This window comes from Struthio camelus, chromosome 3 (genome assembly GCF_040807025.1).
Source record: "Struthio camelus isolate bStrCam1 chromosome 3, bStrCam1.hap1, whole genome shotgun sequence".
Lineage (NCBI taxonomy): Eukaryota > Metazoa > Chordata > Aves > Struthioniformes > Struthionidae > Struthio > Struthio camelus.
The window spans coordinates 15105316-15177404 of NC_090944.1; positions in this window are offsets into that span (position 1 = coordinate 15105316).

The following is a 72089-nucleotide window of genomic DNA, read 5'->3' on the forward strand; positions in this document are numbered from 1 at the left end:
ACAGTGCTTAAGACAATCCTGGAATATGCTCCACTGATGGCAATGAGCACACTCTAGAGGTGTATACGCACAGGACAGACAGAAACTGGGGGCCCAGCTGTTCACACTATTTAATCAGTCAAGCTGAGCAGGATGGCAGTATATGCTTTCCTGTGTTGCAAAAGCCCTCTGATGTGGTATTCACAGGTAGTATTTCCCAGACTCAGTCTCTAATCCCATTTGCAGTATTCACATTCAAAGATTATGATAAGATAGCCAAAGGCGATAGTATTTTTCTGAAGGAGACTCTTGCCGTCTGAAAACAGACAAAAGTGTCCAAATTCATTTCACCCTGGTTTTCTTATTGTCTTATATGATTTTTAGAGTGTTATTATTTTAGCAATTGTGCTAATATCACAAGGCACAGCTACTGAAAGAGCTTCCAAGAGCAGTAATTGCCTTTACGAAGGTGTCAGGATATGTACTTTATACATCCATTTTTATCATTGTTGAAGTAATTACTCCTGAAAGATTGTCCATCTGCTTAAAAGTTTATGCAACAAGCTGGTTATCAGCTGCAATGACAATTTATGTGAATATTCCCATATGAAATTGTGCTAGAAGAATTAGAACAGCATCAAAATATTATAAAAATAAGATGCTGATTTATTGAGATGATATAATGAAGAATTACTTTTTGCCTGTTTGAAGAGTGATCCAAAAATAAGATTTGCTCATAAGCAATGAACCTTTTGGTAATATCTGACTTACACTTAGTCTTTTCTACTAAATTAGGTAGAATAAAATATTTTCCATTTAAAAATCAAAAGTAGTCACTTTAGTAGCTATCCATGTCTAACGAATGCTCTATTTTCCTGTGCTCGTAACTGGTTTCTTTTTCCCCTGTTCTCACCATGATAGAAGTAGAAACCAAAGATTGTTGAATTGACTGGCAGATCTTAAGAGCTGTTCCTCGTCTTCTTTTGCCTTTACAGATACATTTTGCCTACCTTTCCTAACAACATACTGCTGAAAGTCAATATTTTAAGAAGCCCAGTGTTAACTCCTGTACCCAACAAGCAGAAACTCTGGATTAGAGCAAGCTGTGGAATAAGGGCTGGTGAATTTATCTGTCCAAAATGAAGAGTTACAGACTCAATAATGAAGTAGAGGGAGAAAAATTTGTAAGGTTCAGTCGAGACAGAAAGTATACCTGAGAAAAAGTCACAGTACTTCAGGAGTCTCTCTAAACAAATTTCAAACAACTTTCACCAGCTTTAGGAAAAAAAAAAAAAAGCAGCAATATCATTTCAGCAATAACACAAATGTTTTAGTTTCATTTAAAGAGCAGACATTAGCATATATTTCAAAAAACAGCAGTATATGAACATTTTCTGTGATGAACAGGATTTATAGAACTCCAGCATTGTGTATGTTTAGAGGTCAGACCATGCAGCAGATGGACAGCCCTATAAATGGTAGGAGACCATCTCACCCTTCCGGGTAGAGGCCCTACAATCTAACAGAGATGAGGATACCTATAGCTAAAGGAAATAGACGTTAGTGAAACTCGTAGCTTTTCTTTTTGGCCTGATGTATTTAAAGGATATTAATTATTTATTTAACGGGAAGATGTAAGACTGGCTTTCTTTGTTATCTCTGCATGTTCCTTCTGTCTGAAAGATTTCCCGGTGCCCTGTTGTGGTTATCTCTTCACTTGCACCATTGACAAGTGCTCTCTAATAGACCAAAATGGCAGTAATTTACATTCACTTTTAGTGACTTCCATGCAACGGAGAATTACATTGCCTTACCCTGTGGAAGGCAACATCCATGTTCTATCCTCTCAGCAGTGCATGGGATACTTTGGTAAGACATTTCCATTAATGCTTATTCAAACTACACATTTAATCATTCTGCACAGCACATGGGAGATCAGATACACCCATAGAAGGTTCAGTTACACTTCCAAAAATGAAGACGTTCAAAAAATAAAGAAAAGCTGTGCTTTAATTTATGAGATTTATACTTTATTAACCAAGCAGGTCACACTATTACTAACCTTAAACTTTCCAGGGCTAGGTCAGAATTTGACTCTCAAGAGCACGTAGGCACGCTCTCTGTCCCTGCATGGCACTTCAGATGCAGATACCACTTGGCTTCCAGCTGCAGAAAGGGTAGATTTATTAAGAAGGTGGAAGCCACACATAATGAAAATGTCAGACCACTGCTGCATAGTCTTCCCACTGCTTTTCCACAGATACAGGTCCCTGTTAGGGCTGCAGGAAACAAATGGATCATTTACTAGGCTCTGGCCAGAGGTTAGGTTATCTGAGTAAGACATAGGAAACTGCTGGATGTAATACACAGCAAAGTGCAGAGCTGACAAAAGTTACAGACAATGGATGGGAAATGGCTGGATTGCATGGACTGTTAAGAGGAAGTTATGTGAGAAATGATCAGACTTCACAGATAACTGAAGAGGAGGTGCAGTAACCTTTTGGGGAGTAGAGTCTTGCAAGGCCACAGTGTCTAGGAGACCTATTAGTAACACCAAATAAGGCTGAGATTACTTAGATAACAATATCAGAAATACCAACATTGAATACGGATGTAGCAAAACTGGGACATCGTGGAAAAGTAATTAGGGATAAGCTATTTATTTGGGAGAAGACTTTGTCAAAGGAAAGGAGGTACAAGGGCACTGAAAAGAAATGTCCAGAAACAGGTAAGTTGAACTAATCTCGCTGAATTTAAACCACCTAAAAACCTTCTTATCATTCTCCTATTTAGAAGACTTATAAAATTTCCTTATTTACGTATCCTATGTTCAACCCACATTTATAACGCTGTATGTCAGAAAAAGCTAGCATCTTAAGTCCTTCCATCCCAGAAAAAGCACATCTTCCTTAAATGTACTTACATTACTCTACAGTTTTTCTTGACTGACAAAGTATTTTCCTAAAAGCACTTTTTAAATTTAAAACCACTAGGTGAATAGATTTAACACAGCAGGACAAAATATACCAGTAATAAAATACCTTTGAGCAAATTGCAAAAAAGTAAGTAATATGGAGAGATGTTCTTACTTAAAACCAGGAGTGCAGTATGTTAAAAGCAGACCATGTGCAATTGCTTTGAGCAAAAGTCTGTAAGTCGTCTAAAGAGACTTTACTGCCATTAAAAGAGCTCTCTGAGCCATGTTTTCCTGCTTGCTGATATGCACATGGTCCATAGAGCAGGCATAGCCTGGTACTTCTTTTGGGACCAAGGTCTCACTTCGCAGTCGTATACATTCAAGCTTTCAAGGCTGAAGCATCATTAAAAAAAAAAAAAAAAAAGGAAATAAACCCAAAAAAAAGCCCTCAAATAGACTGACAGAATTTAAAAAGAGAAGGAGACTAAGCTGCTAAGGCCTAATTGCTCCTTGCAGAACATTTTATAGGTTTACTTCCTCACTAACAACTGAGATCCACTCCACCATGCCCTTCAGATCAGCACCTGACATGCATTTTCTGCTGTTAAGGGCAAGCTCCCTCAACAATTTTCCTCCTCAAAAACCCAAATCCCTCCTGCTGCCAGACTTCCCTTTTCACTTTTCCAGTCTCCGCACACATCCGTATTACTTCCATCCACAAGCACATTCTGGTCGTTCCCACCCTGAAGATGACCAGCATCAGTGTTCCTGTTTCCCTCCCCCTCTTCTTGACTTACCTCATTGAAAAACATGATCTTTAGCTGGAGCAGTAACCATGGAGTTCAATATTCGTATCATGCCTTTGCTAAGCTCTTTTACAAAGTCTTCTCTGGTTGTAGAGTACGTACTTCACATCACAGGGACCAGGACTTCCCACACAATTGCGTAGAACCCCCCGGCAGGCCTTGCTCTTTAGAGCAGCAAGGTGGTATATGTATTAAATAATACCACGATGCAGAATTTTGCCTGCCATCCAGGACAACTCATTTCCTGCTTGTCAACGTCCCATTACTTCACCCCAGACAATCATTGAAGTACTTTGATAATAAGTCAATGAGGAAGTTCACAGACAACTCTATAATTTTCTTTTTTTTTAATATACAATCATTTTTGTTGCCTCAAGGTTACCACATGTTCCTACCTTGCCTTGCTAGTTAATATTTATCTGTTGCCTCCCACTAGCCTCACGCTGTATGTTCTCGGGACTTTTTTGCTTTCATGTGCAACAGAAATGGGCGCCTGATCTTTCACTGAGGTTTCTCAGTGCTACCGCAGAACAACTTTACTAACCTGATGCTGTTTAGAGGTCAGAGGGTGGAATTTTCAAAGGAGTTTGGTACACAACTCCCTCTGATTTATTCTTTTTACAAATCTTCGGCCATGGTCTCTCAGAAAAATCCATCTTCAATGTGAGTGAAAACAATTAAAATCAAACAATGGATTTTCTCTTCAGAGTTGACATCAGTTATGATGATCTGCTGATGTTCTTGTCTTGTCACAAAAAAGAGCACATTTTTGTAACTCACAGAGACTGCATGTTCATACTTCTGCTCTTCTCACATGGCTCAGAGGAGGCTCAGGATGTTCTTAGCTCCCTTAATTCCTCTTTTCCAATCAGATCTGATAGTATTCTGCCCGTTCAGTGCTGATGAGTGAGAAGTATTGGCACAGCTGCACCTCTCATCCATTTTCCACAGTTGTAAATAACTCAGATGGTGCACATTAATGGAGTCTTGGTCTTTGAGTCCCAAAGCAGGAAGGGGTCTTGGCAAAAAAGAGCTCTCCAGCACAGACCAAAAGGAAAGGCCTGCAGATTGTCTGCAGGGCCAGAGCTACAGAGCTTGTTTACAGCTTGGTCAAGGCCTAGCACAGAGAAACTACGGTCTCCACACAGTACTTAAGGAATTCAAGGAGAAAATAATGGTCCCTAGGGAAGTCCTAGGGAACTTTGTACACAGTTTTAGTGAGGTGTACTATGTATATATATTTACAAGAATAGAAGCAAAAAAAAGTCTATACCTTTAAAGAAAATAGGAAGGGAAAAGATCTCTTTCTTAGTCCTGCAGTAGCATTTAATCAGCCTCTTGTCAGCCTCTAATGGCAAAGGACTTGCCCTACAGAATTACTCCAGAATGTCATCTTTTATTAAGAAATAGTATTTACAGGATAACAGCAAACATTTTCATTTGTCTCCTCCTCCACTAGGTTTTTACCTAAAGTTTTCCCTCTGTGCAGCAAGATTTATTTAATGCAAGTGCCACAGCTGTCTCCTATTCAATGCACTGCATATGATTAGAGCATTTCTGCTCAAAAACAGTCAGACTGACAACAACGGCCAAAGTGTCTGAGACATCAAGCATGAAATCCTGTGAGGCACCATAGATACCTCCAACCTAGGTAACAGATGATCTATCGCAAGCGATCAAGGATAATGAGTTACCACCCATCAACTGAGCACCTGTAAAGGACAAAGTGTGGTCTCCTAGCTTTAAGAGATTGCAGAGTGAAATGCATTTCTTCAGGCTGTTTCACATGCATCTCATTTCTAAGCTCCTTTCACATTATTCTCTTTAGGTATGTGGCAGGTGTCTCATAATGGCATATTTATTTATTGTGTATTCAGTGCTCACTGGCATGAGATGTGTGCTCAGCTGTGTGGCACAGTGTAAGGTCTGTTGGTAAATTTCTATTATAACTTCTGAAAAATCTGTGCTTTTAATGCTGCCTGAAATAATCACATATTAACTCTTCCACCTGTATCCCAAGCATCCTTGCCCACTTGCACCAGCTGTTTTTCTTTATAACACCCACACTTTTGTATTAATAATATTCTAGACTATATGTGCAGAATACTGCTGAAAATACAGGAAAATGGCACTTTTCCAGTTCAAAATATCTGTTCCCCAAAGATGTAATGACTCTTACATGAAAAGAGCATTAGGCCTAATCCACCACTGAAGTCCTGTTTATACTTTGAAGAGTGAATCTGTACATAGAGTTTGTGCTGGCCTTTACAGGGCAGCTGGTCCCGCACTGCATGCCCTTCAATCCTCTCCTCTCAGTGGCTTTAGCACTGCAGAGGAATGCAGTACAGCAGGAAGACTTTACCTATCAATAAACTCATCAAAACTCATGTTTTTCAATATTATTGAGTGCTCCCAAGCAGTGTTAATTTGCCTGAGGGTCCCAAAATTACTCTGAAAAGCCACAGATTGTCTGTTAAACTGGTTGTCTCTTTTAATCTCTGGATTGTCTCTGACTGCACTTAATAACATATATTAATTCCTGGGAAAATAATTGTGTCTTATTTCCCAGGTTCCTCAGTAACTTCTTCAGTGCCATATACACCTCAAGGAAAAGAATATAACCAGCTGAATTCTGTTTAAAAGGAGTTATTGTGTCAGACCATACCGATAAAAAAGCAATTTTAAAAAAACATGAAGATAGATCAATGGATTTTTAGACCCTCATTCTGCAAGACATGTTACTCACTCTTTGGTAAGCGTTCTGCATACCTGCTCAAAGGGGCCTGTCCCTTGGTGGTACTCACCCATCTGCTAGCAACAATGGCATCGGAGCCCTCCGATGTCTTTAAGTGCTGTTACATTCAGATTACTAACGGAAATGGAGACTCAGAAGTTACATGTTTACCAGTAAATTAAACCATGGCAGAGCCTGTTCTCTGGCTCCAAAGCCAAAGCGACATAGTCTGGTGATATCCATGTTATTAAGCTTCCTTAGCCTCCATAATAGGGTAACATATCCAATTGCTTTTTGAAACCACTACAATTTGGGAAAAGAGGGAACACTGGAAATGCCAGTACTGTAAGAAAAACCGTTCTACCCTGAGGACGATTAAATGTTCAAAGAGGGGCCCAGAGGCTGTGGAAACCCCATCCTTGGCAGTTTCAAGCATAGTTTTAGACCAGATGACCTCTAGAGGTCCCTTCTCACCCAAGTTATTCTAGGGATGGTCCCAGGCCTTTGCTGACTTCCAAATAGTGTCTGGGAATTGTTTGGGAGAGTGTAGCTGGTCCAGGCAAATCCATGCCGAAGGTTTTCCAAAAACTTGACAGTAGAGAAAATCAAGTTTCAGCGCACTGAAATATTCCCTGCTGCCCCTTAATTCACGAGAAAAGATGTAGACAGAGATGCTGGCATTCCCAAAGTAGCAAGGAAAGTCTGTAGCAGAGTAGGAACTTCAGCTTCCTCTCTCCTAGTACAGGATTACTCCATATCTGCTGGTATGTTTTTCCTTTCTCAGGAAGTTAGCCTGACAGAGTATCCAGCTGAGGTGCAATCTTGACATAGCTTTTAGTTATTATTTTATGGTTCTGCCTAGAATAGTTTTCTCGCATTCAACTGTACCTTTCTGATATTAACCTCTAGCCATTCCTTTCATAAGTGAAATTAAGAGACCTTAAAGTTCAGATGCCGCAGGGGATGCTGTTGACGAGCACTTTTCAGAATCTGGAGGTAAGTCAGGCTTTGTCCCTTAATATCACGGACAGATGGCCATATTAGTGATCTCTCTGTGAGTGGAAATGCTACTGTTCTCTCAGCCCACTGGAGCAAAGAATATTTATTACCCATCTTGCATTTGTTTCCTTTGCAGATCATGCACTTTGCACCTTTCTGGAAGAGTCCCTGGATGCTGCTGATAAAAGAACAGCTACCTCTGGATGTTGGCTTAAAGGTATGCAGTAGATCAGCAGTACATGAAACAGCAGGGACAACAAAACAAGCTGGATAATTTTCCTGTATTAAAAATAAACACTGAATAACAGTTTACATTGAAATAAGCATATTCAGCATGTTCACATATTATATTCTAATTACTTAATAGCTTTAACTTTGTTAAATGGTGCATTTTATAGCACACATTCAGTCTTTCTTACATTGCACTGACGATGCTGACAGCAGCAAGTAATTGATCTGGGCTGTGCTTCAGATACGCAAGTAAATCTTGATCTCTCTCTCTCTCTTCCTCACTCACTCATTCAATTAATTCCTCCCTACTTTTAATTGACATTCCTCTTCTTTCAAGGGTTCCCAAACTTTTTTCCCCAAAGATGCTTTATCATCCAACTCAATTCCTAGATCTCCTCAATTTTGCACAATTGTATCTTCCTTTTCTAGCTGTAGACATAACTTCCTTAAATATTCCTTTCCCCCAAGTCCCAAACATCCTTTCTCTTTTAGGCATCTCAGCAATCTTGTATTTTTAAGGGACATGAGTGGTATATGGGTCTGGCTGGTATTGCTACTGTCCTTCCCCAGGTCCTGCTGCAGCTCATGTCCTGTACCACCAGCTGTCCTCTGAAGTTGGCCCCAGGTTGGAGCTATGCACAACCCACAGCAGATCCCTGGCATTCTGGGGACCACAATTTGGGAAATGCTTCTATTAAGTAGGATAAAAACTGTTAATAAACTCCTCTCTGTACACGAAAGGCAGAGAATGTATTTCTGACCGAGGGAGAAAGAAGACCTTGGGAAAACACACATTAACAAGCACTACTGCATTAACTGAAATTAAACTGATGCCTTACCCTGCGCAGTTGTCCTGCCTTGCCTCAGGCTCTGTGAAAATAAATCAAGGCTCCATCCAGACCTTTTGTGATAAGTTTCTTCCTTCTTCCATAGTAGATATAGCATAACAGGGACGGATGAAATAAGAATTGCAGAATTATACCTTGGTTGTGGAAATTTCCCCTTTTTTAAGACACCTAACAGCGAGGAGTGAAATTCAGTGTAGTGAACCTATCCCTCAGGGAAGAAGCAAAGTTACAGTAAGGAATACTTTGTTCCATTTTTTTTTTTCTTAGAGCTGAGTATCAGAGACAGTTGCACAAAATAATATATTATCCTTGAATTTTTGCATGCATGAAAACTAATGCTCAGGGCATAATTTCTCCTGATTAGATCACTTACTCTGACATTCCTTATGACTGCAATAAGCATTTTAAGTATTACATCTACTCTGTTTTATCTTTAAAAAGGCAGTGATTCATTATTTTAAGCTACGCTTCCAAAGGCTATGTGTTGCCGGATCTTATGAAAAGCATTTTTATCAATGGGTAGAAAACCACTTGCAGAATTATGTTTCTTTCTCTTGGAAAAGATTCCAAATGACTCTCCTACCCTAGAAAGGAAGTTAAAGCAGAATATTTTTAAATAGGTTCTGATTCATAAAGTTTCTCTGATATTAAATCCTGTTCTTAATTGGGCTGCTGGCATGGCTGTGCGATGATAAAGCTCTCCACATCAGTATGAATTGGGCTAAGTATGCGGTCGTGCACTATAAAGTCACCACTGGTAAAGATGAATTGCAGCTTTAGCATTGCTGGAGTGTGCCTGCCAAGGCAGGTGTTTATGTAAGTGACTGTTGTCATTCTACAACATTTGATCTCACTAACTCTATACAATGATCAGGAACCTCTCAAAGTAGGGAGTCAGCCAGTGAACTGTAATATCAGTACAACATGACCAGTTATGAACAGTATGTGCACTTTTGAGCTGGAGGTTGATTCATTTTAAAGTATTTTCCTCATTTACAACATTCCTTTCAGGGATTTTTTAGATAAGGCTGAAATAACTTAAAGACTCTCCACATATTGAGCCTGTAATAGTGCCATGATTACATATAGATAACAAAGGGCAATCTAAGTATTTTATCACCAGCCATCATTAAGATCACTTCTGTAACAATTCAGGATGATAATGTGAATACACACCACAGAATACTATTAATATGTTCATTTCAATAGCACCTCAAGCCTCAAACACAGATGGAGTTAAATCTGCTGGGCTACATGTTATAGAAATCAAAAAGCAAATAGGCCTTTTAAATAGTAAAGCTCTTCTATGAGAAGCTGTTTATTTTCAAAGTATTTCTTTAATTTAAAAGCCAGATTTTTTTTAATTTATTTAAAATTACTCATAACAGGCTCAAGGGAAGCAAAGAAAACAAGATGTGTAGGTTTTGCACAACTTTTAACAGGTCATCTTTCAGTTAAGCTTGTATCTGCACCCTTATCTCAATCAAATAATACATATAGGAGCCAGATTGACCCCCCCACACACACTTACCCCCCCAGGCAGACTTCACTAAATTTCTCTTTTTTTGGCACATACAGCACAATGTACAAGATCTTCCAATTCATTTTCACCTTCTTAAGCCAACGTCTGCTAATTAGCACAGTAACAGTACTCTTACATTTTATTGTGCCTCTCGGTAGCCCAATGACCTTTTTTTTCTTTCTGGTGATGATGTTTCAATATCACATAAATTTGTTCAAATTTGCCACAAACAGATTTTGACATATCTTATCACAAATACAGGAAACTTGCCCATAGATTGCACAATTGTTGCATTTTTACACACCCAAGAGTGAGATCTAGAGCTCTCCTTTATCTCACACTAGCAAGGGTTTCCCCTAACACAATATAAATCACGGTCCATCTTCTCCAGCCTGTCAATTGTTTTGGTAATGAATTATTCTGTTGCTATAGGGACAGAGCGGCTTCAGCCTAGTAGGCAACTTTCCCCTCTCATTTTATACACCCGTCACCACTGAGGCCCAGCAGCTTCGTATTTTCTTTCAGCTCTCACCCTGCTGACTTTTCATGAACCCCTGACGGCACCACAGCCCTTCCCTGCATTGAGACCACGCATGCTGCAATTCAGCAAAAGGGCATCTATATGCCAGGTCCCTGAAAGACTTTTAAGTGAGATGACCTTAAACTCTCAGATGATATTTACCTCCTCAGACAGCCACAATGCTTGCCAAAGAAGTGGGAAAACTGCATTGTCAGCTCAGGTCAGCCTTAAGAGGGCTTTAACTCACAGCTCGTGCATCCTAGAGTGGCATCTCAGCCCTGAGACCTCCTGGACCATCGTAATCATGTTTTCATCAAACTGCTCAGAGGTTGAGGGTCTGAGCAGTCCCTTTGAAGACTTTCTTCTCAAGGCATTTGGCCTGGGGAGTCAAAGGTGATGAGCTGTGACACTTGCCCCAGTAGTAACAATATTAATAGTACCACAGAGCTCAAGCCAAAACAATATAGAGCTATCATTTATTTTATGTAATTGGTTGCAGAAACTGTCATGCCTTTAGCATACTTGGTAGGTGGGACACACAGGTTTGGGTCAATTTTTGACTATCTTGTTAAAATAGCCCTACTGTCTCCACTCAGTTCTGGTTATGTCTCCTCAAAATAAAATTTCAGGAGGTATCTCTCTGTGTTGGAATGGCTTTGCTCAATATCACCTGTGCTGTCTGAACAGACATGTCCTGAATTTCAGTGTGTTGCAAAGTATTGGAAGGTTTGGGAATAATAAATGCTTTCGTCTTTCTATTATTTTCAGTTAATTATTCTAACATGTAATGTTATATTCATTAAAAAGAATAATTAGAAATGAAGAGTTTTAAAAAACCTTTTCCAGGAGTAAAAGTTCAAGTACAGAGTTAAACTGAATTTTTATTAAGCTGCGCTTTTGTCTGCGTCTTTCGTTCACTCAGGCACCTCAGAACTCAAACAGCTGGCTATAAGCACCATATTCGGAATAAGCTTTTTAAGAGCTAGTTGTTTCTTTTTTTCACCCTGAAGTTGCTTTGCTAATAATATTCAAGATTCAAAGATTCATTTCAAGTGTTCTTTTCAAATGTTATACTTTAACTATCTATCCATTGCAGGAGAATAAAAATAATCTAGGAATAATAGGTCACACAGCATTTTTTTAGCTCTGACAATCATTCAGATAGCTAATCTTAAACTCATAAAACTTTTAGAGAGATAATTTCTATTTTTAGTAGATATTTCTAAATTTCTCAAGTTCTAAACTTCATCTCCTGTGAATTCTGTGCAGCAGCTGTCACAGAACTAAAAATGTAGAAATGTAGAAAAAAGCAGCAAAGTAAAGAGTATTTTGATCTCAAATGATCAAAATGATGGAGGATTTTTGAGATCATTTCTTTTGAGGAGAATAAAGGGAGAAAAAGTTGGGAAAATGCAAAATATGCAGAATCCACAATGGTGCAGTAAATCCAGCATTCATGGCCCACTTACAGCTTCCTACTCTGAAGAAACCACATACCCCCTAAGGCACCTTCCCCATTTATAGCTGGCTGTAGTTCTCACTTTTCCCTCTCAAGGCTGCACTGTTTATTCTGAAGGCAGTGGAGGCCTACATGCATTGATACCTCGCACGGCTCAACATCCATGTGTGCACACCGATAAGCCAGCTATTTCCTGGAAATGGCACACCTGCTGCACCCACACAGATCAGTGTCACAGTCAGGGTCCAGCCAGCAAGTGAGCACAGGCGGAGTTTTGTATGCTTTTACTTTGGCCCCTGGGAAACAGCGCACCCAAAACCAGGTTGCTGCCACTAGAGATTTTTGTGCAATGTCCTTGATCAGTTTGGTTGTCTGGAGTGGCTTGATTCAGCCCACAAGCTTTTCTAGAGGTTCCCACTACGTGAAAGTCAGAGGACTGGCAAGCAGCAGGTGGATGCAGGCTGGGAGACAAGTGCCCTAGGGAGGCCTCATCTGGAGTACTGTGTCCAATTCTGGACTCCCCAGTACAAGAGAGACATGGCAATGCTGGAACGAGTACAAATTTCACTACAATAATGGGTTGCTATCTTCAGTGGGCAGCAGAGTGTTGCTGTGTTTGCAGTGACATAAACAAGGGTAATATGACCAGCTTTAGAAATGTGCCAGTCATTTAGCTAGAGATGAACGTTAAAGGTGTAAGTTCCCACCTGAGGACCTTTCTGCTCGGAGCAGAGCAAGAACAGAAGCTGCAGAGCAAATATTCTTCAAAATCTACAAGTTAAGACGTTACTATAGATGACCCTATGCTTTACAAACACCACTTGTTTTGTCCAGGTGAGCGTGATCTTAGTAGAACGCGGTAACAAAAAAACTTGTTCTATAATTTTCAAAAAGACCCAATGTGCTATAAGCACATAAGATTGGGAAGATTTTCATTTCATCTGTTATTGGAGTTATAAGCAATCCAGAAATCCCTTCCCTAATGGCCACAATTGGATCTATCACCAGACTTGGACAACAAGAAGCCACATATTAAAAGTCTGTTGTGGCAGACTTCAAAATTTCAGTGAATCTGGGCAGTGATGCCAGCTCCTGTCTTCAGATTTGCTTCCTCGCCCCTTTCAATCTGTCTAGTAAGTGAAGGAACCTTATTAACAATTAATCAGCTTCTCTCGGACTCTGATGCCTGTGAGTAGTTTGGAAGGCTTCTAATTATGGTTGGCTTCATCTAAGAATTTATTAAATGCTCGACAGATTTGAAAGGAATTCATAACTGTATAATTAGTTTGGTAGCTCTTTGGTCATGAAGCAGCCTACCACTTTCCTTATGATGGTGGCTTAGATAACAATATTACAAATATAATAGCTGTTTAATGATTGATCTGAGACTTTCAGACATTGCTTAGAATACATTTCTTGCAGGGCACAATCTTTTACTTGTCACTAACAATTTCTGGACTCACCTTCATCACATACAGTTTTCAAATAAGATTTTAGACTCATAAGCAGCGTGCAATGAAAGGAAGAAGCCTTTCAGAGTTGTCCTTTCCTCTACAAGAGCTAAACAAATGGTTTACAATTTATGCTAGCTGTGATATGTGATGGGAGAGCATCTGGATTAGGGAGACCTGTTCAGGAAATAGACATCGAGTCAATAGCTGATCGTTACTGGTTACAATGTGTAGTTTAATGCCCTTCTATTGCAGACCTACCATCAGGCTGTGAGTTAGGTCATGGTCCATTCCAAGGCACAGTGCTAATAATATTAATAGTACCACAGAGCTCAAGCCAAAAAATTATAGAGCTGTCATTTATTTTACTGCATTTCCAGCACAGGACATCCTCACATAATCTATTTGGAAAGCTGAATGAATAACATTTCGTTTCAGTGGTTAATCTGCAATAGAAAGTGAAGGGAAAAGAAAGGGATATCTGGTCCATATCAAATCAAATTATTCTTTTCAATGAAAAAAGAAACAAGAAAACCCCTCAGAATGTTTTAGTCTGCATCAAGTTAAAACAAATGTTTCATTTCAATTCAATTTATTAATGTCCTTTAATTTTTTTATTTAATCAATTTTTACCCAAGCTGTTGTTTCTAAAAAAAATTCATGTTTTCATTTCATTTAAATGAAAATTGAAATTTTGATTTTAAAAATATGTTTAACATTTATTTAAACCTTTTCTACCATTTCTTGATAAAACTACTTATTACCGTTTCACAAAAAGTTTCATTCCCTCTGCAACTCATTTCCAAATTCACTATTAAAAACAACATACATATACACAGAATTTGTCGACTTTCTTTCAAAACATTTTCAAGTTAGGATTCTCTGGCCCACTGCTAGAAGTAGTCTGTTTCCATATCTATCACTTCCTCTGCAGTGAGGGAGTCTGAAACATCTCTAATGCGTAGACATATCTATTTAGTTTTTCCTTCCTGGCTGGCAAGCTGCTTACAGATCCTAACATGGGCAGGAGTTAGGAGCAGCCTCATCTGCTGCAGTTCTGACTTACTTTCTTGGTCCAGCTTCAAACAGCTGGGGAATTCCCTGGAGGAAGCATGCAAGTCAGCATTACAGCTCCTTTGCACTGCTTAAAATAGGGTAAAGGAGACCAAACATACCACTGGAACAAATCTTCCCACAACCTGGGATGTCCTTCATGGACATCATAAAAACACTTTAGAGATGCCAGCACCAAGAGCACATCCTTCTGCCGCCAGACTTGCTTAATTCTGTTCAGCCTGTTTCTACCCATTTGTGTCTGTGTTTTTCCCGCAAAGAGCAAAAAACTTTTTGACTTCCAAACTAGGTATTGACAAGTATTCTGCCTAGAAAGGATCCTGCTGGGCTGCTAGAACTGCTCTGAGGATAACACAAGATGATAGACAGCAATGAAGCGCTCACGGCGCCATGGCCAAAAAGGAGCTGTGTCCCAACAGCACTGTTTGTATCTCCTCCACATGACAAGGGTACCAGGCTGGATTGAGAGAGCTCCCAACCTTGGCAACTGTTTCCTCCTCACCACCTGTCAACATCCAAGATCGTAAAACATTTTGGAAGGAAAAAGCCCTTTGTATTATTGATAATGAGGCTTTGTCCAGAGCAAAGTTGGGCAACAAGTCTTAGTTGAGCCACTTTTCATCCAGATATAGAAGCCAGTGTTGGCACATTCATCTTCATTTTACTAGGTTGCTTTCCTGATAGAAAAGCAGATTAACTATTTCATATCCCCATTTTCTCAATGAAATAATTCAGTACTAAAAATCAAAATAATATAGCCATAGTTTAGAATTTTAACTGTTAATATCTAAAATACCTAAAAGCACAACACCCTTGAGTTGAACATAAAGCTTTGTTTAGTTCAAAACACATTTTTTTCCTGCAATTTGATGGAGTTCTTTGGTTTTGGGAAGAAGCTTTTTGTTTTGGGGTTTATGTAGCTTTGGTGATGGGAAGGTCACCACGCTAGCTGCCGAGTATGCTCCACATGGCAATTTTAATAATGCTCTATTATCGTGGCTTGTATTTTTTTGCAAATTGTTATTATTTGAGTCACAGTTTCCTCCAGGAAACCCACTTGCTGTTAAAACTCTCACTGGGCTAAATGCTGGGGAAGCACAATTGTCACTGAGGCTGCAGACTAAACAAAGAAAGGAGAAACGTCAGAACAAAATACAGTAAGTGACAGGGTGAATAAGACTTGCTCGGCTAGAGATCACACTCCCTTATGCCTAAGCAAAGAATTATAATTTCAGAACACTGTATGTTTCAGGTTAAGTGACTGAGTTTTATGCTCCATAAGAAATGGTATGGAAGATACAACCACTCTATAGGAAGTTCACAGTTTAATTCATACTCACGGGTCAGCTGGGGATGAGTGAAACCAGTTGACCGAAAGTAAGAACCAGCCTAAACAACTGGTCACAACCAACGTACGCAAAGTTCAGACTTACTTGTGCAGTTGAAAGCTATTTGGATAAGCAATGCTCCATCTACCTTTTGCTCCAGCATCATTTGTCTTCAACAATTAAAAGCATGAAGACAAAATCTGGGGCACGTACATGGAGCATTTGTTAGTTCCATGAGAGCAAAACAGACTCTTGGTGATTAGGGACATCAGTAATTCGTTATGTGAGCAACTGAAAGGCAAAATGTCACTGTTCTCCTGATACCTGTAACTTAAATGTGGAGAGAACTGCCCTTTTCTGATTTTAGTGGTTTAATAGGTTTTGCTATTCAATTACTGATTGCAAGAAAGAGAAGGGAAAAAATGCAAAGACAGTCATGCAGGCTCTGAGGTACCCTTCAAATCAGAGTCCTGAAAATACCTGTAACTCAAGCAAATACAAATGTTGGTAGCATTTACTGGGTGGATGGAGAGGAGGGAAATATCACAGAATCACTATATAGATGCTGGTAAGTCTGTATCTCACAGAAGGAAGGAGGGGAGAAAGATGTTTTGGTATAATAGAGGAACAGTAAGCTTATAGAGCTGCCACAAGGGAAAAGATGCAAAAGAAGAGTTGGGGAAGTTGTAGAAGCCATCGGGAAGGGCCGGGATAAGGATTCTAAATTGCTTCTGAATTCATCTCTATCCATCTGCCATCATCCTCTGATTTAATTAAAATATTGCCAAAATAAGACACTTAACTAATCTCTATTTTTAATCCTCCTAATTTCTGTTGTTGTTTCGTTTGATGCTTGTGTCAGTACATTGTTCTTTCTTTAACATCATATGCATTCAAGCATTTAGGGTTTTTTTTTCAGGGTTTCTTTCTTTGTCTAGTTTGGCAACATTCCACTGGGCTGTCAAACTGTTTTTGTTTTTTTTTCCCTAGAGGAACATTTAAATGAATTGATTTTGAATCTCTGACAACATAATCAATACACATAAGAAAAAATATTAACTTCCAACTGCTAGTTTTTGCTTGTGATTGTGGTTTTTCTACTTAGTACTAGATAAGATCAGTCACTACCCAAGAGAAAGTTGCTGGGTAAGCACATTTACCTAAAAGCAAAGATCTACCAAGACTGGCAAGGAAAAAAGGTCAAGGATCTCCAATCCATCTAGTTCTACAGTGTCCCAAATAACAAAGCCCTTCTACCTCCTCTGCATTACTGGGTTCTCCCCCAAGCATGTGTCCAGTCCAGGAGACAAAAATAGTGCTAGTCCTGAATCACGCTAAAGAAGAAGAGTCTGAACTTTCTCCTTCTGGATTTAAACAGAATTGGGTAAGAGGTGTCTGCCTAGCCACTTGAATCAATTTTACTCACACTCTTCCTCAGAGCATATCTTCTGTTTATTGCTCTGAAATATGGTTTCCTAATGCTTAACACATTTAAATGTCTCGCTACAGTCATAAATGGGAATGTGAGATTGGGATGTTTTCATGGAGGGTGGCCAGAACTAAATCAGCGTCTGTATTGCCAGGGTGCATAGAGGTCTCATTATGTGTCACTAATTAGTCAAATAACAGATGTAACTCCTGCAGCATGAAGAGTTGTTGTTTCTCCTTGCGTTTAAATTACTGGCTTTTGAGCATCACATTTGAGCAAGGACAAAGTGTGTGAAACATGAGGCTACTACCTTGTGTGTTTAATATTACAATCTCTGCGATAAAAGATATGCCAGATACAGTTCTCAGGAACACAAAAGGAACTAGAAACATGGGAAAGGAGACATTCAGGCTGTGTCCGTATTAATAAATTAAGCATTGCCATGTGCAATCACTGTAAAACAATCACCTATACTGCTGCCTTGTTGGACCAGTTCCTTCCAGAACAGGGTCCCTTTCAAGGCACAGGCCAGGGACTATTGCATGTGTGTCCCCTATTTTGGCAAGTATGCCCATCTGATAGTGTGGGATATGGCCTCTTCTACTTAAACTGTCCTCAGACTCAACAGGTCTCCCAGAGGAGAAGTCTGGAGCAATGTCCACTGCTGGGTTTGCCAGTACAAGAGAGACATGGACCTACCGGAGTGAGTGCAGTGAAGGGCAAAAAAATGCTGAAAGGACTGGAGCATCTCACCTATGAAGAAAGGCAGGGAGAGCTGGGACTGTTCAGCCTGGAGAAGAGAAGACTTACGGGGGATCTTGTCGATGCTTATAAGTATCTCTTAAGAGGGTGTAAAGAGGATGAGGACAGACTCTTCTCAGGGATGCCCAGTGACAGGACAAGAGACACAGGAAATTCCATTTGGACACAAGAAAACACTTCTTTACTGTGAGGGTGACTGAACATTGTCACAGGCTGCTCTTCCTTGGAGATATTCAACACCCAACTGGACATGGTCCTAGGCAACATGCTCTGGGTGACCCTATTTGAGCAGGAAGCTTGGACCATATGATCTGCAGAGGTCCCTTCTGACCTCAATTATTCTATGAGTCTGTGATTCTGGGTGGTACTGCCATGGTATCCACCACTGGATGGGCTGGATTTTTCTGTCTCCACTTCTACCTCTTCTGAAGAAACTACCATAAATATTTCATTGCTGCAGAAGTTTCCAGCCATTTTCCTTCCAGGCTAAATGGCCAGCTTGCAGCTACTTATTAGGTCTATGTTGCTTGTTAGCTTTCAGTTTTAAATTCCTTGGTGGTCCCACCCCACTGCCTTCTTCTCCTCACCTACTTTTCCAGTGATCTGTGTCCTCCTATGCTTTGTTTTGTCAGGCTGAACAAACTAGTTTCTACACCCCTTTCTACATGCAGTCACCCTCATACATTTGCACCAGTAATGCACACTTGAATGTTCTTCATTATAAAGAGACAGAAGTCAAGAGTAGCAAACTAAACAGCTTTTGATTAAGACTGCTCTACTGAGAGCTCTGAAACTCTCCACAGTTCTTTAAGAGGTAAACCAGGGAACAGCATTTAAACTTCATATTATAACACTACAGAGACCTCCTAGCTGAGACTGAGCAGTTAGGAACAGGGTCAGGGCCTGGGCTGCTGCCACTATTTCAGTAGATTGTGCATGTAAAAGATAGAATTTGTTTAATATCAACCTAACATGCATGCTACAAGTCTTCTTTTGCCAGTGGAAGGGGAGATTTTTTTGCATTTGCAAAATAAAGTAAGTGCATTTAAGAAAGTCTGATGCAGATGTTACCACCCTAAATGCTAAATCCAACTGAGAAAAATAAGCAGTGCCAGTGAACACTCTTGAGTGCTGAAACCCAATCAACTATATACCGTTAAATTCTTAGATTGGTCCCTGGCCAAATGCAGCTCCTCCAGACAACTCCTGGGCATGGTTCAGAAGTTAACATAAGCATAACTTAACATAAGAAGCTATTCCTAATAGACACTTTGGATGCAGTCACCCTGTTTTGAAGGTTAAGATTGTTTAATAGCATAGATGCAAGCTGTTCTGTGCCAGTTGGCTTCAGGTGCTTGAAGCTATTCTCTGGCCATTTAATTAGCTAGTGAAAATACAGCCAAGGCTACCAAAATGATCTGTTTTAATTTTGTCTCTGGTTCTGATATTATCCAAATACTTCACAGACTTCTTGCTAGGTGTGGAAATCAATTCATAAGAGGTTAGGAGGAAGTCTGAGACGTGGAGGTGCTAGGAAAATAGTCTGAAATCACACAAGCAGCCTGCGGCAGAGCAGGACGGTACTCTAAATCTCTCAAAGCCCAGGCTGGTAAAATAAACATTGTTAGACCTTTCCCTGCTCAGTTTCCTCCTTCACTAGCCTTCCTCTGACTGCCTGGCCACTGGTTTATTTTTTGTTACAATATTTTGAACTATTTACTAGGTTTATATTCTTTATTTAGGAACTGTGAGTAGAAAATCAACCTTTTTTCACATCATTTTCTCAGAATATTTTCGCATGCATCCAATGAGGCAAATCAGGTAAGAAGTGAAGCTCCCAATTTTCCATGCTTTACCTCCTTGAATACGCAAGAGGAAACACTAAGACTGTGCATACCAGTCCATCCCTAACACTTATCCCTAATGCCTGGAAGGGGCGGTCAGGGACTCTAACTGTCTTATGAATTTTTTGTTGATTCTGGTAAAGTAATTCACTTTACACCCACAGATGACCAGAACATGAGAAGGATAAAGTACAGATCGAGCTATTTGTTGGCATCATCAGAGATATGCACAACCTGAGGCGTTTTCTTTTTTCGTCGCTCAGCATTCAAGAACAGATATACCTATTTGAAATAAAATAATTTTAAAGACCTCCTGTTTTTCCAATACTTCTTTGCATCCATTGTTCTAAATTGCACAATTGCCTGCACACAACTATTGAGGTGAGCATAATCCATTAATTTCATTCCAGCTGCCCACTGGTTACCGCTGAGGATCAGTTGCTCATGAAGGATATGTGCCTCTGCTCATTTGCAGACATATAAATGCATGACATTCTGCTTCGTTCCCAAAGGGGAAAAGCAGTACTGCATCTTCCATCAGAATTGCCAGTCTCTCACCTCCTGCTACTGCTAATTTGGCTGGAAGAGCTGCTGCTGTTGAGACTTAAAGGCTTGAGGAAATCCAGCCATTCTGTTGCTAGTGGAGCTAATAAGCCTAACAAGCTCACATGCTAATTCAGAGAGCTAAATCTTGCAGTCCATCCCCTGTTGAAGTCAGTGGGAGATAAGCCAAAGGGATTTGGGAAAGTTTGATTATATCTGAATGTAGATCTGGTAGTCAATCTGCCTGTGTGTGGCTTGTCACCAAGAAATAAGCATTGATTAAGTTCTGGTCCTACTGAGATCAATTGAAAGTTTAATGCTGGCCACAGCAGTTGAGATGGGATGATGCTGAGCAGAGTGAAAAATCTCTATATGCTTTAGTGTTGTTTTCTATGCTCCTATAGTGCGAGAGAAAGAGGTGTCCAGAGAACTCTGCACGGAGATGCTTCTACAGAGAAGTAAAAACTTCATGAAATTCATGGCAAGTAATGAGTCAAGTAAGATAGCTCCTGCAATATTTAAATGTCCAATTTTAAAAGTTTGAAGATAAAAATTTATAACATTACCTTGTAGAAATCACTTTTTGTTTTATAATTTTGAAATGATGTATCATACACTAATAAAAATAGAAAGCAGCCTATTTTAACTGACCTGAAACTATTCTTTTTATACTGTAGAACTTTCTTTACTGAAATATATAAAAGGAGGGCGAATTTCAAAAAAATCAGGAAAGTCTCTAAAAAAAACATTATTTCCCTTTAATCCACACATCCAGTGAATTTATCCTCTGTTTAGGCAAGTGATGAGATCACCACCTATAAGCCTGGGGAACTGGCTCATGTTCCCTAAGGAAATAATTAGAACCAGTTAGATTAAATATAGCAAAGGGAATGTCAGGTGATTGTCAATAAATCTCTACATCTCCGTAGAACAGGTCCAAGAGAGATGAAAGAAGATCTCGGTTTGAATCAGAAAGGACTGTATCTCAGCCCCTTAAACATATATGCGATGCTACCAGGGTTGCTGTAATGAAGAAGCCCCAAAGTTCTCTGAGCTACCACATGTGAAATGCTCGAGCCAGGCCTCCAGCCTGAATGATAATGAACAGGGGTGCGGCAGTGAATGAATTGCAGCTCCCGTACAGCATAAAAAGGGACCAAACAGCAACCTTCTGTCTTCACACCCTTCACGTCCTCCAACACACATGGTACACAGTGGGATGTTCGCCTAGAAACACTCCTTCAGGACTATTTCAAACTTTATTTTAGGAGAGAGGAGAGAAATTAAATTTCCAAGTGTCTTTTGGCCCTCTGCAGTGATGGCCCTCTGAAGTTGGCCCTCTGAAGTTCTAGGCAATTTGGCAGCTTGAGTTATGCTCAGCACCACTTGATATTTTATCAGTATGTCATAAACTGGGCCTGCTTTCCTTTGAAATATAACCTACGGACACAGTCACCACCTGAACGCTTTAAGTGAAAACCTGATGCCATCAAAGTCAAACAGAAGTTTCTACCACTCAGTGCAGCTCAGCTGAGATTTTATCCTCAGTTGACAAAGGAAAATACATTACCTTCCTTGCTCATAGCACTCCAAAGCATTATGATTTTCAAAGGAGTCAGTCAAGATCCATTTAATGTACTGCTCTGAAACAGACCTTTTTACTTCTGGACTTTCCTTCCTGGCACTTCTGAGCAGCTGCTACAGGGAGCTCTCTAATGCTCTTCTCAGTGCAGAGCTTGCTACAACAGTAGCCTTTGGCCTTGGCATAAACACAGGAGATTGGCAGTCTGCTCCCATGCCTGCCCAATGTATTTTGCAAGCATCCAACCATCTGGGTGGAGAAAGCACGTCCTCGGAAGTGAATGCAGCCCCCACTGTGAATAAGCTATAAAAAGGTGATGAATACTAAATGCTAAACAAAAAAAAAATGCATTGACATTTTCTCCACCTGAAAAGGAGAAGACTATACTCTTCAGCAATGCATTCTCTTTACACAGTCCTTTTACTGTCATCAGGCTGCTTCTCTATCGCAGTCCAGAGCACACAATAGATCCTTCTTCGTCCCTCTTCAGTGGCTTCCAGCTTTGCGCACTGGCACTGCTCCTGTAAAATCGCATATGTTCTCTGAAAGGTGAAATTAGAGCCATGGTCCGTCACTACGGAAAGAGCAGAGCTGAGCAACTTACTGATAAGGTGTGCTCCATCTCCAGCTGCTTCCACAGCACCCGATAGTTTGTCTCTAGATGAAGTATCAGAAGATATTTTTTATTGTAGTAGCTACATTTATAATCAAGATAAATTTAAATAATAACAGGAATTAATTAGATTTTGAGTTAACAATGTCTTTTCTCCTGAAGATGTTTCAACTCCATAATATTACGGCTTGAGCTCAGCTCCCTCTGCTTGTAGCAACTCTAGGCTAACATTTCAGGTGGGATACTGGTAACTGATATATTGCCAGCATTTCATGGCAGCAAAGTTTTGAAATCCCTCAAGAGAACCATATAGATGAGATTTATCAAGGAATGGAACCAGTTAGGAATTTTTCTCATCACATTTTTTTTGGTAAGAAAACACTGATGTATTTACTAAAGATGTTTACTGGTTAAAGTGTCCCCAAAGAACAATGCTTTTTTTTCATCTCTGCAATGGATTTTTTCAGACCTTGATAGCAGGTGCCAGAACACTCATGAGTGCTCAAAGCACTCAACTGGGACATGAGAGACAGGATTTCAGCAACCTGAAAATTAGCTGAAAATTGGCCTCAGTTCACCTCCATCTCAACACATTCCATAGCCAATAACTCAGATTTCGCACCCCTTCCTGCACACACAGATACGTAAGTATGCTCTGAAAGATAGGTTCATTTCTCAGAGAAGAGTGGGAGACTTTTGAACATCTTTCTCGTGCAGAAACACTTATTCCTGCTCCTCTCTATTAACAGAAACTATTAACTATTGAAAATTCTATTAAGATAAACCCACTGCCACAGCTAAGCTAGTCCATGAAAGTGCTACTATTTCCATGCCCTCTAGCACAATATTGGCACAGCCAGCACAGGACCAACGGCTTCATTTGAGGGAGACGCTCACCTAAGCTTGAACATATTTTCAGCTCTCTGTAACGAGGCAGAGAGACTATCCCAAGAGAAGAAACAAGCTGCAAAATTAGTGGCCTGCGGCTGATACCTCCAGCAGTTCTCCTTCCAGAGGCTGTATTGCGCATAAACGGCAGGGTTTTGGTAGCAAGAGCTGCAAGGGTGCCTGTGCAGGAGGAAGCCATGAACTTCCCTGTGCTGGTCACAGACAATTCCAGCCAGCTCTGAAATGCATTAAAAAACCCCTCACTACGCACCAAAGCTTCAATCCATCAGGGGAACCCGTGGCACCTCTGCTCAAACATATTTAAGAAAGGACGGTAGGTGCCAGGGAAGGAGACACAGATGGGGATACGAGAGCATGCATGTGAGAGACAGGAGACACTAGAGGGGACACAAAAGGGGACACGTGAAGAGACACGTTTGGAGAAATAATAGGGAGGTGAGGGACCCACGCTGAAGCAGGGACAACAAGTTCATGTTAATTGTCAATAAACTAAATGAAGTGAAATTTCCTGAGTCGAGACAGCTTTGCCCATGACAGAGGCCAGCTCATGCAGCCCCACCTCAGCCTCTTCCCTCCTGCCCTGGTTTCATTCACCTTCAGCACCCGGCAGAAGAGCTTTCCCGTGTAAATAGCCATTAACACAGCTGGACAGACTTGCTTTCACTAATAGGAAAGGCTTCACGAGTGACTAATCCCTCTGTTAGACGGAACAAGTTCGATGTAATAAGGGCTAGAATTGGGTACAATGTGACTGCAGGAGAAAAAACCCCATTATTTTTATATCTTTATTTGGGATAAGTCTGTGAAGGTGGCTTTCGAAGCAATAAAAACAATTATAATTAATGAAATGTTCTGCCAAGTGTTGACCAAAAGCTACTTACAGATTTGCCCTTCATCTCCCCAAAGCTTGGCTGCTCAATTTGTCTTTTTGTTAAAATCCAAGGGCTTTGTGAAAATGCCTTTAAGAGCAATCATCAGGAAAAAAAAAATTCCTTGTAAAAAAAGAAAAAAAAGCAGGAACCAAATTTTATTCCTTGCTAATAACTATTATTTTAAATAGTATAAATGTAGTTTTAAAATCGATGTCCGCAAAAAGAAAAGTAGTGTCATCTTTATCTGTCAGATAAATTACATATTTGAAGAGAATTAGGTAGCCAATGAAACAAACCTGGGGTCTACAGAAGGACTGAGTTAGGGGACCCTAAAATTGCCGGAGTAAATTTATTTGGAGAATAAGCAGAACCAAGGTCAATTAAGAGAAGAGGAAAGATAACATGAGATTTAATTGTAATCACTGGATAATGAAGGCTCAGACTATATTCTCCAAAGTATAAGCCCAAATAGTGATAAAATACTGAGAAAAAAACGTAGACACATAAATCGTAATTCACTGAATTAACTTCAATCATATTTTTCCTGGCATAATTTTTCCTTTGGTATTCCCCTTTTCACAGCACAGATAGCATTTTGTGCTGCTATATCCAGTCAAGAATATACAAATTGCTCAGGTCTTGCACAGAAAGAGGCTGGGGTGGTTCCAGCCATCCCATCCCTCCACAAATATTTCCAGAAGGGCCATTTGTCGTCGTTTATGCCTATTTACATCACCCTATATGGTTGGGTAAGTAATTGGTAACAAGTAGGGAAATCTTGAGCATGAGATTAATACACATGAACCTCTATTACTTAAGATAAAAATATGCTTTGTAGTGAACACTGTAGTGGGTGCTATATGATGCAGGTGGTAGAGGAAGACAGAAAGTTACCTTAAATACAGATTTCAGCACTGAAAGCTCTAAGAAACGGATCCTTTCTGAGAAATGGGATGCAAGGAAGCCCTGCTTCTGTGCACCGCAAGCCAAGTGAATATTTGTAAATTATGGGAATATGGTGATGGATGCAAACCTAATAAGGTTATCTTCTCTGCAGCAGGTCTATGCACTATATTACTTGTATTAAACCTATCTCTGCAGCAGAGGTGTATTCAGCAAAGGGAAATACCACAAAACTGAAAGCGCTTTTCCTTCCTTTGTAGCAGAGGACACGCCCCCATTTCCTGCATCGTACAGTACAGGCATTTTCGACTCATAAATCCTCTGCTATTGCCAGGACCTACGTTATCAGCAACGCCCTTTTCAGTGGGACCCTGAAGTTGCCAGAGCCTTGAAGCGGAGCTGTCTTCACTTTTCCTCATAGCCTGAGTACACAAGAAGGGCATCTAGTCTTTTTGCTTTCAGTTTACTAGAAATCTCCTGAAAGAGCATCTTGTCTTTGCAGCTCACGTTATGTGGCATGGATCCTTTGAACTAGTTGTCTATAACATAGTTTGCCTGCAATTACAAAATGAATAAATTTTAATCTCTCGATGTCCTTTCCACTCCTGTGTTTCTATGCAGTGAGCAATAACTTCACTGAAATATGTGCCAGACTGTCAAACAGTCATTGCTTCCCATGTTTACCTCTGTGTCAGACATGCTGGAGCAGAAAGTTTCCCTTGCTAATTAGGACATGAACAGCAGTGCTTGACATGTGGGCTTTGTTTCCATTTGCAGCTGCCAGATGGACTGGAGCAGAGGATGCCTAAACATGTGGCTGCAAGAGCAAACAAAGCAAATACACAGCCTTTGCAAAAAATGCAAACTTTCTCTACAGGGAGATATTACCCTTTCTGTACAGTTGTATCTGAGTCCATTTGGGCTTCTGGAGATGTGTGAGCTGTGGCAGAGGAACAGTAGGGGCCTCGTGCATGACGGTTCGCAGGACAGAAGGAGCTGAATCCACAAAGTTTAAAACTCCTAGATCCAAGCCTATGCTTTATAGTGCTGCCACTGCTATGTAATTTAAATTAAGGGGAACTGTATTGAGACTAAGGGTGATACAAGTTTTGGGAAGATAACAGGTTTCTCCTAGTAGTCATTAGAGCAAGTAGCAAAATCTCTGCAGGACACCGTGACTAATGCCTCTATGGTGACAAAAAGGCCTCCCATGAAATGTAATGCAACAAGCATTCATCTTCCTGGTGCAGGGGAGCAGATAGCCCAAGTCAGCTCTGAGTCTCAATGTTGTACAAAAGCACACTGCTCTCCAAAACTCTGAGTCTTGCCTCCAGAAGAGTCATTGCTGTTACTGTATGCCTATCCTGAAGCATGATGCTCCCTGTCGTGCTGTGCTAACCTCTGAATTAGGGTTTGAGAGAGCCTTCACTGTCCCTTCTTCACTGCCCACCCACATCAGGTGTGGGCAGGTGTACAGTTTCTTCCTCCTCAAATGGTTTTGAAAGTAGGGCTTTCATATCCCAGCTGGAATGTGTAAGCCCTTAATAAACACCACATATGGGTTTATAGATAAAATAAAGGTCATATTTCCTAACTTCCTTAAGCAAACTTTTGAAGCGGCCTTCTTGCCCCACTGGGGTACGTAGCCAATTTTTTTGTTCAGCCTTCCAAATACCAGATAAGCATGCTAGCAGCTCAAAAGCCAACACAAATTTGACTCTGCCTTCTTTTCTACTATATATATTTTCTTTGTCCTTTAACACTCAACAAAAACGTGAATGATGATAGATGATTTTTTAGTTTGAATCATTATCACTATTAGATGCTAAAGGACAAAGGAAATAAATCACTCTGAAAAGAGGTAAGGAGGTGATAGTGTTTTCATCTTTCAAAACTCTTTCCAAGTTGTTTCCAAATAGCAATCTTCCTTAATGATGGTAATTTCATAGTCTTTAACACTCCTTGAGGAGGAAGCTCACTTAATGGCTGCCATTTTTTGCTATCAGTACCGCGGTGATTTTTCAGGGAAAAAAAAAAAGGTAGAAAACTTCATGAAATGTTAAAAAGAAAGCTGTGGATAAGAAATAAAGGGTGCAGATGGAGTGAAGGGGAATTGTACATTCATTGGAATTTCTGTAGGAGAAAAAGAGTCACAGTCCTTGATCAAACTAGGTTCTCCTTGCAAATCGGCTCTAAACAAATCTGGTTCTCATCAGAGTAGCTCTGAGGGTTCTACCACAAGCTATCGGCCAACAAACCATACTGGTCTGTGTCATCTCTATTTGTGGCCGTCTGTTGGAAGGACCTGGGGTGAGCTGAAGGCACTGGATGCAGTAGAGTTCTGCAATGCAGGGCTACCTTAAAGGTATATTCCATGGGCCTCTGCCCATAAATCACTGAAGGACTGATATTGCGTCTTTCTACAGTATGAACCAGGGTAAGGAAAAAGGCCTTGTTTTTACAGACTAATTCATCTCTGACTGATTGAGCATTACCATTGTCAGAACAGGCTCAGGTTCACATTTGGTGTCAGCAGTACAAAGCATTTCATCTGAGTTTTGTTATGGAAAACAGAGACTTAACAGAGACTTTCCTTACCCTCCTGAAGTAGCTTTAGCACACAGATCAGTACAAATGCTCCAGTTTTACAGCGGAATAAGCCAAAAGGCTGGGGTAATTCCAGTCTTACACCCACCATATCTTCAGGATCATAAACATGTAAAGTCATACGTGAAATCAAACATGTATGATCTGTATTCTATATAGTGATCCACACCTCTTTACTGTAGTATTAATACAAGATTCCTTGTTAGCACAGGTGGTGGATCCCTTATGCCAGTACTGGTACCACTGGTGTCCCTTTAAGCTCGACATCCAACTCGGCTCCAGCTATGTTGGCTATTCTGCCTAGGCTGCAGACACAGAAGAAGCCATCCAGCAGGACTTCCAAAACATCACAGGATGGTGAAAATATTTAGGACTCTGCAGGGATAGTTTTACCCTGTGAACACCCTAGGACAGGCTCTGGGTTACCTTTAAGTAACACAAAAATCCTGTAATAATTGTTGCTGATAAAGTGGCACATAAGCACAAAGAAAAGCCTCAGTGTGTTTCCAGACATCACAGAATCAGCTTGCTTCCCTTTGCCTAGGGTTCACAAATATTTATACCTCACAAAAAGCCCTAGTTTTATAGCCAAAGGCATCACAGCATGAATTGCAAACTAGGGAGTAAATGAAAGCTGCACAGACAGTTTTGGTCATTAACTTTTACTGACAAAGCCATTTAATAAAATTATCACCTGTTGCAGGTAATGTGCAGAGCTATACCGCTGCAGTTTGTTCACTCATCACCATGCATACATTCTCAAGCTCAAACATAAACCAAAGTTGTACTCTGTGCCACGGAGATGTCTCGTGCTGGTAGGAAACAAGTCAGGCTGCTGTTACTGGAAAACCCTGCTTCTGGTAACAGATTACAAGGGATTCTCCTGCATATGACGAGTTAAAGCTATCCTTAGATATTTAGAATATTCCTAGGAAAGGGAGGCTTCCTTCTGACCTTACCCTCTAGTTTGTGCTATCCAGGTCGCTCTCTCTCTTACAGTTGCCATCGGCTTCTCAGCAGAGCTCCTCGGTTAATGCTCCTGGGGATCTGAAGTTGAAGTCTATTTGTGAGAAGACACAACTGAACTGCAGGCCTACCAAGTGAACTGATTTATCTTGTCATGTTTCCTAAGACAATACCAATGCACTCTAGAAGAGATTTGTCACCTGTATATCATGAGCATCACAAAGCAGCTTGTTTAAGCAATGTTACTGGTAGTCAGTGTGATGTGGTAGTTTCCCATCTCTTACAGAATAGGTAGTTGCTGTAAAAAGATCGTACCTCTCTGTATCTCCTTTTCTTTTCATCTTTCTGTATGTGTCCCATCAATGCATCACCTCTCCATCTCATTTAACATCTCTGCTCAGAAGACCTCTTTTTCCCCTGCCTCTGCTCATTAATTTCTCTCTTTCTCTTTTCTACTATTTCTCTCTGTCAGGCTATTTTTTACGTCTCTGGAGGATTAGCGGATGGCTGGGAAGAGAATGGTGTTTGTATTACAGATGATACAGTACACAAAATAAAATTATATCCTGTTCTCATATGAATAGAAGCCTGCAACAGATCTGGCTTCATTTGTCAGCAATACATGTGTGAATCGTGTTTTAGAGGGAGCGACATAGAAAAGATTTAAGATCAGGCTTTTTTATCCAATTAGAGGGACATGGAGCTAACTACAGGCTAATGCCTCAAGTCGAGGAAGAAAAATATACAAGTCTATGGTGCTTAAGCTAAAACATTAGTAACAGATAAATAAAGGGGCAGCACGTCTTAACGCTCAAGAGTGACTCCACTTGTTAAACTTGAACATTATGTGCTTTGATGACTTCAACGTAATTTTCTCAAGGATGAAAGGTCTTCAAAAATTTTTTAGCAAGCCTCCTCCCAACATGGATGCTATAATAGCAAGCCTTTAGACAGCGAATGCTGAAAATAGGCCAGGTTATCATATACTATAAAGCAGCACCTTTCCACAGATATCAAAGAAGTAGCAACCTACACTATCCTGGAATACATATATCAAACGGCTATTTTAGGAAGAGAAAGGAAGTAAAGTGTTGTCAGTGTGGTTTTGAACAGTAGTGGTGTCCATCTCTCTATCATGAAAAGGGTTGCAAGTAAGTGAAGAGCTGTAGCAAAAATTGCAAAGGCTTTCACCTTGATCTTTCAGTCTATGCAGATTGCAGAGATTAACATTAAAACATTAGTAGATTAATAAGGTCCCAGGTTTGGACATCTCGATAACATTAGCCTGATCGTTTTATCTAGTTACGCCTTGTATAGAACCCAATTCCTTTTTTCTGAGTAAAGCACATTCTCTGTGCTGCCAGTGTGAGGTACACTGGTGGCCCGAACCTAAAGGAAAATCTCTCTCAATGGGTGATTTTAATCACTGTTCTCTGAACCATTTCTATTTCTATTATATCTTTTTTATGATGTAGTATAAAACGGTAGTAATCAAGGTTGAGATGCAGCATTGATTTATAGGCAACAGGGAAAATGGCCATGAGTATTCCCTACACCTTTATTATTAAATGGTCATATGTCTTAGTCACTTCTTCACGTCAATGTATATTACTGACCTTCAGGACCAGCGCCTTGTAATCTTCAATTGCCATATTTGTAGCCATACAGTGAAGAAAGCTGCCTTCTTCTGAAGATTATTTTTACCACCTTCTCAAAGCATTGTGAATCATTCTGGAATTTAATCCAGCCAGATTAGTCAAATCTAGATCTGTGGTCTTTTGTAGTCAGAGCATTCATTCATTACTGCGGTTATGGTGCTTCTTGTTGATTCATTGTTATAAGGCTGTGTAGATATTGAAGCATGCTACAGATATGAGTAGCACATGTTTTATGGACAGTTATGCACACATTAGTAGAAAGTATTACGGGTAGTTTCACACAGTTATGAGCAGCAGGCTGACTCTGTATAAACTTGCCCCATGGCTTCAGCTGCTCATTAAAGCTAGTCGTCATTTTGCATGAACTCTTTATGAGTGGAACACAAGAGAAAATAGGGATTGCAGAATCACAGAGTTGCAGAACAGTTGAGGTTGGACGGAAACTCTGAAGATCATCTAATCCAGCTCCCCTGCTCAAGCGAGGTCACCTGGAACGTGTTGCACAGGAACCTGTTAAGAATCTGCTCTTTGTACAAGGCTAGACATGGCTTTCAGGGGTGTTTGGTGCATTCGTGTATTAGCATACACCTTGGCGTTATCACACAACTAGCACGGCAGAAAAAGCATGGGTCCTAGGACTGACGAAATAATGCTAATAACTTTACCCATCCCCTGGGACACAGGTTCGCCAGCTCTGCCCTAAGGAGTGACTGACATTTCCGTACTCTGATAGGATGCTGGGCCAGCAAGGGAGGCTGCGGACATGCTGTGCTCATGACTATGATTTAAAATAGATTAGGTGATGGTGCTGCAGGCATGTGAGATTAGGTGAGGGACCTAAGCACAGTTCTGTGCTTAGAACTGACGCTGATGGCTTTCAATAATATTGGAAATGACTTGCTAGTGAGTGTTAGTCTCATACTCCTGGCAGAATCGCTCATGTCGTCAAGGTGAAGAAAATGGTCCCGACAGCCCCATCACCAGAGACATTCAAGTGTTTCTCCTTTGGGAGGAGCAACTGCAGAATGATTTACTGTTCTCTGCCTATCTTCTTAACTGCCTGAGACAAGGCATGCAGAGCCGACATGTCATGAGAAGTGTGAAAGGTTATTTATGTGCTTATTACTTCCCCTAGTGTCCTAAATAGCCCACTGCTCGTGGCAAGTCATCTGTTATCCCTCAGCCTTTCTCCTAGAATGGAGTGTGACTCCAAAACATCACAAGCAACATTATGACTCAGTAGCCATGTGCAGCTAAGTGGGATTTTGGAGATAATTAGATTTACTGTTTGACTAACCTTACATATTCAAGCAGCTGACCCCCTCTCTGGTCAGTCACATGTCATGCATGGCTCTTTGGAGACTTGGGTAGACACAGCAGAGCCTGGCCTCTTTTTAGCCTGTCTTTTCTGAAAAAAAAAAATCACATCGCTTCTATCTTCTTGTCCTCTCCTCTTCCTATCCCTTCATTCTCCATGGACATCTAAAAGGCAGCATTAGAAACAAAGAGGCCCTTTCCCAGAGTTCCTCTCATTTTTCAGAGCATTTCTAGTTGTAAGAGCAGAAAACAAAAACTTTAAAGACAGTCTCCACTTAAATAACCCCATTGAAAACCTTTCTCAAAGGAAGACACTTAAAAATGAGATATGTGGTATATTCAGACTGTGATGGGACTATTTTGAGCCTTCCTTTTTTTTTTTTTTTTTTGAGCTCAAGTTCAAAGATGACAGCACAGTAGCTCCTCTGAGATGAAGAGAAATATCTGGATGACTTTGATAAATGAAACTATTCTTTTCTATGATTAGCCCATGAGCAAAAAGAAAGAAAAACGGGACTAAATTCTTTCACAGCAAAAAATATAATAACAAAAAGGGACAAATTCTAAGCAGATGGTCCCTTTTACTGCCGTTCAGTCCTGACTGAACAGTAAAACCAGATATAGACTACGAAGAAGGCTTACAGTTGGCTGTATTTAGTTAGTAAAAGTGGTCAAAAAACAGGAGAAACCTGAGAACTTATTTAGAGTAGGGAAACCTAGGATTGCTGCATTACACTAACTTTCTCAAACTGATGTTCTGATGCAAGTCTGCTAACAACTCATGAAAATATTGCACTGCTGTGAGTACCTAGGCTGCACAAAAAAACCTTTCTGAATCAAGAACAGCCCTGAAGTAACAGATAATTGTCATACTTGTTTGATGAGAATAAAAGTCATTGTGCCTGTGCTTAATGATGTTTCTAGATCTTGCAGTAATGATTGACTTCAGCTACCAGGGAATGCACTGATCTAACAAATTTGATGCTACTCATGCATGGCCCCACAAAACAGTAAGTGTTTAACAGATCACAAAGCATGGCATTCCCAATAGAGCCTTACTTGCTTAGGAGTGCTCTCTGAGAGAAAAGATGGAGATCATTGACTTCGAGTCACTTGCTATTCAAGTTCTGTGCTACCTTCTCTTGCAATCATCTTAAAGCTCTTGCATTATTTCGTATTTATTTTAAACCCTCAACTCCCGGAATGGTATCAATACGGAAATATCAAACAACTTCTATTTCTCCTATGTTTCCCACCTGACTGGCAGGAGACATTTTGCAAGGAAGATGTCTTCCTAGGACCCACAAAATTAGTTCAGAAGACTAGAAATACTTAAGAGAATTTTTTTTCTCTACTAAAAATGCATGCTATGTGATTTTTTTCATGATTTTTGGATGAGTCTCATTCATGATTTTGGTTATTAGTACTGGGAACAGCTGCAGCTTTATTCTCAGTCTTGAAATAGACCAAAATAAACATCCTGAGAAGGGAAAACAAGTTATTTGACTTGTTCAACTCAGTAATAACAAAGTCATCAGCTTCACCGTTAGTTTTGAACAGAAACATTAATCTGTGAACAACAGGAGAAAAGATCAGGGGAGGAAAAAAAACACATGAATTTTTTTCATCTGGATCCCCAGATATGCTCTCTTAGTTACTGTGCTACACTGTTAACACTTACACAATAAATAACGATCCAAATTTATCCCACGTGTAACTCAGCAGAGTTACTACAGGAATGAATTGCTCTGTTCAGACATGAATACCCCCATTTATTATAAACTCTTTCCATAACTTGTTATAAATCTTCAATATTTCTAGCTTCCAAGCTAGCAGTACTGGCAGCACACTCCATGTGACTGCAGCAAAGGTAGCTAACAATTTAGCTGACACAGAGAGAGACGTTTAAGAAGCACATATACAGTTTGCAGCTATTGGAGGCAAGATAAAGACTATATCCAGAGAAGAGGTGATTCTAGAGCATTATAAGGTAACCTCATAATTTAATGTTTAATGTTTAATTAATGTCATTTTGGGGGGTATGCAGTTGTTGGGAGGCCTCCAGGGGTCTCTGGATATACGAACTTATTTTACTTTTTCACATAAATAAGTAAAAGCAAGTCTACAGTGAAAAATAATTCGGACTCAAGCAATCATGTTTCTGTACGTATGTATGTATTTCTCCTCCTCTCACCCTTCAAAGCCAATATTCTGACTTAACAAATGTCCTCATAAAGTGCTCAATCTTGCCCCATGCTGTCATCCCCTTCACAGTAGTCCATCCAGGGAGAGTGCCCGCTCCCAGGCTAGCGTAGGACAGGGCATCCCTCAGGCTCAGAGAGGTAGCTGCTCTTCCTATTGTGTTGTCCTCAAAGGCATTCAGAAATTTAGTGGAGGATACCACTTGGTGACTATGAAATTGTGCAGGTTATTCCTGGAAACAAAGTAGTTCAAAGGAGCTAGGGCAGTTGTTACTTGACCTGCAGAAATTATTATTAGAGCCAATGGACGAAGTGTAAAGAAGTGTCAAGATCTAGTGTCATATTTCTTCAGATTGAATTTTATGGAAGAATAATCTGTCTCTTTACTTGTAACCAGAGTATCTTTAGCCTGGCAAGCCCAGAGAGGTGGGAATTGGAAACCGAAAGACACTGGTCCCAACTCCGCTGCACAAGACGTGCTCTGCTCACCACGCTCTTCTCCTGGGATTAACCACAAGCAGCTATGCTGCTGTGTGATTAGATAACTTAGACTACCAATGCTACGATTCAGTTAAATTATATCGTTCCCCACTACACAATAAGGTCCTATCTGTTTTAAAAGGCCCAAGTGCTACACCAGTGTGGGAGAGCTTTCACAGCCCCTGTTGGTAAATAGCCTGGATAATAGCCCCTGTTGATATCAGAATGTAAGAGCCAACAGGGTGTGTGGCTAAAATACAAAAAACTGTCTCATGGACGTTTGTCCAAAACTCATCAGGTTAAGGAGGAGGATGACGATCAGGGAGATTACACAGTAAGCAGGCAGTTGCAAAGAGGCTCCCAAAACAAAGGAGGAGTCAGCCTGAAAAGAAATGTAGAAGAAGCATGAAAATTTGTAACCAGGGTGGAGAGATCTTGGAGGGGGAATGGCACCCAGTGAGCGAAGGACAGCTGGGGTGGCGAGTAGGGACCAGGGGAGCATTTGCAACCTCACAGTTGTGGGCTTTCTCATCCGCATGTGGGTTATTTTCTTTCTTATCCGCATGTTGTCAGCAGGTTGAAAGAAGTGGCATGGACACACGAAAAGCTGGAGCACCCACATCCCCATGGAATGGGAGTGCAAGTAGGACCCAAGCTCCTCGAACAGAGGGGTACTGGTAACCCATTCTGACTGGCATGCAACCATGCATGTGCGTGTGTATGTACATGTGCGGTTAGACCTCTACGGGAGTAGTTATAGTGGGTATTTAGAAATTTTGGGGTATTCTTTAACATTCTGTAAGTGTCTAGTACTGTGATTTACCTGTTGTATTAAATGATATTGATCTTGAATGTATAGTTCACTGATTTTCAGTTAATTACATGCTATTATCAATATATTGCTTTGAATCTCATTCAAGTTTAAACTATATAGACCTACTCTTTACAAGAACTAATAGCATTTCTTCCATGACCCCAGTAAAATATCTCATCATATTTAGTGGTGGCCAAGGCCCTTATTTCCACTGACCCTTCCTGAGATCTCATAGAGAACATAAATTACAGTGTAATATCAGCACAGTATAATAGCATCACCCTAACCCCTGCACTGCTAAAAAAATGGCACTGCAACAATTCAACTTAAAAACTTTCAGCTGTTTTATCCGTTTACTAATGGTGTGCCTCAAACACAATTTATAGTTATCAGCCGGGTGAGCCTGGAGGAAACACAGACCTAGTAGAGCAAGCCATTGTATTGCACCCGTTATGTTTTCTCCTTCTTTTACACAACTTCAGTAGTCCAATCTTTGTTCAAATTAAATCCAGTGCTAAACTTAACTATTGCAAGTAGAAGCACGCCAACTTCCTGTTGACGCACCTTAAGCACAGCGATTTTGCAGATGGATGTAGCACAAGCAAATCCCTGGAGCTTTGTTTATTTTGCCTCGTAATTGAAAAGCAATTTTAGGGTACAGATTTATATCTCCCTGATGGAGACTGAGCACAAGCATTTATTGTGTTTTCTTGTGTGTAATGAGTTTCCTTTTGAAGAGGATCAAAACTTGAGCTAGCTTTTCTTTGCCTCTTATAAGGATGCTAAAATGAGGCACAAAGTGACAACCATTTTAATTTTACTGATGAAAAGGGTGACAGTCTGCTTAGAGATCTAACTTCCCATCTAACCATTCCTGTTTGGGCTCAAGAGCAGAAAGACTTGTGTCCTGATAGCTTTTCTTTTGCGCTACATTGAAAAAAGTAAAAATCTGAGAGGTTTTCAGTAAATAAGCAAGGGAAAAATGGATGGCCATGGAGGTCAGCCAGGAATTCTGTCCACTTATTAATTTTTATACTGTTTTATGTTGTCATTCTCAGCATCCAGTGGTGCCCAGAGCTCTACCTCACCTGAAATCCCAGCTCCGAAAAGCAAAGAGTGACACTTCCCTTTTCCAGGGATTTGCAACATAGGAACTTCCTGTGCCAAACATCAGATCTTTTTGTATAGTTGTCTTCTTTTATGGATTTTTCTTCCACAGAAGTATCTAACTGCTTTTGGGTATTTGTTGTTACAGAGTGGTGCATGTTTTACAGGCTATACCACGAGACTGAACCTTCACAAGCAATGATACTTGCCATAGAGGGGATAATTATCATATAACACAACACAAATATATATAAGAGCCTGTTCAAGTCCAAATGATATAGAATTCAACAAAGATTTAATTTTGCACAGCTGCAGTACTGATCTGTTTTCTTAAGTAACGGGGCATATACCTTTCTAGCCTCAGTGGACACAAGTTCAGTCCCCACTCCAGCCAAGAGTGACTATAGTCATGAACACATACTGCTTTCTGGGCCTTGACCACCTAACTTTAAGAAAAGAACTGCAAAGGTCACCTTCCCACAAGCACATGCTTTAGCAGCGGTTGTGTCAGCAGTTACTAGTTCTACAGAAAAAAGGAGTGCACAGAGGAACAATATAGGGCATTTCAGGAACGAGGCAGATTCAAGAACAGCACGAAGACTTTGAGACGCCTAACAAGAATGCTGCTATCATTCATCCTCCCTCCAGTAGAGCAGACAATAGCAGAGGTGTTCTCCTGTGGAGGGATAAGGAGATGAGGAGAAGGAACGCCTACCATGAAAAGATATGCTGCACAAACAAAAGTCCAAACCATCTTTCTTCCCTTGGCAAGTGGACACACCATTAACTGCACAAGGACACGAAGGAATAAGAGACAGCAGTGGCTTGAACAGCAAAACTTTGCATCCTGAGTTACCTAATACTGGACGTGTTTAGATTTATGTATGTGTTCAAACAGACCCAGATCTATTAGTGTTTGGAGTGGCTCCTTGTTACCCTGTCACATGAGGGAAGGAAGGAAGGGAGGTGTTCACATAAGCTGGACAGAAACACTTGTCTCCTCCTACAGTCGATGGGAAGAACTATGTGGCACCTCTCAAGAATAATCCAGAGATGGAGTCTCCTGCATCCTTCAAGGTTTTTTACTCTTACTGGGAAGAAATAGGCATCTCCAGATAAGATTCCCACATGCTGAATGAATCTCCTACTGGTTGTGTTTGTTTCTCTTTATGATAGTATGGGAACCTTGGGTCACTAGTTTAGACTCAGATGTTTAACTTTAAGATATCCTCGTTTTGATTCCTTTTCCCCAGTGCAGACATCTACAGAGTAAACATCTATATTTGACGTAACTGCCAAGACTCACTTCAAATTCAATGGATCCTGTAGTCATCTTAAAGTCCTTTTCATCTCATGTTAACATAGAAAGTTAAAATAGGTTAAACAAAAGTGGCCATCTCTTCTCATTGTTTGTAAAAACAGTGCCCAGGATGACTGTTTCAGATGCAGACATCGATACTGCAGATACATAAAGTCAGATGGATAGAATTCCATTCCTGTATAATGTACGATGAATCTTATCAGTATGAGTCCAGGTTCATTTAATCCAAAATTCTACTTTTGGCAGTAGCTAATCCCTAAAATGCAAAGAAAGATTGAATTCAGTTAGGCTGCTTGTGATGATTACCGATTTTAGATCCATTTCCAATCAATGCGTCATTCACAAAGTACTCTGACTTTTCATCCAATGTATTTATGAATTTTAAGTCTCCAATAGCAACTGTATCGTTTGCAAAGTACCTATTTTGATCAATGATCATGTGCACAGAATCACGGTTATCTTTATCCCCTTGTTCAGTGTTTGAAATAGTGGCCTTTTTTAAATCCTGATGAAGACAGTGAAAACTATCCGTTGATTTCAATAAGTTTTGCCTCCTGGCCAAGGAGATTATCAAAATGTGATTATCAGAGTAGAAATTTCCTTATAACAGTCTTGCCACAAGCATGTGACTATTTTATTTGGAGATATCAGACAACTATGATAGAGAACAAATTGGCCTCGGTATTTTCTTCGTGAACGTTATCACCCTCCAAGTCCACTGGCTCTATTGCTAGAAGTATGCAATATCTGAAAATGCTGGATCTAACCAGCATTACAGTACTACAAATAAAGAAAAGGAGATCTCCAACTCTGGAGATGCCAGCTCCATTCTGGAAACCGTGGCATTTGCTCTGCTATCTTACTCTCTCAGTCTGAATAGTCGCAATTTTTTTAGAGCTATCTAGATTACAACCATTCACACCCACACTTTTGATGTTTTAAAGATGACTTTTGTTCCACACCATAATGTAACATGGATTGGAGTCGAAATATCGGCTACTAGATTATATAGGCAATGTTTTCTCTTATTCAATCCTTCTCTCTCTCTCTCTCTCTCCATCTCTCTCTCTCCCTCCCTCTGTAGAAAACCTCCTGTCAGTCCATTTTTCTAACCTGTGTAGGTCCCTCCAAACAGCAGCCATACCCTCCAGCATATCAACCACCCCACCCACAATTTGACATTGTCCATGAATTTGCTGAGGGTGCACTCTGTCCTATCATCCAGGTCATTAATAAAGACATTAAACAATATTTGCTTCAGTATCAGTCCTGAGGAAAGCCACTAGTAAGCAGTTGCCAGTTGGATTTTGCACCATTAATCACCACCCCTGGGGAGGCTGAAACCTGGGGCATCCATAAAATTTTTCACACACCTTATCATCCACTTAAGCAGTACATATCTCAAGTTTACCATGAGACATTGCGTCAAAAGCCTTGCTAGATTCGAGGTAAACAGCATCCGCTGCTCTTCTCTTGTCATCTCATCACAGAATTTGTTCAGCAGTATGCTCTACTGGCACTTCATGCGCTTCCCCCCCCACCCCCCGCCCACCCCACGGAGACAAAATAGTATGAATAGAAGTCATAGAAATCTAAGCACCTAAATCTCCATTTGGCATCAACCATGAATAACACTGCAATGTCAATATGGCACAAGCAGCGCTTCCTCCTGCTTACACATAAGTATCCCAAATGCAGACAGTCCTAGTGGGAAAAGACTTTCAGAGTTTCATTTCACTGCCTTGGTGCTGCAAGAGACACCAAGAAACTCAGATACGACTTCAGATACTGTGGTCTCAGCTTGAAATGCGGGATGAGAAGATAAAAAAATGGGCAGGCTAGGTTGCCGTACTTAGCTAGCTTAGTGAACCACAGAGGATAGCGAAGAGGTTAGCTTTATATTTAATTGCAGTATTTCTAAAGGTCAGACAGGAAGAAAGGCTACAGTTTGGGTCCATCTGGGCCACCTTGCAGACACATAGCAACACTGTATTTATTTAATTGCTGGATTTCCAACAAGAAAACAGACAAACAAAAAGAAAGATTTGCTCTCTCTTTGAGTTCTGAAATGTGAAAAAATCATAGAAATCCAGGAAGCAGTAGCTGGTCAATGATGCTTTTTGTTTGGGATGTCTTTGCACACCGAGATGAATTAACACTACTTACCCTAGCCCTCTTTGTTCCAAGTCAGACATATTTTGAAGAAAGAGATCTTTACTGGGGTGTTGAACACTTGATGTTAAATACTGACACTCACTGAGAGTCTATTCCTGTACCAGTTAATTAAACAGCACCAAAGGCCAAGGCACAGGTGCAGCGATTCGATATCCATGTTAATAAAAAGCCAAAACAGTCCTTAGCTGGTTTTGGCCCTGGCCAACTAGCAGTCTCTCAAACGGTTCCTCAGCACGGTTTGGGAGTTAGCTCAAGCCAGGGACCTTTCCTACTAGACATTGGACTTTGGAGTGAATTGAATGACATAGACACAGCCTGGTTGTGCCAGCTGCCCTCGAGGCTCAAGGCCAGCTCCTGGCATTGGCAGAGATGTAAGCATTCTCCCTTAAGTGCTTTCAAATCAGAGGTAGATCCAACTTTTCCCCAGTACTGTAATTTAAATGTCTTCCCTCTCCTCCCTCTAAGGATATATGGAAGGACTCCTCCACTCTCCTTGAAGAGCTGGATATTTTTCTCAGCATCTGGGCGTCTCAGTACCTGCCCTTAACGTTTTCTCTCTGTGTCAAATACAGGTTGATACTGCTGTGTTTGAAGAAGTTCCGTACTAATAGCGCTATCTTGCAAGGAGTGACAAGCTCAGAGCTTCAAAGACAAGAACATAAATCTAACAACTTGCTGCTAAGGAACTAAATTCATCCTCCCCCCAGATAAGGATACAAGATTGAAGAGAGCCTGGGAGATTTATTGGGAACAGAAAATAGCGTATGAGAAATGAAAGGAGGAGGGTTAACCAATCATTAATGAGCTTAGGAAAGTAGGATGCTTCCCTCTACCTTGGTAAGCACAGATTACTTCTAAGCCACTCTGCATCTACCTAAGCTATTTGGTTTTGCTGCATTTTCTCACCCTGAGATAGAGAGATCCAGTTGCTACGACATTTGATGGGCTAAACAAGGTCACCTTCTTCCTTTTATGCTAGGAAGCACAGCTCTCTACAGACTCCAGCCAGCCTCTGCTGATTTGCCCAATCCAGATTTCTCTTAGGGATGGATCCTTCCCTCCAGTGTGATAAATGCAATGCAGGAGCACTTCAGGTCCCTGAAACACAAGATTCAGAAAACTTACAAACATCTCCAGGGGCTGCAGTAACTAGCTACTTTTCTCACTCTTTCTCCTTTCTGTATATAGAGACGGGTTGCCCCTTTCATCAAGGAACTGTATGCATGGTCAGACCCACCATACCAAAGCTGCTCTATCTCCACACCCTTCAGTCCCTTCTTGCTGTTTTCTGCTCGCCAGACCTGCTAGAAGTATTCTCAGGGGAGCATAACAGCCATCTTGGTGTTAATTAATTAACTAGGGACTCTAAGATCAGTGCTTCAGGGGCTGGGAAAATTTGAAAAGATACATACAAATAGCAAGGGAACTAATAAGTTTACTGGAGCCCTCCGCTGTTTTCCCTGCCTTCATCCCAGGTGGCTCTGCTTGGCTTAAATAGCTACATAAATAATTTTTTAATTATAATATTATGTTGGAAATCCTAACTCAAACAGAGGAGGTGATCCCAAATGAGCTCTGTTCTTGGACTGGTCTAAATTAAACCATGAAAGCTTTTCTTCCAGCTTCAGTGACTTCTTTGCCTCAAAGGAGCTCAGCTATTTCGGTGGACAGTGGAAGGTCTCTGTTAAAACCCGTATCATCATACACTGACTGCTTTAAAGATTGGGCCCATGCCCTTTTTATATGCAGTGGACCTGGCTGGAAGAGAATTTGGATTGTAGAGGTTCATTTTACCCAAATGGAAAATAAATTTCGTCCTTTCTAATTATCTGAAATAATCTAGCTTCCTGCTAATGACTGATTCTCTGCTACGGGGGAGAGAGGAAGATGACAACATGACAATGCTAAGCTCAGTTTGTTAAGCGGATTAAGCAAGGAATAGGCTGTGTCAGGAAAAGCCTGGCTTGAGAAGCCCAAAGTGTAGAGGTCTGCCTCCTGCTAAAATGCGTGAAAGATAACTTTCTTAATGTATTTGAGCAATTACTGATGAGATGAATGTGGACAGTCATGATCATCATTAGTGGCAGCTCCTAGAACCATATGAAAACAGCCAGAATTAGAATCTGACTATTACAAAGTAGTGATTTTTAATCTTGGCCTTGAAGCGCAGTTCACAACTGTTTTTCTTTCTGAGTGAAAAGGGCATGACCATTTCCTCTTTGCCACCAGAGCTGTTTCTGTCTTCCTCCCTCCCGCCCCCCACAATTAGAGAAGACTCACAGAAAATTTCATGTGACTTTAGACCACATTGAGGAGATGGAAACCTCCACGAAGAACAAGTATGAATGAGCATCCAAGGAGAAAAATATTTCCATCCCATCATTGCTTGACTCATATCAGACTGTTCCTGCTACTCCTTCTGCTTCTACATGTGCCTGTTCCTCATGCCTGTCAGAGGTTTTTCATCCTGTCAATTGAGCTGGATATTAGCTTAATTGTTTCACCTTGCTGCAACTGCAGACCCCATGCTTCTTCCTGGACCATGGAAACAGGAGTTGCAGGCGTTGCAGCCTCTCAAAACCGACACTAAAATATAAGCATCTTATTGCATAGGTAAATGACTACAAAGTAACTATGTGTCCTGTTTGGTTACTGTCTTTGAATATGAGGGGTAGATTGGAAAAGGTAAGGGTTATTACATGGGGTGAAGTGAGTAAAATGATCTGTTTTAGTTACTACTGTCAATCATCAGTTGCACTTCCCTAAAGAGGCACAAAAACATTTTTTGTTTAGTTACACATGCAAACAGCATACGTAACTGATCAATATTTTTCCCATGCTAAATTATAAATCTCCTCATTATACATATTCTATATGTAGAGAGAAAAACAGTTTTTCCTTTAGCTAATAAACTGATATCCAGAAATGTATCTGCAAAAAACAGTAGTATGAATATAGATTGCTTTTTAAGTGCAAAATGAATCAGATAGAAGATAAGATCTATAAAAAATGTGCTGACCAACTTGTTACTATTTTCTGTCCCCTTGGCTTTGAATTTCCAGTTATATTTATATTTATATCTTTTACATTCATATTTAGTTACAGTCCAGCCACAGGTAGCATTAGGAGTGTCTTTTGTTCTTTCTTAATCGCAGCATCCAAGTGTCTGAATTGGAAAATGAGGATATTTAGCATGTCTGAACTGTGTGCATCTGTTTAATTATACAAGACTGGGCACCTGGTCACTTTGCAAAAAGATTAAAATCAACATATTTTCTCTTTTTTCTCTTTCTTACCAATATCAAGTCATCAATGTTTGCTTATTTTTTTTTAATTATGGGGCTAAACAATTTATTTTTTGTGCTTGGTATGATTGGATTTGAGGCTATTTCTATAGTTCATGTGATTTTTACAGCTTTTGGTCTATAATAAATAGATTTTGGAAGAACTCTAGTGAAAAACAGCCAATTATAGGGCTCCCCCAGAAGCAATAATTTGAGTGCCAGAATCCTGTGTTCCATGCTGCCATCTAGCCAACGTGGGAATGTCACTGTGGTTATCATTTTCAGTCTATCACAGTAATCACTATACAGTAGTAGTAACAGATCCTTACTATACATTCCTGCATGCAGTAATACTAATCATGGCATTTATCTATGCAGTAATGAATGAATAATAGTTTCTTTTCCCACAATACGAGCTAGGCAGTTTATCTGATATGGCAGGGAAGTACTGAAAAATATGTAGATCATGGATCAGAATAGGAAGCTGGGAAACAGCGTATGGACGTGGATTGTAGGAGCCAAGGTGGGGAACGGTGGGAGAACCAACTCCAAAGAGGTTAAAGGAGAATAGAGATATCCCTGATGTTTCACAGCTGGAGCTAGAGCTAGAGCATAAGTCTTGAATGACAAGTGATCTTCTACTTCATCCAAAATAGCTCAGTGTAATCGTACACACTAATAAATAATATCGCACTCCTCCAAGGAAGCAACTCAATCCATTTCTAGTGTATTCAAGTGTGAATTAGTGCTTCTAGTTGTAGACCTGACAGAGTATATCCCACTTTTCAAACAGAACAATTACAAATGGATTAATAAATGTTCTGCATGCTCCAAATTGTTTTCTGGAAGTTTCTTTCAATTTTAATAAGAATTTCCCTAAAACTGACTGACTGGGTCACCTTCCATCCAAAATGCCTTTTGTCCTAAGTCTTTCTATTTCCATACCTACACAGTTTAGAGACACTTCTCTCCATCTGTCCATCTGGTTCGCACACCTGTTTTCTTTTTCTCCAGCTACAGAAGTTGATGACTATGACAAATAAAAGATTAGGCTGAAAAACAATGCAATCTTGTTATTTCATGATACGTGCTATTTTTAAAGGTAAACGTCAATGAACTTCCAGCTCCCTTTTTTATTTCAGCAGTAATGGTCCCCTGAAGATTTGCAGGGAGTGAAAGTCAAAAGGAAAATACAGGGACGCAATCCCATTGTTCAAGCAGCTTGAAGCATCACAGCCACACAAGACCTGCAAAAGAATTGAATCAGTTCTTCTTTCATTTTTAGATCACATTGCCCAAAATATTACAGCCTGTTCCAAAATATTTTTGGACTGAGCATATTTTGCCAGCTATTAGGGAGTGCCAGAGATTCAGATTTTTTCAGCATGACAGAAGCATCTATTTTTGAAAGAAGACAAAGATGCAATAAATCTATGCTATACATTATTGGTTTTGTAATTCAAAATAAAGAGAAAAGGCACAGCTTGTAAACAGCAGTGCAAGTAGCTTCACAATATATATACTTTATATATAATCTGCAAATGACTCTGTGTGAGAGAGAGAGAGAGGGACAGAGATAGAGAAGGGCAGAGATCTTGGGAGAACAAGAGTGATTTAATTAGAGTTTTCTTTTAGTAGCAGCTCATAGTTGATTATTTTATTAGACCCTGGCCTCACAACCCTTGGGCTTGTGAAGGGATGTGTGAGATGTGGCCAACTCCTTCCTATTTAGCTCTTCTTTTAATGACAGTTACTTTTTATGTAAACAGAGACAATTCAGGAAAAAAAAAATGCCTGCAGGAGACTTTTGCGCGCCAGTTGAGTTCACTAAACTGGTCTATGACTGACCAGCCTCTTTGTACTGCATCGGCTATCTGATACAGCCTTGCAGTCACAGCACTCGGACTACAAAGAAACAAGAAAAAGTAACATGAATAGCTCCCACTCAGAAAGGAGCATCTGGGATGGCTGCTGTTTGAGGAAAAGCAGGTCTTCATATGTTCCCAATGGAACAAGTAATTCCCTGAGAAGTTGAATCGTTTGACCGTCGTCTCTCTGTGTTTTTCCAAAGTGAAGGCCTGGTTTCTACTAGGAGGTGAGCTGAAGTGTGGGTCTCCTCCAGTGAGGATTCTCCCCTGGGAAAAGCCTTCAGCTGCGTTTTCAAGTCTGTATATCTAGTATGAATTCAGTATCTTTGAAACTTCAGCCCTTTTCTTAAGAGCATCTGACGCTGGCCAGCAAGTTTAGAGTTGTTTGGAAGGAACAGACATCATTTGGCATAGGCCTTAAGAAATTGGATAAAAAAGGAAGGAAGGTATTAAAACTGCCTTTTACTAACGCAGGATGCTTACAGACTTTCCTGCCAGTTAAATTTTGCATCAAGTTTTTCTCCATGTGTAAGCCTGGGGTTCTGGAGACTTGGATCCTCTGATCCAACTTGGGTATCTAAAGGTTAGCTCCCTACATTGAAGATTTAGATCCTACTGCTGTTAATGAAAATAAATAAGTAAGGGTGAATCATCCAACCCTGAAATGCATGTGCACAAGAGGTAACATGAATCGCTCTCTGATGCCCGCTGAGCCATTCTCCAGTGAGAAATTGCACCTGCCTAAGCAGAGGTGCCAAAGGATGTCAGATAGGATTTCTCTCTAGAAGCCTTCAAAGGAACATCCTGCAAGATATTGACTACATAGGAAGTGGAGATATTTACTTCCAGCAGATCTATTTCACCATTAGCTTAAAATTCAGGTTTAACCTGGCTGCCTGAGTTCCTGCATGCCCGGTAGTATTAACATTACTGACTTCATTTTTACTGTAAACTCTGAAAGGGAGACTGTCTCTCACCATGAGACTTCTCAGCATTTAACACAGAAGAGCCTTGCAGAGGCAGAATTGCCATCCAGAATTACAGATCTCTAAAGATAAATATTAGTCCCAAGTCAGAAAGAAAAGTCAAGTTCTGATGAAAGCTTCAGCCTTAACAAAGCTGATGGGAAAAATGTTTTCCTGGAGAACTTCAGGCCAGTTTTCAGTCCTGATCTCTAGGAAGAACCTGAGGAAATTCACTTAAGGTAAATACGAATAAGACTTATATTTGTATTGTCATTAATAATGGAAGACAATTTCATGGCAACACATAGGAAGGGATGCCACATAGGTGGAAACATCTCCAAATTCTCTGTAATAAAGTTATTTTGAAGTGAAATTTGTGTCTGGAAACCCATATGCAAGTTAATTCTGGTCTGTACCTTCCAGGTATTTATTGTTAGGGGTATATCCTGATTTATGGAAAATATATTAAGAATGTTTCTGGTAATGTCCCACAACTAGGGTTACAGAAAACCTAAGCCATATTAGACATGTGACTCATAAATTAAAGGAGCCAACCTGGTACTTTCTGAAGTCAGTTAGCAGGAGTGACTGTAGCCCCGATTCCACAGTGAGGGGCTGCACTGCTGAATTAGTAGGAACTATACCAGCATGTGCATAGGGCCACCTGGGATTCAGGCCCTCACAGATCCACCTTTAACTGGTGGTCTGAAGAAAGAAGAAAGAAGAGGGCGGGTCCAAGGCCATCAAATACCGTTTTAGTATCATCGGGCCACCCCAGCGCTCAGGTAACTCCTCGGCTCTATACTCTTTGGTGTAGATGGCTTCCACTTCAGGTGCAGGGCCAGCACACACACTCTGCCCCACGAGCAGCTGAATAACACTCTGCTGTACAAGTCTGAGTGACTGAAAAGAGCATTTTCTGGTCTCTGCTCAGAGGCAGCTTGTCCCTGGAGCCAAATTCTGCTCACACATAAGTCAACCGTAAAGTTTATCCACGTCTCTTTGGGAACAAGACCAGGTCTTTTCCATTACCTGTTTAAGGCTCCTCCAGTCGTTACTTACGAAAGATGATAATATGCACCACCAAGGGAGCACTTTATAAGGAATAGGGAATAGCACTAAATGAAAAGAAAAAGTTGTTGAATTGAGCAGTCCGTTGTCCTAGTGCTGTAAAACTCATCTATAAGGATCATATTCAGCAGCTGCTTTGCAATTACTGTAAACTCTGAGTAGACAAATCTTTGTCCTTAGCCTTTGCAATTCCAATAGAATCACAGAAGCTTAGAAAAATTAGCTAGAAAAGACCTCAATAGGTCATCTAATACATTGCCTGGAGTCTGTGCTATTCAAACAAATAAACAGAGCTCCACTACAGATGCTCTACAATTACTGTACTACAATTACTATTATAGAAAGCACTTTACCAGCATGGCAGTAACTAACAAATCAAAACCCTGTGTTATTCTCTGAGCTCCTCTAAGATATACAGCAAAATATATTCCTACCTTCGTTTTACACCGTGACACAGAATGAAATTGTTATAACGTCTTGCAGTAAATGTCACAGACCCTTTCTAGAAATCAGGTGAGAATTTTCCCCGCCCTACAAAGACTGTGATTCAGGTGTCATATTGGTGAGAGTCCTATGCAGATGTTACCAATGAGCCTTACCATTGCACTGGCAATATTCAGATAAGGGGCGAGTCACAACTGGGACCTGCAGGTTGCGGAGGAGGTTATATAAGACTTTCTCTAACAACAGCAAAGGCATGCACATATGATCGTACTAGTCACTGTATAAAACCTAAAAATGGACAGAAATACTCTTCCCCATGTTGGGTCACTTGTCATCTTGCCAGATTTTACCTGGAGTGAAGCAGATAGATAGCAGCTATTTGAAAAGGGAATGTAAGCTGATACCAGTGGTTGAGTGGAGATACGCATCTATACGTCTCCCTACCCTGCTCACACACCAAAGTCGCCGCAACAAGTACCCAGAGCAGCGTGCAAGCCCCAGGAAGGCCCATCGATTTGGGTTTCTTTCTCCTTTTTTATCAACAACTCAAACAAAATTGTCACTGGCATGGCTGAATGACGCGAAGGTGACCTTTTGCCAAGTCACCTGCGAGGCTATAAGGTTTTATCTGATAAAATCAGCTCAGATGAGCCAGCTTACCGTATGTACAGTAAAGGAAGGCTGCTAATAAAGATGCCCTTGGGGATAAAGTTGCTGAGATCCACAGTGGAGAGTGAAGTAGCATATTCACTGGCACTTAAGGTCCATCATTTGATGAGCCAGACATAACAGCAGTCTAACAAAAATTAATTAGGAGATGCTGAATTCTTATACGTGACCCAGTTTCAGGAAAGAGAGGAATAAAAATATTTTCTTTAAATGGCTTTCGACATTAGCCGCTTTCTCGACTCTTCTGAATCTTCTGTGAAAAGTCAAACACCAAATGAACAGCCTGTGTCACCGAGGGAAAGGAGTCAGGACAATGCACCCTTTTTTTCGGATTTGTTTTTCTCAGTCTCCTTGCAGACTCTGGATGGGGTTGATGTTTTTGAAATACATATTTTGGCCACTTTAAGAAGATACCCAGCAGACTCATGAGATCTTCTGGGGCTTGATCTATAAACTATTTAACATGCTCAGTTGTTACAGGAGCAAGTCCAGGCAGCTGAAAACTGGTTTTCAGCTCAGCCCTTTAGCAACACCTAGTTAAAATGAGTAGTACATAATCTTGGCAAAGGATTTCTCTCTCACAGATAAGTCAGACAAAGAAAATCTAGAAAAATAATAAAACGTGACATGTCTAAGCGGTTCTTTCCTCCAGAGTCCTCCTCATTCCTAACCATTCACTGGGATTTTATCAGATCCCTCAAACATCTTTAGGGACTTTCTCTGGGACTTAAGGCTCTGCCTTTCCCTCCTTCCTTTCCCAAGCTGAGCAGCCACCCATGCCCCTGCCAAGAGCAAACCTAGTCCTTTTATAACTTCTGGTCTCCTCTAACTTGGCATCATTGAAAACAAAGTCTACATACTCTTTGTTGTTTAAATATCCCTCCTCCAAGCTCATCCTCTGTTTATAGTCCAGACTGAAAGACCACCTTTAGCACCGTGTTGGCCCTTTACTGTACATTCAATGACAGAGACTCCTTTTCACCTTGCATTGTCCTGCTGTGTCGCTACCCTGGAACAGTAACTTACTGTGGGGAGAAAGCATGGTGAAGTCTGTCTAGACTTGCAGAAGAAATGGTGCCTGGAAATAAAAATACCATTTATTAAACTGCCAAAGGAAGTAACACTGAGAGCGTGATCAAAGAAATATCTGGTTCAATATGCAAAAGCTGTATTGAATACCTAAGGAAGAAATTCACCGTAGTACAAAGAATCAGCAGAGTGCAAGCGGGATACTAAAATGTAGGAACAGTCTTATGAGGCAAGACTAAAGATCTGCCTAGAGTTTTGTCTTATCTGTGACAGTGGTCAACAGGTTGCCCAAGAAGAGTGCAAGAGCAAGGTAAACATATTTTCATATTCCCCTATTATAGCATCCCAAGATCTAGGCATGTGCTTCTCTGACTCATTCCTGAGCCAAGGGTGCTTTATTTCATATCCTTCAATAGAATTTTTGTTGTCTACACAATTTTGAAAAATATGGAAATTTTATTTTCTATAATATCTTGTGTTAAGTAACCCAGTGAAAGACACTGAATAAGTAAAGCAGAATAACAGATCACTTCATGGAAATAGACCTTGGTTATGTTCCGCATTGCTGGGAAAGAATTCCCATCCGCAGCAAGCATAATAGCTCCGTGAACACATGAACAAAAGTAATTACAGACTTTTGATTAACTTGCACTACTTTTTAAAGTTCAATTTAAAAAAAAAAGTCAATTAACTTCATTTCATCCAGAAAAAGCTGAAATATAGCCCAGAGAAAGTAGTACTGTAATAAAACAATTCCAGTTTTCTAACCACTCACACACAGCTGTATGTGTCTGGAAAATGTCAGATTGGTCTGAAAACCCCAGATAGAGTGAGTGTTTAACTTGTCTCGATCCACATGAGCGCACAGTAGATTTTATGACACATACTGAAGATCTTGGAACACAACTATGAAAAAATTGGCTTCAAAAGCCCCAGAACAACCAACATTGGACATTTCTTAATCCCAACCCATGTTTATTGCTATTCATTATACTGGAGAGTGAATGAGAAGTTTCTAGATACTATCTCCTTCTTTATTCACAGCTCAGGTTTTGAGCTCAGCTTGAAGGAAAATAGACAGTATGTATCTCCCATAAGGCCCTAAAGAGTGTGCATACAGTTCTTTTGCAGCACGGAGGAGAGAAAGGAAGGGCTGATAGTGAAATCCCAGCCAGCAGCCTGGTGGTTTAGGCAAAATTCTAGAAGGATGAGTGCCTCAGAAAATCCAGCTCAGAGATGCTGGGGCAGTCAACAGGGAAATACTGAGGACAAAAGCATGTTTGAATCCATGTCTTTCTATAGACCCTTTATTTGATAATTCAGGGCAGCATCTTGCTCCACTCAGAAACTCTTCCCTGGAAGTACACATCTGGGCCATTGTTTGAAAAAGGAAGCAATGATTACCCTAAACATGATGGTGCTTTTCCAATCCATTTTTCAGTAGTAAAGGCTATAGCATTTTCCTAGTATGTAGGAGATCTTGGTTCAGTCAATTCATAGGAAGAGTCAAACTCTAACTATCCAAAAGATTAAAGTCAGTTGGGAGAGGGGGGAAGTTGCTCCTGTGAACCTCTGCTCCTCCGAATCTCTGGACCTCTTCTGAAAATCAGCTGCTCCTTCTGAAATTACCCCACCCTGCATGCTACCATTGCTAATCCATTAGGCCAAAAAGTTCAAGTATGACTCTGACTTAGCAGTAAGGGCACTGACCTAGAGGAGGGCAGGTACCTGCATTTTGGTGGGTAGGTTTTGGGGGAGGTGGTGTTGTGGAAGGAGGGTCTAATGAGCTCCTTAGGGCAGATAAATGCCAGAACAGCTGGTTTATTAAGGTCTGAGGGACTTAAAGATCAGCTAAGCACATTGCTGCTCAGCTGTGTTCAGTCCTAGAGACAGGACTTTATTTATGGCTGTGAGTGCCTATAGATTTGAGGAGAGAAGTACTGCTGGTTAAGGACAGCCCGGAGAGGTTGATACTGGACTTCACGGAAAATGATAAGAGTGAGAGAGAAAAAAACAGTGTATGCAAAGCACCAGGCTAGACTAGAGAGTTATCTAGGGTGGCCTCACTGCTCAGTGCCACCCTGTGTGAGACACGACGTTAGGATATTCGTGTCTGTGAGGCTCCGCAGAGGGTTATGCAGGCATTTCAGCAAAGCTGAGGAATGTTTTCAGATCACCACACTCAGCTGACTACAGTTTCCAGATGCATGGACTTCATCACTGATGCTCAAGCACAGCATTGCTAGGACCAGAGAGCACAGAGGAAGAGGCAGAGGTTCGCCACACGGCAGGGGCTGGAGAAGAGCCACAGCCTGCCCCAAGAGCAGAGATCGTCTGGTGAACCCAGACAGCTCACATCCACATTGCCCTTGCGATCTATTTGTCCCCGCAGAGCAGGGCTCAGCTCCAACAGAGCCACAGCAATACTACTGCAAATAGGTAAAAGATGAGGAAATAACCACACAGAAAGAGATAGAGCATGGAGGAAGGATAATACAAGTAGGCTGAAGAAATTGAATGTTTCTGATCCAATGGAGCCAGGCAGGGTTGAGCTCCCAGCCATCCTGTTGTCATGGTCTTTCACAGCTGACCAGGGATGTCCCCATCTAGATCTGTCACTTTGTGCTCTGCAAAGCAGCTGGTAAATGATCTCCACTGCACCAGCCTCCACCGCTCTGGGCCCACAGCATGAAAGCCCCAGGGCTTCAGAGCAGCACAGCTGCAAAGTAGGATGAGTGAGACGGGTCCCATAAGATAATCAGTTTCTTATGTGCTTTAATTAATCTCTGAATATTCTAAGGCTAATGAGTGGTGAATAATAAGGTCTTTTCTATCAGATGTGGTTTCTACTTAACTAACCTATCCTCTATCGAACTGCCATTTCTACTCCACCTCCCCCTCTTCCGTCAAGAAGCTCACTTGTGGATACAGCTAATTTTTCTTTCTCACCATCTCTGATACTGAAATAACTGCAAAATGCCCTGGGGAGACCTCTCACACCTGTGAGTGTGGCCCTATTTTGAGGTTCCCTGTGTCTTAATACAGTTCCCTGAGTCTTCATACAGTTTCTCCCCCAGATTTCCACGTAAGTGCTCTCACTAGACCAAGATCACCCAGCAGCCCTCAGCAGGGGCAGCAGCTTCTGCTCAGGGACATGATAACCAGCTGCAATTACCTGCTGTATGTATAAACACTCCCTCCTTCTCCATCCTCCTTCCCTGTATTTCACCCCTCTCCCAGGAAGAGGTGAATCACCCTTGCAGTGAGAACCAGCCAGCTGTCCCCGGCTCATATGAACGTTTCATGTCCACTTTCTAATGATTTCCCATGATTACCTTCTGTATTGACATCCACGTCTTCAGGAGCACTACCCTATGCTGTCCCACTTTAAACATTTTACTCATCCCCTCCTTTTCCCACTAGAATATCCAACCTTTTGCTCCAGATAGATAGTGTTTTTGCATTATTTTACCCTTGATAGTATATCGATTCCGATGTGACCATCACCTTCCCTATCAGGCTTATGCAACTACTGCAAGCATTTTCTACATCTCTGCCTTGCTCTGTTTTGCCAACAGGTTTGCCTGACAGCCTAATACTGTCCATGCCATTTCCAGTTCAGGATCTTCTTTGATGAGTGTCAAAGCTCCCATCAGTTTGATAAACCAATTAATGTTATTGGAGGCAAGTATCCGGTATTGGGTACCACACTGGTCAGAAGCTTCTATGGGCTAAATGAGGCATAAAGATTCATAAATCAGCTCTTCCCTTCAATCTAGCAGATCTTTTCTCATAATTCAGCAGTAGGCACTTCTGATTTTGGCTCTGGAGGTCTGAGATTTATTTGTAAATACACTGAAATATTTACAAAGATTACTTCTGGTTAGAACCTAGGTTTTCTGTTTTCAGTTTTTTCCAGGATTTGATCCTATTTTGTTGGATTATTTTTCTTCTCAGTTGTTAATTCCAATTGATCAGTGAAGTCAGATGTTGAGAACTATTAAAACTGAGGGGTCTTTAAAATAAAATAGTGAGATAATATTGATCAGTAATATTCAAAAACATAAAAGGCTAGATTGCTAAAAATTGAGTGCAACAAAACTGTCAAATAAAAACCTGTTTCTGCCAATTTGAAATTAATTACACAGCTTTTAGTAATTGCAAAACATTTTCACAATTTAAAATGGCACTTCTTATCTGAAAAATCCTTCATGTAACAAACTGTACGCTTCCCGGAAAATAAGAAGCATTTTTCTTCTATACTTCTGTTAGTAAGCAACAGATTTCATAGGGGCTCAGGTGCAATTTGATAAATCAGCTATTGAAGCAGTGAGCTGCTGAAGTAATAGGAGCCATGAGGTATAACAGGCAGTGTCGTATGTTTATTTACGTCAGCTAAGATTTTTTGAAGACTTTTTTGCTAAATGTAGATTTGTGCCAAGTTTTAACATATAGTTAATTCCACTGATTTTAGTGGAACAACTTGCATGTTTCGCAGTTCATACAGTCAGGATTGTGAAGCAACAAAAACCTGCAGAATGAGGAAATTATGCATTCATTTTGGTAGACATGTTTAAAAAATGAAGCAGACATATGAAAACTATCACTCTCTGGAGATGACCACATCATTGCATGTTCCTAAGTGAATGCGTCGGTCAATCCATCCTTTCTGTGGATTAACTGTCAGTTCTGGGGATAAAAGGCAAGAGGGACTGTTAGAGAAAATGCAGCATGCAGCAGGCATTACCAGCTCAGAAAAGGCAAGAACAGCTCAGTGCAGATGAGTGCAATCAGAGATTCCTGCCTTGCGCATACGGGATGGACTGTCCTCTGGCAAGGGGAATCCGTCTTTCAATTCTGAAGTAGAAGAACAACAAAGCTTTCCAGAATGCTCTAAAATGAAAGATTTTGTTTAAAACAAGACAGTAGCTGCAAGAGGCTGGGTGGAGCTGTTTGTTTCCAGACCCTACAGAAGACACAACTCCCATTTCTGATTTGTGCAAGATAGAAATCTGTTGCTTTAGCTATTCTGGGCAATGGAAGTGGAATACTCTTTCCTTCCTTGCTCCCCAGGTTACACCACTGTAGTTTATGTTATTTTGTGAAGCAAAATAAATTATCCCGGTATATAACACTTTTCTTTTGGCACAACTGCATTCACAGTGGGGACTCTACTGTTACTAGTGGATTAGTAAAAATCTTACTCCTCACTAATATAATCAGACTGTCGTGACTTCACAAATGTAATCTCTAGAGTCCTTCTCTCTCATTAGCCAAAATGGTTTGTGAAATCTAAAATTAAAAAACTGCATCCATCAGCTGAGTGCAAGGAAAACGTCATGCCTGGTGAGTGTGGCCTGGCCACGTTTTGCCTGGACTAGGCTGCTAGAAGAGGATGCAAGTACTGTTTCTGGAGTTCAGGATCTTCCAGTGCAAGTACGAGGCTCCTTGAAGTCACAGATTTCGCTACATTAATAACCTCACTGTCCATAGAAAGAGACCAGTTCTCATTACACAGATCCCACATCAGTGAGCCGCTAACGAGGGAATCACTTATGCTCTGAGCTTATTTGCTTACACAAGGAAGTGAATGTGGCTAGGCAGCATGGGTAATATACAGCAAAGTGACAGAAATACATCCGCCAGCAAACCTGGGAACCGGAAAGTGAATGTGGGTTGCAGGAGAAGTGGATACGGTCACAGACAAGACACAGTATACCTGGAAGTAGAACAAGTTAAACAGCATGAATGAACCTGAAGTGAATAACCAGAATGGTGCTTGTTATTTTACTAAAATTTCCTTGTCTTTTTTTTAACTGTGAGTGAACAAGTAAGAGTACAAATACATTGAGGCAAATAAACACAAAAAATATGGCATTTCAAGTACAGCACAGATCTATGCGCAAGGATGAGTGATAATTGCTGACTTTTTATTTTGAATTAGAATTAAATAATGCTGATGCTTTTGATGAGGCTAGCAGCAAGGCAAAGCCAGAGGCGTCCCTCTAAACTAAATGGAGGATTTCCTCCTGGAAGCAGGAATCGGCAAAGATGACAAGAGCTGAAGAGACTTCATGAAAGAGCTGAACCTGGGAACATCGTGCACTTGACTTGTGAAGCATTAACTTCAGGGAACATTGAGTCTCCTAGCACCTCGCCGGATCATGCCCCCCCTTGTTTGCCTGGAGGCTGGAATGCATGCAGGATTTGCAAAATGAGAAGTATTTACACTCAATTAGGCTCCTGGGGAAAACAGAATGGCCTATGAGCACCTTGTGCAGGAAGCAAAAAATGCAGCTTTGCTCTCAGTCTCAGTGTATGGTGGACAGCCTTGGACATCTGCGGACAACAGGCCCAATCCTTTGTCAAGATAAATGGTGCACGGCAAGCTACGGGGAATGCTTTCCCACTGTAAGACTTTCTTTTGCACAGGTACAATTTGTATCCGTGCCTGCTTCATTCTCAACTCATTTTCTTGAAGTAGATCTGATGTTTGTGGTACAGAGAGGCACAGTCCCTGGCTACCAAGAGGTTGCTTGCTGTACACCAAACAGTCATGCCCACCAGTCCATGCCTCTCGCTACCCTTGAAGCCTCTACTGATTTTACTATACTGTTTTTTCCTTGTAAAAGTAATACTCACCCTGTTCTAGTTATTGTTATGTGAACACGTGATGTCTGTCTTGATGTCCGAGCAAAGCAGTGGGAGCTTTAGCAGCTAATATCCACAGAAGAATGAAATATTTTAAGGTTATCCTTTCTTTCTTTTTTCTTTTCTTTAAATGAGTTTCTTAGGGAAGCAGTGCGATCACTGCTCAGTGTTTCTCTTTCTCTTTCCCACTGCCTTTATTGATAAAGAGCCAAAACCAACAAGGTCCTACCATCCCAGAATGCCATCCCTGTTGCCTGTGGGAAGCAACAGTGCTTTTGGAGATGACGTTGTTATTTTTTCTGAGAGAATAATCCTCACAGACCACATTTTTCTCTTTTTTTGCAAAATCTATTGTTAACTAATAAAAATTCTGTTCTCCTACTATTTATTCATGTAATACCATCTACGTGTCCAAAAGATGGATGCAATTTCAAACAGGGTTTTATTGTTATAGGATGCAGAGGTAGATGGATTTTGGAAACAGGAGGCAGGGGAACATTAGCGGTATCAGGTGCTTTGGGCAGAGTTTAAGGAAACAGACCTATAAGGAAAAGCTGTATTCTCCCAGGCAAATAGCTGAGCCATTATGACTGTCCTTATTAAGAGAATTGAAGATCTAGTGTCAAATGTTGTCAGCGTAAGATATTCTTCAGGACAGACTTGATTTTGACACTTGTATAGGATTCTTGATTAATAGACAGAAGACTGTGATTTCTACACAGACACTCAGAATAAAACTCCTCAGTATAGGCTCATAGAGCACGGATAACGTGAGAAAAGAGAGAGATGGCTGCATAACCTTTCTGCTTCCTAAATGCCAGTGTGATAAGTGGGCAGGGACAGAGGCAATTAATTCCATAATCCTACCTCAGCTAGCCCTGGTGGCTACCACAGCCAACTGGCATGCATGGAAAGCCTGATACACCTAAGCACAATTTGTACTCTCTATTACTAGGGAAGAGGTGTCCCTCTGGGTCACCCGAAGTGTGCACAGAAAATGACATAGCTGCTCATTCTGAGCCAAAGATGTTATTTAGTCCATGACTGCATCCAGCCATCAAACCTTTTCCATCATCATATATGAGATAGATGTGGGAAGCTGAAATCATCAGGTTCTGCAAATGATTAAACAGTCTTAATCATTTCTTAGCCATAATAAACTAAAATTTATGACTTTTGCTCACCTTTGATTGCAATATGGAGCACTATGTTGAGGAAGAGCAGGTATAAAAAATAAGCTGAGATTTGCAGAGATATTCAGACAACCTGCTCCTATTTGGATGCCTAAATCTTGACTGATCTGTCTGTCTATGACTACGTTATAAAGAACTGACTCTGTCCCAGTCTGCAGGCAGTAGAAACCACATCTCAAAAGGAGGAACTCTAAGTGGCTATTTCAAACCAATTCACCAGGCATATATAACACAGTGGGAGACACCAGGTGTGATATGATCCCAGCAAAGAAGGTGGCAGTTACTTTGCAGATATTTCTTCCATTGTAAATTTAACCGGTAACCTCTTAAATTACCACACCCAACGTTGTATTGTCAAAATATGCAAAGTGCAGCAATATAAATGATAAGAGAATACATTCTTTCAATTTACATTAAATACTGTAAAGCCCCAGGAAATGATGTATTCCAAGCTTTCTCAATGAAAACAGGAGTATTTCCTTTTCAAGTATGGAAAATTGCGAAAATATACATTACTTTTAAAAGCTGACTATAATCCAAACTCTTGTTAGAAGTGGGAAAGGAAACAAGGTCTGAGAGTTAAGACACAAGACTGTGCCAGGATGTTACTATTTAAGATTATTTCTTAATTCAAATGATAGCACTTGACACCCACTTTGGCCGCATTTTCAGGGACAACAAAACCTCTTCATTCTGGGTGCACAAAATATGAATGGGAGAACGGGCCTCTGGTCAGGAAAGGAATTTCCTTTCAAGTCAGAGAGTTGATTTTAAGGCTGTCTACACCAGTCTTGTTCTCAAACAGGGGGCTGGCGTGAGAAGTCAGGAGGATGCATCCTGAAACAAGATGTAGGGCTTGATCAGAGAGTAGCGTACAGTACTCTGAGTCCCAGAGAAGCAGTGGAAAATCCAGTTGTCATAGAATTGTGGAAATGCTGGTGCAAGAGATCAGACCTCTGGGGATCTCTGATTCAATCTCCTGCTTGAAGAAGAACTATTACCAACTCCAGATCTGGTCAGCCATGGCTGTCATCAGTTTGTCTGGTGAGTTCTTGAAAACTACCAGCTACAGAGACATCAGCACCTCTCTGAGTGACCTGTGCCAGTGCTACTCCTCCCTCCTGCTGAAAATCTTTTCCCTAATGTGCAATCTGAACATCCCAAGCCACTATCTGTGGCCCTTATGTCGTGTTAAATCATCTGCCACTACCAAGCAAGAATGGATGGATGGATGGACCAAAAAGAGTGTAGCTTCATCACCTTGGTGAGTGCCTTTCAAGTAGTTGTAGGCTGCTATCAGATAACCCTTTGGATCCTCTTCACCTACCTTACCATTCAGTAACCAAGAACAGGGCTCATGTCCTTCTATTTTTGAGCTATATTTCATTCAGATAAATAGTAATTTCCTCATGGCGTCCACCTTCTGAATGAGAGTTAGAACCTAAAAATGGGCAAGGATACAGGAATTAGGCCCTTCTGAAATGATGGACATTTGCATTGTTTTCACTCGTTACAGCAAATGCAAAAGCAAAAAAATATAAATTAGAACATTAATGATAAGGTGCATCTGCTTTTATTTGACAGGCTGCATAACTCAGATGCTCAGCTGCAGTATGAAAGCATCTGGAGAAGGAATGAAAATGTAAGTAAGTCCTTCATTGCCTCAATTCACTGCAATGTGAAAAATGCCATTTTGAGAGCAGAAGCACACTCTGACTTGCTGTGAACTCACTCTGTGAGGAAAGAAACTGGTGAACTAGAGTTAAAATTCACACCTGAGTAAGGTGCATTATTGCTCTATGGACTCCAGGCCCTTCATAAGGTCCACCCTTCATAAGGTCCATCCTTTCTCTTCTTACACAGTCCAGCTCTTCTAGTGAATAAAATGGTCCAATACCTATCCTTGTTTAATTTACTAATACAGATATAGCGTGTATGACTTTTGGAAGGTCAGTTAGACCTAGGTTCACCCCACATAACTTTAGACCCCCAAGTTAAGGACAGTTTCTTCAATTAAGGAATGTAAGGGGAATGAGACGCTGATGTACATCACTACATTGCAGCTCAGAAGTTTTGAATCTGAATTGAGCTTACAGCCCAGTCCAGCCTGAACTCAAGAAAATGAATCTTGAATAATTCATTTTTTCATAAGGAATGTTTTTGAGATGTTGTTAATTTTGTAACGTAATGTGATGTGTATCCCTGATGTTTCATCTGATTTATGCTTTGCCTTGTCATAAAGAAATTATTACTATGAACATCAGGACAATTCATAATTTAAACCCCCAGACTCATATAAAATTTTGAATTGAATCTAGCAGAAAGATTTCACATTTAAAAATTTGTAGAGTCTAGTTCTAATTCACAAGCTAAAAAAAGTTACCTTTCCTGGGGGGGCCACATGTGGGTTTGGAGAGAGAATATATACGCTATTCTGATTTATTGCCATCTATATTTGATAGGGCCTATAGTCATACCAACCTAGAGTGTAAAATTAAACAGTCATCCCGGGTCATTACTTCAGGCCTTGGACACTCCTGCATCAGATGAAAAACACGCTTCTGAAGAACCATATACTGAAAATCACAATTTTCAGCCTTCTTTTCAAACTGGGGTGGAGGAAAAGGAGAGAATCAATGTCCAGTAAGGAAGGCTATTTTGTATAATTTAAAAACGAATTTTATTGGAAAGTTTCAGCAAAAAAAAAAAAATTCTTCCACAATGAAGTGGGGGGGAACATCTGTGTGTGCGTGTGTATGTGTGTGTGTATGTATGTGTGCATACATATATGCATTTTAAAAAGTGTATGTGTGTTTATGTATATAAATACATCTAACGTATGTGTGTGTATGTATGTATATGCATATTCTAAGTCTCACAGCTTTTTATTAAGAAAACATTCAAGTATTCTAACTTCAAAAGAGTTCTGGGGATTTGCATTTAAACTCATAATGAAGCTGAACACTGCTGTGCCTCCATTGCTACTGCAATTTTCAGCCTCTGCGATAAATAAGGAAAGGGTCATTCAACCCCCCTCATAGTTCAAATGCTCCTTGAAAGCAACGCTTAGGCTGTAAACCAAACATGTCATTCCCCCATGTAATCAAATAAAATACACTCATGGAACTACAGACTGCTTCCACACATGGCCACACAAGAGAGGCAAATTAAAATTTCATAGACAGTCTTAATTCTGACATTTTCAAGATTTTGGTGACTTACTGAAAGTTCCTTGAACACAGTTGCATATGTATGAAGTTACTCGCATTTTATTTCCGGGCCTGAGTATTTAAGATACTGTTGTAGGGTGAGCGTGCAGTGCCTGGAAACTAGGCTTATTATTAGTTCATTTTATCTAAGCTGAAAAAGCAGTGAACACTAGTTGGTTGTTTTCATTTTCTGCATGGTCCATTAATGCTGTACTGAGCAGAGAGGTATCACTCATTAGAACTAACGTGAAATTATATTCATTGGAACGTAGTGTGATTTCTGGGAAAACCTAGTTTAAGTGCATCTGGGAAACCTCACTGTTAGCCAAGCAAATTCTTGAGCACCCTATTTAGTATTCCAAATAGACACGATTTATTGGTTATGTTAGCTGCAGATACCTACTGTGAGGTTTTTTTGTTTTTTTTTTTCTTGTACTGCTTCCTGGAAATACCAGACCATGTACTGCAGATCAGACAGGATCTGAAATGATGTCCAGTTTGCAGGAAAGCATAAATTGCCTTGACTCTTTTAGTAGCTTAACATTTTCACATCAGCACAGACTAAGCAGTAACAGTAGTTGTGTAACCAATTAGTTTGTCTCAGTGGACAGCACTGGAGACCCCTAGACAAGTAAAGATAAGCTGATCTACACAGACTTTATCCACTGGTCTATCTGCATCACATCATCTCTGAGCTAAAGAACATCAGCTTAAACTTTCCCCTGAGTTTGATGGGGTTAATACTTTCCCTGGTGGCCTACTTTTCTTTTCTCCCTCTGTCCCAGGCCTAACAGGACTCTCCTGTTCTGGCTTTGAGGATAGATGTGCAGAAGAACTCTGTTTTTGCCTAAAGCCCTAAAGCCCATCTTCTTGCTACCCAGTAAGAGATAGGGCAGTTCAGTCTCCAGGCTTGCCTGGTATTTATCCTTTCCACTGAGAATGGAAAAAAGCCTGACTAGTGTAGGCTGTGATGTGGGCTTTGCAATATGTACTTGTTTACTAGGAGCAGGGAAAGCACCTGCAGCCTAGACTGCGCAAATAACAGAGTTTCTTAATTCATTTTCTTTTTCTGTTCAGACGGTGTTAAGAAAAAGAAAAAAGTTCCCCGAGACACACTTACTACTTGACTTTGTCAAAAATTGTGTTCGACAGCGTGGCTGAGGATATTCAAAATTCACACAGCATTGCTGAGAGGAGACAGGTCAGATGAGCTGTTGCGTTTGGTAGGACTGGTGACTGCCCATGTGTGACTTCAATAAAGCTACCTCGTTGCCTTGTGCCTCAGTTTTCTCTTTTGTCGAAGGGGATGACTCAGGGCTAATCAGTATTATAGTTTTCCAAATAATGTTGCCGTTCAATTTCTTCTTCCCATCACATTACAACCCAGGATGTCTCATGCGACAACAGAGAAGGCCTGAGAAGAGCTCCAAAGAAGTTCCTTCCTCAGCAGGAAATTCAAATTTTCACATAAAATATTGAGCTCATAAGAAAATAGTTGTCTACGCTTCAGTGATTCAAAAACTTCCTTTAAAATAATCAGAGAAAGCACAAAGGCCTTAGCAGGGCACGATAGCCCTCATCTTATTTATTTATAGACATTAAAAGTGCAGGTCGTGAAAGATGATGGTGGGAGGACTGTTAGTAGCTCCCTTTTATTCTTTAGAATAAACCAATCTGCACTGAGTGGCTCGCAGTGAGACTGAAAAGATGTTATGTAATGGCAATATGCCATCAAAAAAGAGATGAATGTATACAATTAGCTGCAGGAGTACACACCCGAGATTATGTAAATCTATAGATAAAGGCATCAGAGTGCCCAAGTTCAAATGTACCCTTCTGTCCAGCCTCACCTTGTGCAATTTCAAACATCACGAGGATGCTGAACGAAAATGTAACTCCAAGCGTGCCTAGAATGTAAATTTAAAAAGCAGCTGTCTTTACAACACAATGTTACTTCCCCCAGTTAAGAGAGCAGCTCAGCAGTTCTCCCGCACTCTCCCTTCAGCAAATCAGCTAGGTACTTAACTTATCCACATGCATAAAACCTACTGAACAGTTCATACCTAAATATTTTGTTAGATGACCTTAGAGGAGTCTATTCTCTCTGGAGGGCAACCAAATCCGTTCAATACATCCCTTCTCTGAAGGAGAAATCTCTATTCTCTTCTCATTAAAATGAATGTCAAAACCCAGCAATGTGCCTTCCTTGTGTGTGGCACATCCATCAAGAGGACAAAGGCTAAAAGGATAAACAGATGAATCCTATTGTAATTCTTTGCAATGGGAGAGACCTGCAATGTTAGATTAGCAGAGGCAGGGGTATGGGCTGTGTTCTCAAAGACTTCTCGGTAAGAGCCAGAGGTGACAATGCGCAGGGGAGAATTCCCACCCAAGCTAGTAGGACTTTCAGAGCTACACTCCGTGTGTGAAGCAGCCACAATTCAGCTCAGTCTCTCATGCTGAAAAAAAACTTTATTCTGAAACTGTCTAACTAGTCTCCTTGTGTCAGGTGACTGAGTAATACACCCAAAGACTAAGCGTGGCAGCCCCATGGTGAAATGTAAGATCGAAGGTCCAATGTGCTTCCCTATGTTATTAAAGGGAGACTCCTTTTTTTCCTAGAAGAGCTTTCTATATCTAAATCAAAGCTTGATCAGTCACCATCCAATTTGTCCTTTCACAGCGGAGTTACCTAATCAGATCCTAGGTTAGAATAAAGCACTTTATGCTACTTAACCTACATGCAAGACAGAAGAAGAGCTTTCTGCAACCAGTTTTGAGCTGTTACTGGTGACCAAAGACGAGTGTGTGGAGCATGGGACACTGTGCTTATCTGCCAGCACAAGGGCCTTTGGAGGACCAGTTCCCGCAGGCTCTCTCAAAATTGTCCTTTGGTCCAGGAAAGGACTACCTTCCCTCCTAATGATTAATTGATTCTTTAGTCCTTTTTTTAATTGTCCAGGAGGCAAAAATGAAACTGTGTTTTACAAGTGATGCAAAAATACAGATAGAAGTAAAGACTCTGCTACAAAAGGCTTATAACTGATTGAGCTACATTGATCCAGGTAGGGAAAAGGAACGTACGCCTAGCACTAAAGGAGACACATTAGATTGCAGATGATAATATTGTTTGTGGCATCACACTCACATTTATGGCAGTAAATAGTGGCATCCAAAAGAGGGTTAGGGTTTCATTTTGTGATCAAGCAAATGGATAAGGAAAGAAAAAATTCCTCTGTCATACAGAAACCTCTGCCATAATAGCAAGGAACACAGAAAAATAGATTCCACATACACTTGTAGCAATATAAATGTTCACTTTTATAGAAACTACTTTGCAGACATGGAGAGAATAGTTGTTTCCATTTTTTACTAGCAACTCTTAAAACTAGTGTTGTTTTTGTGTTAGTTTTTTTATAAACATGTTGCTAACCACAGAAACACATTTATTCAGCACTTGCTGTGTTTGTAGTACTTTTACAGTACTTCTTCTCAATCTTAAACTAGATACAAATCCTACATCCATGCTAGTAAATTACCCTAGGCCAGGCTCCTTCCTTTGCCCTCAAGAGCTACTAATACAGCACAGCTCAGCTGCACGCTGCTAAACTCTCTTCCCCTCCCAAACAGGGTGGCCTCATCCATATCTTCTATAGGGAATAATCCTTGGCCCATGGCATATCCCAAATCATGCCTAGATATTGTGACAGTGCTAAAACAATGCTTGGAAACATCCTACCGATTAAGTAGTATGGGCAACCACATGCCAGAGTGTGGGCCCGTAACTTGGCCCTGTTTTGTTATTACTGTAGACGTAACCCAAGGGACTATATTTTTAAAAAACCAAGAAAAGGCACATTTGGAAACAGACTTTTTAAGAATCTCAGCCTGTAAGAGTTAGAGCCAGGTCTGGATACTAGAAAACCACTAGTTATAGTGCTAGAATGGTCTCTAGTATATTTTATCCCAGACCAATCATCCCCCCAAGCTTAGCCCAAGGGCTATCTTGGGCCAGTGGCCACTCCCAGTAAGCAGTTCTAGTCCTGTTTTAGAAGATAAAGACTTCAGTAGTATGGACATGGTCAGGCCAGGCCACTTGGCCCCAGAGAAGACAACAGTGGTAATGGCACTGGTTTCTTTTGAAAATGCAGCCCAAATAAGTAGTTATCAAGGAGTGTCGTTGGGGCAGAATTGTCTGTCTGTATGGATGCTATCATTCTTTTATGTAACTCCTTGAAATCAATATCTTCACTCTCAGGAGCAACGGAAGGAGAATGCTGCTTTTCTCTGGGCGCACAGATTAGGCAATTACTCCCTCAACTGGCAGCATCAGGTTTGAATGACTTGGACAGCAGGTAGTTTAACTCTCTTGTGAATACAGGTGATCAAGTAGATACTTAAATCCACAGGCAGTTTCCTAGTAAATAATCAGAATACAGCCTGGGAGGGTATATGTGAGAGTTATGCAATGTACTGGACAGCACACCTATGTGAAAAGCGGCCGACCTAATAAAACAGCTCTGTGCTTGGTCCATCTCAGTGCAAATCAAGCCATGTAATCCAGCACGTTCATGAACTCAAACCAGTGCAAAGTAGGAGCTCTCCTACAAGCTCACTCCCAAAGTCTCCCCCATTGTAACTATGGGTCACAAAGTCACCTAAAAAGGATGTTCAGCCGCCTCTCTTCTGAACGCATCAAAGATCCTTCCTCTGCCCCCAGGGGCCTGTGCTATTCTGTGTGCAGTTCTCAACAGGTGCAAGAAGACAGGTTATTAACCTTGCTATAACCATTGCTGTAGCGAGGCACTGTGGAGAAGGATTAATAACCGGAGAATCTTACCCAAACTTACAGATAGAGCAGAAGAAGCACAGAGCACGAGACTAAAAGATTGTTCTGTCCTTCTCTGTGCAACATCAAAAGTGGCTTCTCCATAATACAATTTCCTTATATTCCCTCTAGGCATGACCACATATATGCTGGAGACAGAAAGATTTCCACCCAGTTAAAGCGGGAAAGCTGTTTGGGCTCATTGTCTGCACTGGAGCCCAGAGCTCTGGACAAAGGTCTCTGGGTTAGCTGCAGTCCTGAAGCTACTGCCAGAGGCAGACAGTGCAGCAGAAAGGTACACGCTTCATTTTCTGCTGTTTCATCTCTGTGCGCTAGGTAGTGACACGAGAGAATGTTACAACTGTCAAGTAAATGACCCTTATTAAAGGAAGTATTTACCAAAGTGCTACAAGTGCAGGCAGTATCTAATCTTGCAACACAAGAACTACCTTCTCACTGCTATTTCCAGATTTTTCCTTCTGCAGCCTGTTTTCCTCTCTATGAGTTTCACGCAGGTTTGTTACAACTACACTCAAAGTACAAATCACTAAAATACTCAAACAAAATGAAGACAGAAAATAAGTCCTTTTCTCCGCTATCCTCAACGGCTAATGCTCTGCTAGTCCGCCACGTTTTCCTCTATTATGGCCTGTCCAAAACCTAACATCTAGCACTGACTCAACAGATCTGAAGAAAACCGTCCGGTGCAGCTGTCGCTGAGGCTGTGTATGTCTCCGGAGCATTGCTTGCTGTGACTATAGCTGGCATTAATCTGGGAGGTACCTGACACAATTTGTTGTGCTGTAACATCATAATTAAGTAGAGAAACAAAGGCAACTTGAACAACTATCTCGGTTTTAGTGGGCGCTGAGTTACAATGAGGTTTTGTGTGATCTCGAAAGACAAGCATAGCGTTGGTGGACTAGGAGCAACTGCAAAATCAGGCGAACTCCATAAGCCATACTTATGGAGTGGGAATTAAAACTTGGGTGGGAATTAAAAGCCTGATTTTTCCCTCGCAGTGAAATTTGTTTGGTCCATGATTTCAGTGGCAGCAAGTTCACATCCCAGTTACCTCACCGAGATAGCGCTTTGGAAAGGCAAAGCTAATTCTTGCTTATGATAATTAGGTTTTCTGCATAAATTTATATGTGTAAATCAATGCTTGCATAAACACAGAAAGTGAGATCTGTCTAGATATTGCTGGTGCTAGTTGCTATTCCTTATGCAATTTGCAGAAATATTGTATTGATGTGTCTATTTTAAAAGGATCAGCCTTTCTTTTCTTATTTCTTGCACATGCTAGTGCAAGTCATATGATTAACTCACTCTCTAGTTAATTTTGGAGCAGCAGCCTCTGTCACCCTGTGCTTGACTTTCTCCCCAGTAATGCAGATTTATGTGCTTGGGTAAGTAAGCAGAATGCCTGGAAAAGGACATGGGAATTCCAAAAAGATATATTGATACTTTTACTATGTTCCTCAATTCAGAGATCAATACATTATTAACCAGTTTACTGTTAAAGATTTGTTCAATTCATTTATTTTTCATTAAATGCGTAACCCGAAGGGCAGACATGTTTACTGTATGCTCCAGGTTCTCATTTTGCCCCAGTAATAAATAGAAAACAAGTTCCAACAACAAACTATTTTCTGCACCAGAACCTTGAAGAAAAGAAAACCTGCTCTTCATTTCCTCTTACACAATTAAGCATGTTATAATCTTCAAATATTGGCTTGATAGAGCTTATCTGGGCTATGAAGGCATTTGCCACTGACTTTCTACTTATGTGTCATATCCGCTGAGGTACCAGGTCACATTGGGAGAACAGTCATGGCACATGATAGTAAGGGAGAATTGTCTCCTGATGTTCTTTTCTTAAAAAAGGCTTAGGCGGTGCCTAAACTCAAATCACACAGGCTCCTTCCAGGTGATACTGTTTCACTTAACATGCTTGTTAGCCCAAAAGAAGTAAGCTAAGGAGATTGCCGCAGGGGATTGGGATGCTTAAATGGGAGCTAGCTGGAAATACCAGGAGGGGCTTGTTGTGTTGCTGTTCTCTGCTTCCCTGGGAGCTAGGAAAGTTAGAGTATTATTTGGAGCTGTCCTGGAGAAATGAGTGTCGGGTCCAGGGAGCAGGTATTTTCGAAGATCCTGTGAGCCTGACTGTCTGCCACTGCTGTCAAAAGGAGGCAGCTTTTGAAGAAAGGTGAAACCTGCATCTGTGACAGTAACACATTGCAGACAACAGATGAGACAACTGCGAAATTAAAAGAAAACTACATCCTTTCATCTTTGATACTCTGCTCTAGTTGAAAACCACCAAAAGAGTGGATGTATTTTTATTTTTCTATTCTCCCTTTGAGGTGTCTTCTCTCTTTTTTTTTCCTGCTTCACTTTCATTGCAAATACAATGCAAATGGGTTTGCAAACATGACAGAGTTGTTCTATAATCATCACAAAATCCAGGTCCTTGTGCTGGTAGAAACCAGTACAGGAAGATGTGTCTGTGCCCTGTTGGATATATTTACAAAACCTGGAAAATTTCCACCTGAGAGATAAGGCCGAGACACCAGGTTTGAATTCACGTAGGCTAAGAAAGAACTGAATTTATAGCTTTTTGCTCAGCTTCCAGTGTACCTCAAAATTCTTTTATTTAACTCACCAATATGGTCAAGTAACTCAACAAACCTGGCTGCGTTCTAGCAGCTGTGTAGAATAAAGGCACTAAACAGTGCACCAACATATTATTTTTCCTTCTATAGAACTAAAGTAACTTCTTTTTTTTCTGTCATTAAGCAAGCTGCTGACATACCTATTGCAATCAAGTTATTGCTAACATGCAGAACCTCAAATAGTAGTCCTGACAGCCAGCCTGTCTAAATGAAGCTTTCACTCCAAGCCATGGGAGTGCTCTTCTGGTCTTCTGTACCTGTAGGACTGGAGAGCAGATAGTATAAACTTAGGCATAATTGTCTAAGGAGAAAAGAAAAACCTTTAAAATCTGTGCAAAGGTAACTTCTGAACTTCCATTTATAAAAATGACTAGAGGTAGGAATCAGTCACGGTGATTCAGCTGACGGGTGTCCATGTGTTCAGATTCCATAGTTCTTCACGAATTCATGCTCTTTCTACCATTCCGGCATTCCTGAAAGCTAGCAAAATGGCAGTCTAGCACAATCATCTTAATGAACTTTGTTAAGTCTGCTGCATATTAGATCAAGCTCCTCTGAACAATGCTCGTCACTCCAAATGGAGAAATACCAATTCAGGGTGCATTCATGCAAGGGATAAGCAGGATTTGGGAATGTGCTTGCTTGAGATGCAGGCTCCAGGGGAAGGATAGCCATCCCCAGGCTGCTGGACTATAAGCAGGGTGGATGAACGACCAGTGAAGCAAGTGCCTACGACCAGGCTGCAAGGACAAGGCAGCCTCCATCAGCCCCCCGGGGTAACCTGCAGCACGGCTGCCGCAAAGGTGCAACATTTGCCTCAGGGTGTTCCCTGCACCATGCATCTGACCTGCATTCAACTGCCACAGCAGGATATTGCCTGCTTTTACTAGTAGCTTAGTTAAGGAGCCAGCAATTCAGTAAAGAGGAGGGCAACCAAGGCCCATGTTCTTTAATGTTGAGGTAACCTAAACTGATCACTGAATAAAAAAAAAAAATCCTTAGAAGCGTTTTGGCTCCAAAGCCATTCCTGAGAATTGACAGCAGATAACAACAGAGCAGATCGTCAGTGCTATGAAAACCTTTACACAGCTTTTGATGACTGTGGAAAGAGGGAATATCTCCAGTTCAAATGCTAAACTGCCCTTCAAGGGGACATTTCCCTCGGACATGCACCGAAACTGTTACCACAGAGCCGTCAGCATACTTTAAACCCCCACTCTAGGGTAACTTGTAGCAATTGACCTGCAACCCCTTTACTCTTACATAGCGATCTTTCCCTGACCAGCCAGAGGATGGTTTACATTACATGTTTAGCACCTGCAAGTCTCTACTGGGTTTCTCCTGTGCACTACAACTTTTATTCATGCTTGTCTCTCCTTCTGCTGCCAGTATAGAAGACAATTTATCCGTAAATATGATTAAAGTTACTTCAATTGCGTTCTTCAAATCCCCTTCCCGCAAACACAGTGCACAAAGCACTGTGAACTGTACACAATGAACAAAGGCTAATAGTCAAAAAAATAGTTAACGTTTGGTGGCTCCCTCCAGTCATGCTGTCACCCCTTACCCTGGTCTCTAGCACCGCAGTCTGCACTGCACACCCTAGGGGCGAAGGCCACTTCAGTGACCTCTGCGTCCACCACTCTGCAACAGGACTGCCAGGAAATGGACTGCAGGGAAGCAGGTTGAAGCACCCACGCCCCCAAACTCTTTCTGTTCATGGTGCCAGCTACGAGCTTGGTGGTGAGTAGGGTGCACACACCTCCATCAGGAAGAGCTAGGTCCTGGGCAGCTGCTGTGGGGCTGGAGCTGTAGCACGTCCATCTCATCTTTAAGCGACAGTGTGCACGCAGGCTCCTTCCCTCCAGAAAGTTCTCAGAACTGGCTTAAATCCATACCTGGGCTCAAGTTTATGTATCGTATGAATGACGGGAGAGGGTGGACTTGGAAAGATGCGCTTAACTCTCCATGACAGCTACTACTCCAAGTAAAGTACCCGCACCAATCCTCACTTTTTACTCTGTAAAAACTCTTCACCAGAGGGAATATTCTGACCAGCACACGTTTGTTTGCTTTGCTACCTACTGATCTGCAACAGCTAGCATTTGCTAACTTCTGGGCTTCTGCCTCACAGCTTGTTTTTCAACGCATTTGCAAGGACAGCCTGCGTGGAGCTGAACAGAGAAAGCCATCAGTAGGTAAATAGGTTTGTAAGTGCAAAGGGAGGGCAGGCAGGAGAAGTCATTGTATTTACATAATTAAGTACACCACTTAATGAATTCCCACTGGACCACGCGTGGAAGGGTGATTATGAACAGGCTGGGGAGCAACATGCTTCGGATTCCAGGCAGGGATTCAGCAAACGGCCAGCAATTAAGGCTCAATAGCTGAGTTACTACCAGACATGTTTGAACCTGGGAAATGATGTCTGGCTTTTTAGCTTTTTTGTTTAGCTTTTTTTTTTTTTTTTTGCTGATCTTCAGCATGAATGCCTGTCCAATATAATCCTAGCTCTTAAAATTAGTTCTCTAAAAAGGATCAACAAGGAAAAAACTGAGAATATTTTAAAAGAAAGAGGACTGAGAATTCAAAGGAATCTGCACTTCCTCTTTTCTTCAGAAAAGTGTGTCAGCTATCCACAGGTGTGGAGACCCATTTTAAAAATGTTGTCACAGTGGCCACTAATCACTTAAAGTCATCAGGCAAAAAGAACTAAGTATTTCAAAAAATAACATATTTAAAGATACTCGGGACATTTCTATTAGCGCAAGTCTTAGCATTCACATGAGTGTTCACATACAGTCCATGAAGGACATCACGTTATGAGTAGTGGCACTTAGACTTAAAAAATTGTTCCTTGTTTTTTTGTTTCTTATAGAGAAGCAGCAATTTCCTTTTTAGGAAAAAAAAGGAAGAAAATAGAACAGCCATTTCAAAGCTGTGTCTTTAAACAGGCATTAAAATAGAGCTATGAGCAAAACTGAAAGTTTAACTACAGCAAACGCTCCTACAGTAGATTTTATCATGATAGACAAGGATTTTATTCCATCTGAAATACCCCACACACTTCACAGGGAACACCAATTAGCTGATTCTAACATTAGTAAGGCCAGTTTGGTTCCAAGCTTGACATACTAAGTAATAAGCTCTCATGGGATAAAACTGAAGTAATAAATTATTTCCTGCTCTAGTAAACTAAACAACAAGACAAAAAGGAAACATTTCAGCTCAAAATAGAACAGATAGCAGTCTTTTTGCCTAGTTAGTACCAGACTTTTAAATGAAAGTGATTTATTATCTCAACCAGTTGATTGCTCTACTTTCTCATAATATATTATCTACCTGTCATAAAGGGGTTTCTCCCAACCACAGTGAGTGGAGACACTGTCTATATATATATCCTTATATATACTCTTCTTAGCATATATATTTTTAGATTACATTGCCAGGAAGTGAAAGGAAATCCTGAGGTCCCAGGAGTAATGTAGAAGCCAAAGCCTCAGTGAACTCTTTAAATTCAGTGTGTATCACAGAGCAGCCACTGAAGCGCTCACGTTTTGAGGCATATGGTATTCGGGTCTTCCCATATCTCTGTCTCTGGATTGAACTTTAATGGATCTTTTGCTCATCCTCATGCAAAGTAATAAAAGCATAAGTAATAATAGCATAGCTTCCAGTAACAGATATTGGATTCAATTTGGGGAGAAATTTAGTCAGAAACTGATGCTCCTTAATACATTGTTTTCTTCAACTGATAAAGGATATAATAATTTTTGTAGATTCCTCTGAGGTAACGGCAAGGGAGCATTTTGTAATAATTCAGCAGCGAAAGATTAATTCTGATCGTATTGCTACTTTAGTGAGAATCCCTGGGATGTGTTTTTGACATCCCAGGGATTCTCACTAAAGTAGCAATACGATTTTGATTCCACTGACACAAAGTGACACCAGCTACTCATTATGTAAGACTTACATCCAAACCCTGAGCTTGAAATTGAATGAAAACTTATAAATAATGTATCAATAAGATAAATTATGCAAGAAATCATCCCAGAAAGTGTCTGAACTCATCAACAAATTAGATAACAAGGAGGTCTTTTTTCTACTAACTTAAATAAGCAAATTGAAATGGGATTTCTTCAAGAGCCTCCTCAGCATTTTCTTAGGAGCTACTGGGGTTCTTGGGCAATTTCATTAACGCAGGAAATTGCAAAGTCTATCATAAACCCAAG